Source organism: Heterodontus francisci, chromosome X, assembly GCF_036365525.1.
Source record: "Heterodontus francisci isolate sHetFra1 chromosome X, sHetFra1.hap1, whole genome shotgun sequence".
NCBI lineage: Eukaryota > Metazoa > Chordata > Chondrichthyes > Heterodontiformes > Heterodontidae > Heterodontus > Heterodontus francisci.
In genome coordinates this window covers 8,088,550-8,160,638 of record NC_090421.1, presented here as the reverse complement: position 1 = coordinate 8,160,638, position 72,089 = coordinate 8,088,550, and the positions used below count along the sequence as shown (strand labels likewise).

Here is a 72,089-nt window from a genome sequence, read left to right as displayed (position 1 = left end):
TTCAGTTAAAAGTCCCAACCTCCTCCCAGCCGCAATGGGTTGGATCTCCCAGTCCTTATCAAAGCCAACGTCCTCTTCGCTCACTTCTTCCCAGCACATTTGACTGGACTTCCATTAATAAAGCAATCTGTGGTGACCCCATTGGTCTTTTCTCCTCCACAAACCTCAAGCCTTTGAAATGGGTTTAAATCTCAGCAGCTTTTTGCTGTATTGGAGACCCCAGAAACAGCTCATTGGTTCCCCCTCCCTCTCTTTAGGCTGCCAGCTGACTATTTGTGCTGGTTTCTTCCTTTCAGTCTCCAGACTTAGGAAAGCCTATCAAATTTATTCAGATCAAAAGTCAATAGTCATTTGCCTTTGACGATTCTCAGAGACCACAAGTCTGGCCATAGCAAAACCAGCTGGGCCTTCCTTTGTTTCCAGATGTTACAAATTGCAACTCAAATCTGCATTTTAGAGCCTCTGGCTCCCTGTTTACAATCCGAGTGCCTGGGAGAGCAAATCCCATTGTGCTTCAGGTGTTACAACCTTGCATCTGCTTTCAAAAGGGTCTTGTTCTGGGTTCCTTGTTCTTATGGTAACCAAGACCCTTGGGTTGTCTCTGGGCAGATTTAGTATGTGGTCACATGTTTCCTCCGAATGTCCATTTTACACTATTAAAGATTACAGTTTTTAAAAACATAACCATACTACAAAGTCCAGCAGTCGTAACACTGAAATTGTGGAAAGAGAACATGCATTAATTTATCTGCCCATACAGCTTCAAAGGAATACCCAAGAGAATCAGCAATAGTCAATATGATCACAGCCACAGTAGTACATAGATTTTCCTTCCTCATAAGCCTAATGCGGAAGACAGTGAACAAGTATGTAAAGAGTCAATTTATACAGATTTATGCAATTATGCTTAGTCAATTTTTTTTATTGTAGAGTCCAGGGAAGGTCTATGTTTATTTAAAATGGGAATTGCGACTTAAGTTAATCCAGAGCTGCTAACCGCATTCTATCTTGTACCAAGTCCCCCGTTCACCCATCACCCCTGTGTTCGCTGATCTACATTGGCAACAGTCTGGCAACTCTTCAAATTTAAAATTTTCATCTGTGTGTTCAAATCCTTCCATGGGCTTGTCCCTCCCAATCTCTACACTCCTCCAATTCTGGCCTCTTGCGCATCCACGATTGGGGGCCGAGGCCCGAAGCTCTGGAATTCCCTTACTAAACTTCTCCAGCTCGCTTTCCTCCTTTAAAGGCCCTTCTTAAAACCTACCTCTTTGACCAAGCTTTTGGTCACCTGTCTTAATATCTCTTTATGTGGCTCAGTGTCAAATTTTGTTCCATAATGTTCCTGTGAGACACCTTGGGGTGTTTATCTACATTAAAATTACAGTATATAATTGTAAGCTGCTGTTGTTGGCCAGACCTGGAACACTGACTGGATAGTGCATCTCCCAATGTACAAAATGGAATGCTTCTAAAAATGAAGCCTTTCCCATTTCTCCTGGAGTGATTCTCTTTTATTGAATAGAAACCCCAATCTTTAATAAGTAAAATTAAGTTTCTGCTTAGAGTCTGCAGTATACACACCACCCCCTCTTCCCACAGAATACCTGGGGGTGGAAAAGGGCCCATGGATGGGGCAGTCCTGGGTTCCCTCTGGTGACTGGCTGGAAGACCCACTGCTGCCCACCCAGTAGGCAAAGGAAGGGGATTCAAATATTAATGAATGGGGAAAACATACTTTCAATAAACTGATTTCCCTTCCCCCAAGTAAACTCACCTTGCAGAGTCCAGTAAACAAAGAACTGTTTTGGGTTGTTGCGAACCTTATTGAAACGTCTATCGCGGCCTTCCTTTAGCACTCTCAAGAACAGAAACAGGCCCAGTCTGGAATTAAAAAAGAACCCTCAGTACTGCCACAGACATTTCACTTGTATTGTCTTTACAATCTAGTTCTTCTCTATTGAGCCGTTGCAGAACTGATGTGCACAATGCTCCATATATTTCATTCTTGGCACTAAGCAGGGGCACGCCTGACAACAATGCTAGTGTTGGTGCAAAAGGGAAATGTTTTGCACTGACACTGCATGTTAAAAGTTTCAATACAGTCTGAATACAGAAAGTCCAGGACCATCCACACCTAGAGCGCAGCACAGCAAGACTCCCTGGAGGGAAAGAGTTGCTGCTTGTTCAGCTCCTGCGCACCCCCCCAATTTACACGCCAAGTTTAGCATCTGTGAGAAGCTGAGGCCACAGCTAAACATGTGGTATTTCGCCATTTTCTCAGCAAAGGTCTCAAAGTGGATGCTTTTCTCCATTTACTGACAGCAGCCCTTTGTCATAAGATATTATACCAGCTGCTCTTAGTTAAAATTAGATCAGGACTGGGCAGATTTCCTGGTACTTGCTTAAAGGCAGTGTAGAGGAAAAATAAGAAATCACAATCCACTCACAAGCAACAGCTCAGTTTAATTTCATTTTTTTTCCACCAAAGTTACAGAAATATTATATATTATCTTGTAAATACCCCTTCCGGCTGGTAAATGCACTGGACAAAGTGAATTTGAGCCACCTAGATTCAGAGGTCCTAGGCTTAATCCCCAGTTTGTGCTGAATTAGCTGATCAACCAAGACAGCAACAGAGTCACCACTGCTAAGTATCAGACTGAGGAAAGAGGGTCAGCTAAAGCTCCTGGTCCGGGCTCCTTCTTTAAAGTGATTTGTGGGCAGGATTGGGCTTGGCTGTGATGCTCACCATGGTCGAATAGGCGTCACTTTAAGCTCCCATAGGAATAGTCACAAAAGGAGGAAAACGTTGCAGGAATGTGGGGGAGTAGTGGGACTAATTGGATTGCTCTTCAAAAGAGCCAGCACGGACTCAATGGGCCAAATGGCCTCCTTCTGTCCTGTACTATTTTATCATTCTAAGTGGTGTATGGAAGGGCCACTTAAAGTACAGTATCCCTAGTCTGGGATGATTGGTTTGAAACCCTTCTTGTTTTTCAAAAGAAAGAAAAAACACAGGAGGCCCCGCGCATTAAGGAATATATTTTACCACAAAGTGAAAGAGTGCAGACCCATGCCCGTAATCCTCCATTTGCTGAGTTACCAGTGCCTAGCTGGTAATCAGGCACTGGGCACTACCTGCACACCACTCATTCACCTCCTAGTGGCTGGCAGCAGGTTACTCCTCTGCCAACTTAGCCAGTGCCAGCATTTGAAAAAGTGAAGGTGAGAAAATGCCTTAAAAGGAAAATTCCATGCAAAGATAAAACATTGAAATATGTTTTGAAAGAGTGATTGTACAGAATAGATCCAGTTAAGATTGGCTGGAATAGTTTGCAGTCAAAATAAAGCATGCAGGACACTCAGCTCAGATTTATAGTTCTGAATCTGGTCTGCTGTATCCTCACCTCAAGGACCACACGGTTACCAATACACTCTGTATTTTCTGTCTGAGGTAGCTGGTGCCATTCCACCTATAACTCAGGTAAGTCAATATGCAGAAGGTCCCTGATCCTGTAAACAGATGATCTATATGTTACTGAATGGAGCTGCAGAATATGAACAGATATTTAAAGGGGGAACACAGGGAAAAGCCTGCAGATGCCTCAAGATTTGAGCCAGCGAACAGATACGCCCACTCTAACACTACAATTTGTTCCTTATTCGTTTGTGTGCTTATTGCATCAAAATTACAACAGAGAAACAGGCAGCATGACCCAACCAGTCTGCGATGTTGGTGTTTATCCTCCACACAAGCTGTGTCCTAATCCCTTTTGCCTGCTCTGTTGCCATATCCCTTTATCCTCTTTCAACTACCTATCTAACCTATTAAATGTTGACATAGAATCTTACAGCTCAGAAGGAGGCCATTCGGCTCACCATCCCTGTGCTGGCTCTTTGGTCGAGCTATCCAATTAGTCCCACCACCCCGCTCTTTCCCCATAGCCCTGCAAATTTTTCCCCTTCAAATATTTATCCAATTCCCTTTTGAAAGTTTCTGTTGAATCTGCTTCCACCGCCCTTTCAGGCAGTGCGTTGCAGATCACAACAACTCCCTGCATAAAAAAAAAATTCTCATCTTCCCCTCTGGTCCTTAAATATGTGCCTTCAATCCTTGCTCTATCTCTAAACCTCTTACCTTTAATCCCTATAGCTCCAGGAACATAGGAGCAGGCCATTCGGCCCTGCTCCACCATTCGATAAAATTATGGCTGATCTGATTGTGGTCTCAACTCCATTTTCCTGTCTGCCCCCCCCCATAACCCTCGACTCCCTTGTCGATCAAAAATCCATCTAACTCAGCCTTGAATAATTTCAATGACCCAGCCTCCACTGCTTTCTGGGGAAGAGAATTCCACAGACTAACGACCCTCAGAAAAAATGTCCCCTCATCTCTGTCTTAAAAGGGAGACCTTTTATTTTTAAACTATGACCCCTAGTTGTAGTCTCCCTCACAAAAGGAAACATCTTCGTGGTATCCACCCTATCAAATCCCCTTAGGATCTTATATGTTTTCAATAAGATCACCTCTAATTCTTTTAAACTCCAATGGGTAAAGGCCCAACCTGTTCGACCTTTCTTCATAAGTCCTTCATCCCCAGAATGAGTTGTGAACCTTCTCTGAACTGCCTCTAACGCAATTATATCCTTTTGCTAACAAGGAGACCAAAACTGTACACAGTACTCCTGATGTGATCTCACCAATGCCCTGTTCAACTCCAGCAAAACTTCCCTACTTTTATATTCCATTCCTTTTACAATAAACAACATACCCCATTTGCCTTCCTAATCACTTGCTGTACCTGCATACTAACGTTTTGTGATTCATGTACCAGGACACCGAGATCCCTCTGTACCACCAAGTTTTGAAATTTCTCTCCATTTAAATAGTATTCAGCTTTTCTATTCTTCCTACCAAAGTGGATGAGTTCAATTTCCCACATTATACTCCATCTGTCAAATTTGTGCCCACTCAATTAACATATCTATATCCCTTAGTAGCCTCGTTAACTCCTCTTGACAACTTACTTTCCTACCTATCTTGGCGTCACTGGTAAATTTAGCTACCATACATTCATTTCATTCAGTCACTTCATCCGAGTCATCGATATAAGTTGTAAATAGTTGAGGCCCCAAGCACTGATCCCTGTGACACACCACTAGTTATTGCTCAAAGACCCATTTATCCCTAGTCTCTGCTTCCTGTTAGCTAATCGGTCCTTTATGCATGCTAATATGTTACCCCCTACACCATGCACTCTTATTTTATGTAGTAACCTTTGATGTGGCACCTCTGCACCCTGATTCCAGGCCACTGTCACATCCCCTCATAATTTGAAACTCTATCAAATCTCCTCTGATCTAAAGAAAACTGTTCTAATTGTTCAAGTCTTATGTAAAACACAGAGCAAACCTTCAGCAGTTGAAGAGCAACCGTTTGTATAAATTAAAGGATACTTGTGATCATTAATTCTATATACGCATAACTAGTAACAGAAAACTAGTGTGTTTAGCTGCTGCACTGAATAGGCCATTACAGAAGTTATGTGATGACCAACTCCGAAGAATGTTTCATAACACCCGTGTTACATAAACACCCGACAACGTCCAATCTTCCAAAACACAAAGATAGGAGAAGAAAGGTGCTGCAAGAACTGGGCAAAAAGAAATTCACGTGAAATTGAAATCTCGTTCAATTCCCCTCGCCCCCCGCTTGTAAACTTCTTGCCGCTAGCCCCACTCCCTCAGCACCAACCTGCCAAGTCAAAAAACTTCTCTGTTTGCAGAATGCTCGCTACAGCCCAGAGAAGCCACTGAATGGTGAAATCTGTCACCGCACATTTCACCAGGATAGTGCCCATATCTGACCCACATGAGTGTCTGTACCCTCGCAGAGCGGAAGTACCACTCCAGCCCTTCGTGTGCCGGGAAAAGGGGGGAGGGGAGGTTGCATGCAGTACCCAGTAAATACAGTTCATTGACATACCCGGAAGGAATGAGCGCCTGTTGAGTTTAGGGATTATGCTCTTCCTGGCAGAATTATCCTACAATTTCTGCGTTGCAATTGCAGGAAGGTAACTGATGCATTCCTACTGCACTGCAAAATCTATTTTAACACTGCAACCCTGATCCATAAACTGAAAAAAGCGTTGTCTAATACAGCGCTTGAACATTGCACTTCAATCCTTATCTGGAGGGGCGGGGGCCTGAACATTGGATCAGCATGTGCAGTCACTTCCCCGGAGTTCTCTAGCTGCCTTGCAATACATTAAACTGAAAAGCAGTTAGATTAGATTAGATTAGAGATACAGCACTGAAACAGGCCCTTCGGCCCACCGAGTCTGTGCCGAACATCAACCACCCATTTATACTAATCCTACACTAATCCCATATTCCTACCAAACATCCCCACCTGTCCCTATATTTCCCTACCACCTACCTATACTAGTGACAATTTATAATGGCCAATTTACCTATCAACCTGCAAGTCTTTTGGCTTGTGGGAGGAAACCGGAGCACCCGGAGAAAACCCACGCAGACACAGGGAGAACTTGCAAACTCCACACAGGCAGTACCCGGAATCGAACCCGGGTCCCTGGAACTGTGAAGCTGCGGTGCTAACCACTGCGCCACTGTGCCGCCCTAGTTAATGGTATCTTCTTAAACCCCATTACTTCTCTTCACATGCATGCTGTAACTTGACTCTCAGATTGGCTTACCACTCTGGGCAAATTTTAAACTATTACTTATTGCACGATATGCCCATTCAAAAAGAATTTCTTAAACCTACAAATGCTATTTATGAAATTCAAAAAATAACGAGAATAGTCGAGTGGATTAAAAAAAAATCTGTGCCTCTCACCCATCCTACTGGTAACCCTGATTCAGAAACTAAATGCAGTTCTGTCAAATTTTACAGATAATAAATCCCAAACGAGCAGGGGAAGGGCAGTCGAGGAATTACATAAGTAAACAATTTAACGTGGCTTCAATCCTATAAATTCTCCTAAAGAAATACTTCAACACAGAAACCTGTATTTTCTAATCTGTGGAATTTGAATGGGTTGCTGCGGGGGTTACAAGTTTTTTTTTTCGATTGCAAATTCTAGGCTGGGGTCCCTTGAAATGAAGCTGGAGAATGCTCCCATACATAAGCTTCTGTGAAGGTAAAATATGCTGGGAACATGAAACACTTTCCCTACTCAGTATCAGCATTAAAGAAAGAACTTGCATTTATATAGCACTATTCACAACCTTAGGAAGTCCCAAAGTGATTTACAGGCCAATGAAGTGGAGTCACTGTTGTAATGTAGGAAACATGGCAGCCCATTTGCACACAGCAAGCTCCCACAAACAGCAATGTGATGATGACCAGATCATCTGTTATAGTGATGCTGGTTGAGGGATTAAATATTGACCAGGAGAACACTCCTGCTCTTCTTCAAATAATGCCCTGGGGTCTGCCCTGGGCGTCACAGTGGCGCAGTGGTTAGCACCGCAGCCTCACAGCTCCAGCGACCCAGGTTCAATTCTGGGTACTGCCTGTGTGGAGTTTGCAAGTTCTCCTTGTGTCTGCGTGGGTTTCCTCCGGGTGCTCCGGTTTCCTCCCACATGCCAAAGACTTGCTGGTTGATAGGTTAATTGGCCGTTATAAATTGCCCCTAGTATAGGTAGGTGTTAGGGAATATAGGGACAGGTGGGGATGTGGTAGGAATATGGAATTAGTGTAGGATTAGTATAAATGGGTGGTTGATGGTCGGCACAGACTCGGTGGGCCGAAGGGCCTGTTTCAGTGCTGTATCTCTAAACTTTACATCCACCTGAGAGAGTAGATAGAGCCTCAATTTATCATGTCATCTGAAATACAGCGTATCTGACAGTGCAGCACTCCCACAGTATTGTACTGAAGTATCAACCAAGAGTAGGTGTGCGAGTCGAACCTACAAACTGCTAATGCAGTAGTGAGATTGCTATCCATTGAGCCAAATATCAAATGTAAATATTTTAAAGCCAGGTGTAGATGATGCAGGTGTGTTACAGATTGCCATACTCTGTATGAATAACATGCCTTAGTTCCAACCTTAAAGTGTATCGTCACTACTCCAGCATGACATTTCCACTTTCTACATCCGCAATTTTTGTGGCCTCTTTGTTAATCTTGTAATGAATTTTGGGCAGCTTTGCGGTCATTAGTAGTCAGTCACTTATATTTGTTTTAAAGCAGCAGCCTGTTGTTGATAGATGCTACTGCAGTTTCGGCTAGTGAATCATAGAACCGCAGAAAGGTTACGGCACCAAAGGAGGCCATTCAGCCCATCATGTCTGCGCCGGCTTAAAAAAAAACTAGCCGCCCTCCCACCTTCCAGCACCTGGTCCATAGCCTTGCAGGTTACAACACTTCAGGTGCATATCCAGGTACCTTTGAAATGAGTTGAGGTTTTCTGGCTCAGTCGATAGCACCTGAAAGTCAGAAGGTTATGGATTCAAATCCCACTCCTAGGACTTAATCAAAAAATCAAAGCTGATATTGTCAGAGGGGCTATCTTACAGATGAAATGTTTAAAGTGAGGCGCTATCTCAGGTGAATACATAGGGCAGTGTGGATGTACTGTGTTGGCTATAAAGTGCTTTGGGATGGCCTGTGGTTGTGAAAGGTGCTATATAAATGCAGGTCTTTCTCTTCAGAGTTGTCACACTTCAAGGGATGCTTGCAATTGGAAGGATTTTCCCTCCCAATAAGTTGAAAGAACCTGGATTCATACACTGCCAGTCATCACAGTCTCAAAGCCCTTTACAGCAATTTGTTGTAACATAGGAAACACATGAGCCAATTTATGCATGGCAAGCTCCCACAAACAGCAATGATAAATGTCCAGGTAATCTGTTTTTAGTGGTGATGATTAGGGGATAATTATTGGTGAGGACACCAGGGAGAACTCCCCTGCTCTTCTTCAAACAGTGCCATGGAATCTTTTACATCCACCTGAGAGGACAGACAGGTCCTTGATTTAATATCTCATCTGTAATGCCACACCTCTGATTGTGCTGTACTGGAGTGTCAGTCTAGATGGGCTCAAGTCTCTGGAGTAGGGTTGTGAACTCACAACCTTCTGACACAGAGGAGAATGTGTTATTAACTGAGCCTAAACTGAGACCAACAGGTAGTCCATGTTAATTAATAGCTTTTTAAAAAGAGAGAGCTGGATAAATATTTTTAGAAAGGTTAAAAGGGTCATTGTGCTGAGTACAGGCAGAGATAATTGGATGCTGTGTGGAAAGACAGTTGCTGAGACCATGGAATGTCTTGCAATTAGCCCAGGAATGCTAACTTCCCATAGTTAGTATAGAGATGTCAAATGTTTAAATAGCATCTAGCTGTCTTGGGTATTTGCACTGTTTCTCCAATTTGTTTTCAATTTCAAGACCAACTCATCCCTGCCCAATCCCGGTCTGACATTGTAGTTTCCCACCAAACACAAACAGATGAAACAATTACTTGGACCAGTGATGGTGCACAATATCTCCCACTATCAACTGAAGGGTTTTTAATGTGAACTCAGTTTATGCAGCCCGAGTTCAGTTCCCAGTGGACACTAGCCCACAGTACAAAACAGCTACCTTTTTGGTGAGACGTCAACCAGGACAAGAGCAAATATCCCTGGTCTGTCAACAGTATTCTATCTGAGCTTTCAAATACTCTGAGCACTGTGGATTACTGAATAATCAGTGAGTACTTCCAGCATTGAATGCCTTAAATATGTTTCTGTGGTCAGAAACCACCTAAAATTTAATTGAACTGAATCACATTCTGCTGATGTAAACTTTGGGGTTGATGTGGGAAGCCACATGACAAAATTCTTTGTCCTGCGCAGCTGATGCCTCCTTTCCATCAGGTAAGTAATGGTGGTGTCCCTTTTAGTGTTGTGTCAATCACTTATTTGATATATTTGTGGATAGCTGACCTACTAACTTGGCAAATGTCCCCTATGGTGGCTTGGAATGATCCAGTGGCATAAGTGTTTAATGTAGTAGGTGAGCCTCACAGCTAGAGGAAGAGCCTCCCCTGTTGTCGGAGTTGTCTGCAGGCCAGCTTGGAGCAGGTGACTTAGCTCAGTGATGGCCTCTTGCAAAGATCTAATTGAGTGAAGGGATAGGCTTGAGGGGCTGAATGGCCTACTCCAGTTCCTATGTTTCTAAAGATGGCAAAGACAGATATGCCCAGGTAGGAGTGCCTGGGTCTCTGGGCTAATATTGGGTGCAGATGCAGCACTTCCTATGGTTGCACCTGCCTTTGAGACCAATGAACTCCTCTTTTTCAACTAGTCATCTCAGCTGTGGCTCAGTAGTACCACTCTTATGCCTTACTTAGAAGGTTGTGAGTTCATGCTTCACTCCAGTGACTTGAACACATAATCTAGGCTGATACTTCAGTGCACTGTCAGAGGTGCTGTCTTTCAGATGAGATGTTAAATTAAGGCCCTGTCTACCCTCTCAGGTGGATGTAAAAGATACCACGGCAATATTCAACGACGAGCAAGGGATTGCTCCCTGGAGTCCTGGTCAATATTTATCCCTCAACCAACATCACTAAAACAGATTATCTGGTCATTATAAAGTGTTGTTTGTGGGAGCTTGTTGCGTGCAAATTGGCTCCCATGTTTCCTACATTACAACAACACTTGGGCTGTTTTAATCTAAAGCACTGTAGGAATCCTCAAAAGGAGATCCCAACCTCAATATTCTTCTGTGAATTAAATTGAAGTTCCAAGCAAGGCCACCATAGGAAAATATCTGTAATCTTTCCTGAATACATTAGACTTGGCTTCAAAGCAGAAATACAGTACTCTAAAAGGCTGGAAAGTGCACCAAGAAAGTGTTTAAAAAAGAATTTCCTGGTATACCCCAGTTCCCTTGAGAAATAAACCTTACATCTCCAGTGCTTACGACGTCCTTCAGATATTTTTAGATCCGCCACTATAAAAAAGCACTTCTGTGTACTTTAGTTTTCCTTGCCATACAAATGATCAATATATATTTGGTACAACTACAACTTAAGTTACTATAAGTTCATGTCCCAGCGCACTCCCAGTGTAACTAACTTCACAGAAAAATGGGACCAAATTGCAAAACACTGATAAAATCAGTGATTGTAAAACAATGGTCTTAGCCATAGCCTGTAATGAGGGTTGTTTCTGAACAGTTGATTGTTTTTGAGTTATCTGTTTCATGCAGCTATTTGTCAGCTTTTGCATGATTCCTCGGTTCAAGATGTACTATACTGGTCAGTGTGCTGTTAATATTAAATAAGGATAGTCGACTTTAGGTGAAATTAACAGGAGTTTATCTACAGGGGTCTTATCTCTATGGCATCTATATTAACACTGAGCAACACGAGGTTCAGACCTGTGACTTCACATCCTGTGATGATGCTTAAGATCTATCTATATAATCAACCCAGCAACAGCTTATGCACATTATACTACATCTCCCCCCAAGTCTGTGACTTCATTCATCATGTCTGTAATGCTGTGGAGTTCTAACGACTCTGCCTCTTTTCTTTTTTCACTTGTTTGGGGTTCTTCTTCCTCACTTTCCTCTGGGTGAGTGGAACTACTGAATGACTCAGGTTCTCTGCTTTCACTGTCTTCTGGGTGATCTGTTGTTCGTTGTATCACCGGTTCATCAGCTCTCTCTAGTAGCTGATTCTCTTGATTTTTCCCCATTTGTTTTTTTCTGAGATGTCAGTACCAAAGATCTTCTACTTCTCTTTATCCATCCCTGGTCTGTCTGGACTAGGTAGGATCGAGGATATGGAGAATTCTCCATCACTTCCCCACTTCGACCCTGATCTTTAATCCAAACCAAATCTCCAGGTCGTAGGTCTTCGATTTTTCACTCTGTAGCGTCTATCATGATTCTCTGTTTGAATCGCTCTTTCTCTTCTCTCACCCTCACCCTTTCCCAGTCTTCTGCACTGATTCATGACTGAAGGGTTCTTCGGAATGTGGGTAGTTCTGTCTTCAATCTTCTACTCATTAGCAACTTACGTGGGGCCAACCCATTGTGGAATGGCATTGATCAATAGTTTAATCGTGCCAGCTGAAAATCCTCATTATTTTTCAGTAGCATTTTCATTGCCCTGGGTTACCTCAGTGAACTTGTAACATGGAAAACCCACACGTTTCTGCAAAATCATTCGCGAATTGTGGACCATTTTTGGAGATCACTAAATGCGGAGTACCATGTGTGGCAAAAGTTTATTTTAGTGATTTGCTTAGGGCTTCAGAACTCTGGCCATATATTGATTTGACTTCAACCCATCTGGACCAATAGTCAACGACAATAAGGAAAATCTTCCCTTTATGTTTAAACAGGTCCATTCCCCAGTGCTGCCATGGCCTGGACTGAAAAGAAGATGACATCAGTGGCTCTCTAGAATCTTGTCTGGTGGTAGCGCATGTGATACACCTGGAAATCATGTCTTCGATCTCCTTGGAAAGCCCCGGCCATCATACCGAGTTCCTCACTCTTGCTTTACACTTGCTGATTCCTAAGGTCCCTTGATGTAGTTTCTCTAGGATGTCTAATCTTAACGCCCATAGAATAACTTGTCTTTGTTCTAGACTAGTAAGTAATCCATAATAGTAATTGGGTTTGTTGCTCAAATACTTTCTTAAAACAGGGTTATTAGGCATATATTTTGGCCAACCTTCTTGGCAAAACTGTCTAACTTTTTCACAGATTTTGTCCTCTTTCTGATGACTTCTAATTTGGCATAATCTTTGAGCAGTTGCTGGCAAATCTTCGGGTTTAGCTGGAGCAAAGACTTCCACTTCATCTAGGAAAGAGACATCTCCCACTTCAGGTATAGCACTTCATGCTCGTGATAACATGTCAACAGTCACCTGATGTTTCCATAGGACATATTCAGTTGTTGTGTCATATCTCATTAGTCGTAGTCAAAATCTCTATACACTTGGGGTAAGTTTAGCTCTTTTGAATTGAATAACATCAATAGTGGCTTGTGGTCAGTTTTGATCTTGACCTTGCGGTCCAATAGGTAGTCTGAAAATTTTTCGCATGCCCATGTTGCTGCTAATGCTTCCTTTTCAATCACAGCGTACCTTCGTCTGTCTCTGACAAAGAACAAGAGGCAAAGTACACAGGCCTGCATCGTCCATCTTTGTGAATCTGGAACAGGACTGCACCTAATCCTGTTGATGATGCATCTGCTGCAATAATGGTCACCAGCTCCGAATCATAATGCGCCAATACTTCTGATGAAGTTAACATTTCCTTGATCTTCTCAAAATAATTCTTCTTGCAGTTTCCCCAGCAGCAGGCATTGCTGCTCTTTAGCAGTTGTCATAAAGTCTTGTTAACAGTGGCTAGATTGGGTAGGAATTTCACTACCTGGTTAACCATACCCATGAATCGCTGTAAATCTGTTATGATCTTGGCTCTGGGAACTCCTTCATTGCCTTCGTCTTCTGTGGATCTATCTTGATCCAGATCCATCAACTATGTGGCCAAGGAACCTCACTGTTGACTGTGAGAATACACACTTCCCATTTACTGTGAGCCCAACCTCTTGTAATCTATGTAATACCGCTCTTACCCTTGCGTTGTGCTCTTCTTGGTTTGCTTCATGAATCAGAACACCATCCAAATGGCAGATAATACCCTCTAAGCTTTCTGGGATTGTTGACATCGTCAACTGGAATATCTTGTGCTGAAGCAATATTGAATGGCAATCTGTTGAAAGATAATCTATTGAAGGGTGTGATAAAGGTCATTAACAATTTAGATTACCCGTCTAAAGGCAACTGCCAGAACCCACTATTTACATCTAATTTGTTGAATGTGGAGCTTTTTCCCAATTTGGTAAGGCTGTCGTCGACTGATGCCATAGGGTGAATCTCTCTCTTTGATGCTTTATTGAGTTGGGTAAGATCCACATAAATCCTAATAAACCCATTTTGTTTCCTTGCTGGAACCATCCAAGAGCACCACCTAGTGGGTTTAGTTACTATGGAAATAACTCCTTGCGTTAGCATGGCATCAATTTCCTTCTTTACCTTTTCCAGGAGATGGTGTGCGACCTTTCTCAGTGTGAACAAACATACCGGTCCTGCCTCTTTGTTGAGAGTAATGTGATTCTCTTTTTTTAATTTCCCCAAACCTTCAAATAATTTGAGGAATTCAGCTCTAAAATCGCTGAGCTGATTCCCTTGTCCCTTGATCTCTTGCACCCTACACAACAGCTCTAAGGACAAACAAGCTTTCTTACTGAGTAGTGATTCTTGATTCTTTATAACATATAGGATTTCCAGAACAGTGTTATTTCTGTTTGTAAAGGTTGTTTGTATTTCTCCTATAAACTTTAATTGATCCCTCCCGGCCCATATAATTTCTTAAATAAAAGCAAAATACTGTGGGTGCTGGAAATCTGAAATAAAAATAAGAAACACTGGAAATACTCAGCAGGTCAGGCCGCATCTGTGGAGAGAGAAGCAGAGTTAACGTTTCAGGTCAGTGACCCTTCTTCAGAACTGACAAATATAAGAAATGTAAAAGATTTTAAGCAAGTAAAGCGTGGGTGGGGCAAGAGATAACAAAAGAGAAGGTGTTGATAGGACAAGGTCACAGAATAGCTGACCAGAAGGTCATGGAGCAATGGCAAACAATATGTTGATGGTGTGCTGAAAGACAAAGCATTAGTACAGATAGGGTGTTAATGGACTGAAAACTGAACAGCCACAAGCACAAACATGGAAAAAAAGCAGTGGGTAGGCACAGTAGAAACAAACTGAACAAGCTAAAATAAAATAAACACAAAAAATAAAAAATAAATAATAATATGTTTATTTTCGGGTCATGTTGGGCATTGAAAAAAATTAAAGGACTCGGGCCCGAGTCGGGTTTGGGTTGGCTGTTGTTGGGTCGGGCCTAGGTCTGGTTTTAATTTTATACCCGAGTCAGGCCAGGAATGAAGCAGCAGGTCAAAGATCAAAATCAAAATCTTTGTTTTTCTCTTGCATTTCTCCAAGGAAGGGAGTATTGATTGTTTTTTTCTCTTTTATTTCCTCTATTTTTTTGCTGGTCTGCAGTGTCTATTTCCTGCTGTGACAGACCTGCTGAAAGCTCCCCCTTTTCTTGCACCAGAAACATTCAGCTTCCTGGGCTAGGCAAATTTCTCGCTGGTGCTGGTCCTGGTCACACCTACTGCAATTCAGTATTGCTGCCTGTAGATGTCTTTCCCGCCTCTTGGGCTTTCTGGCACCATTATTCTCTGTCTTCTCCACAGACTCAATTGAATTTAGAATTTTTGAGGTTGGACTCCCCCGATCCCCCCCTGAACGAGTAGTCGATTAAATTTTTAGACATCTGCCTGCATGCTCAACAGAATGGCTTTTTACAAAATCAAATCCTGAAGCTGGTCTGACAGTGCTTTGTCTAAGGCCCTGACTACTATTCTGTCCCAAATCAGTTCTTCTCACAAGCTCCCGTAGTCGCAATCCTCAGCTATTTTATCTAGATGGTTAATGAATGAATCGTTACTTTCACCAGATTTTTGGGTGCGTTTGTTGAATTTCGCCCTTTGCACAATAACATTCTTTCTGATCTTAAAGTATCCCTCCAAGGTTTTTTTTACTTTGCCTTACAGGGATCCCTTCTCATCGACCCACAGGGTAATTAAAATGTCATCTGCACTGTCTCCCATGGCGTAAAGTAAAACCCTGTCTGATTGTGCTGTTAGACCCGATGCAGAATGGTACCTGCCGCTCGCTCAAAGCTCTCCAGTAAGGGTATCGACTTCTCCATGCTTCTCTCCAATGTTTTTGATATCTTCTGTCTTTACCCTACAAAAGTCGTTTGTACCGCTGCTCCCATGTACTATACTGGTCAGTGTGCTGTTAATATTAAATGAGGGTCGTAGACTTTGGGTCAAAGTAATAGGAGTTTATTTAAAGCAGTCTTATATCTAAGGCATCTACATTCATACTGAGCAACACGAGATTCAGACTCATGACATCACATCCTGTGATGATGCTTAAGATCTATATACATAATCTACCCAGCAATAGCTTATGCACATTATACTATACAAGAAGCCATTAAACATGTTTCTGAGACAGGAGTAATTATGAGATTTAGTAAGAAAGAGGCTAAGATTTTCTTACTGAATGGAATATCAGCACTCTTCCTTGTACTGTTTCTAAGTAGATAAGAGGGCAAGAAAGGTTGTTCACCTCTTCTTGCCCAGGCTGACTAATTGGTTGGCATCCTTCCATCGATGAAAGATGATGGATATGCAGCAAACAATCCATTTAGGTGGGGTGCACCTTTGTTGATGGCTGTGAAGGCCAATCCTTGAGAGGCAGGTTCTGCCACAAGTGCCACACGTGAACCTGCCAAGTGACGCTGTGAGTTGTTGTTTTTAACGTTGGCGCCTGTTGCCAAGCTGCTGTAGCAACTGATCATCGCGGTAGTGCACACCAGTCCACAGGATGTGCTACCATTTCCCTCTTTCACCAGTTAGTAACTCCCAGGTGTGATCGTCGACATTTAGGGCCTTCGTGTCATGCTTGCAAGCATCCTTGAAGCGGAGCTTTGGGTGCCCCATGGTTGTCTGGCCCCAGCTACCTCACCACACAGAAGGTCCTTGAGTACGTGACCGGCTTTCATCCTGAGGACATTTCTGATCCACCGAAGCTGCCTCTGTTTGATTAGTGCCAACACACGTGAGAGCTCTAACTTTGATAGGACTTCCGCATTTGTGATTTTGTTCTGGTAGGATATACCCATAATACACTGCAGACAGCGAAGATGGAAATTATTGATCATTTCCTGGTAGCTGTAAGTCACCCATGTTTCACAGCCATACAGCAAGGTGCTGAGAACACAGGCCTTATAAACCATCAGCTTTGTCCTATGGGTCAGCTTGGTGTTATCCCATGCACGTTTCACGAGTCGGGCGAAGGTGGTAGCTGTTTTCCCCAAGCATGTATCGAGCTCTGCATCAAAGGACAGATTGTCTGTTACCAGGGACCCAGAACACACTAATCACTTGGGGTGTTATTTAGTGTGATCAGGGACAGAGATGGGACACCTTGTCACATGACCTTGGTTTTCTTGACGCTTACAACCAAGGAGAACAAGGTACAAGCATGGGAAAGACAGTCCATGAATCTTTGTAACTCTTTGAAGTTCTGCAGCATCATCGGGCTGACTGTATTCTGGATATACGAGTTTCATTTTCCTCTCTGTTGTGTCTCAATGTTAAGCTGTAAAAACAACAACAGCTTGATTTATATAGTATTTATATAGTCCCAAGGTGCTTCACAGGAGCTTACGAAATAAAATTTGATACTGAGCTAGCTAAGGAGATATTAGGGCAGATGACCAATAGCTTAGTCAAAGAAATAGATTTTAAGGAGCATCTTATAGGAGGAAAGACAGAAAGAGAAGCAGAGAGGGTTAGGGAGGGAATTCCAAAGCTTAGGCCCTTGGCAGATGAAGGCATGCTGCCTATCGTGGAGCAATTAAAATCAGGGGTGCTCAAGAGGCCAGATTGGAGGAGCTTAGATATCTCAGAGGGCTGTAGGACTGGAGGAGATTACAGAAAAAGGGAGGAGCGAGGCTACGGAAGGATTTGAAAATATGGCTGAGGTGTTGCTTAACTGGGTGTCAGTGTACTTCAGCGAGCACAAGGGCGTTGGATGGATTGGACTTGGTGTGCTTTATGATACAGGTAGCAGAGTTTTGGAAAAATACGAAGAGTAGAACGTGGAAGACTGGCCAGGATTGTGTTGGAATGACCAAGCCTAGAGGTAACAAAGGCATGGATGAGAGTTTCAGCAGCAGATGAGATGAGGCAGGGATGGAGTCAGGCAATGTTGTGGAGATGGAGATAGGAGGTCTTAGTGATGGTGCAGATGTGCAGTTGGAAGTCCATCTTGGGGTCAGATATGATACCAAGGTTGAAAATAGTCTGGTTCTACCTCAGACTGTTGAATTAGAACATTACAGCGCAGTACAGGCCCTTCGGCCCTCGATGTTGCGCCGACCTGTGAAACCATCTGACCTACACTATTCCATTTTCATCCATATGTCTATTCAATGACCACTTAAATGCCCTTAAAGTTGGCGAGTCTACTACTGTTGCAGGCAGGGCGTTCCATGCCCCTACTACTCTCTGAGTAAAGAAACTACCTCTGACATCTGTCCTATATCTATCACCCCTCAACTTAAAGCTATGTCCCCTCGTGTTTGCCATCACCATCCGAGGAAAAAGACTCTCACTATCCACCCTATCTAACCCTCTGATTATCTTATATGTCTCTATTAAGTCACCTCTCCTCCTCCTTCTCTCCAACGAAAACAACCTCAAGTCCCTCAGCCTTTCCTCATAAGACCTTCCCTCCATACCAGGCAACATCCTAGTAAATCTCCTCTGCACCCTTTCCAAAGCTTCCACATCCTTCCTATAATGCGGTGACCAGAACTGCACGCAATACTCCAGGTGCGGTCTCACCAGAGTTTTGTACAGCTGCAGCATGACCTCGTGGCTCCGAAACTCGATCCCCCTACTAATAAAAGCTAACACACCATATGCCTTCTTAACAGCCCTATTAACCTGGGTAGCAACTTTCAGGGATTTATGTACCTGGACACCAAGATCTCTCTGTTCATCTACACTACCAAGAATCTTCCCATTAGCCCAGTACTCTGCATTCCTGTTACTCCTTCCAAAGTGAATCACCTCACACTTTTCCGCATTAAACTCCATTTGCCATCTCTCAGCCCAGCTCTGTTGCTGGGAAGAGAGATTGAATCAGTGACTAGGGAACAGAGTTTGTGATGGGGATCAAAGGCAATGGCTTCGGTCTTCTCAATATTTAGTTCGAGGAAATTTCTGCTCGCCCGGTACTGGATGTCAGAGAAGCAGTCTGACAATTCAGAGACCGTGGAGGGGGTCACGAGTGGTGGTAGTGAAGTAGCGCTGGGTGTTGTCAGCATGTATGTGGAAAAAGATTTTTGGATGATGTTGCCAAGGGGCAGGAAGTAAATGAGAAATAGGAGGGGCCAAGGATAGTTCCTTGGGTGACACCATAGGTATCAGTGCAGGAGTGAGAAGAGAAGTAATTGCAGGTGAAACTCTGGCTATGAGTGGATAGATAAGAACGAAACCTGACGAGTGTAGCCCTACCCAGCTGAATGTCGTGGAGAGGCCATGGAAGAGAATGGTGTGATCAATCATATCAAGGCTGGAGACAGGTTGAGAAGTACAAGGAAGACTAGTTTACCTTTGTCACAGTCACACAGGATGTCATTTGATAAGAACTGCTTTTGTACTGCGGCGGGGTTGGAAACTCGACTTGAGGGATTCAAAGATGTAGTTGAGGGAAACATGGCGTGGATTTAGAAGGTGACAACACGTTTAAGGACTTTGAAGAGGAAAAGAAGCTTGGAGATGGGTTGGTAGCTTGAAAGGATGGAGGCGTCAAGGGTTTTTTTGAGTAGAGGGATCATGATGGCAGATTAGAAAGAGAGTGGAACAGTACCTGAGGGGAGAGAACTGTTAATATCAACTAGCAGGGGATCCAGGAAGGGAAGTTGGGTGGTCAAAAGTTTAGTGGAAATAGGGTCAAAGGTTCAGGAATCGGGTTTCATGGACAAGATGAGCTCAGAGAAGACATGAGGGGAAATAGAAGAGAAACTAGAGAAAATGCAAGTTCAGGGTTAGGGCCAGAGGGGAACCTTAGAGGAGGTTTGGCCTGGTAGGCCTGAGAAGTGAGGAATGCAGCAGAGGCAGCTGATAGAATGGTCTTAATTTTGGTGACGAAGATGTGCATGAGTGCCTCATATTGAGATGAGGGTGGAGGTGGCAGGGCAGATAAAGAAGACAGTTTGTAGTAGAGAAAAGAAACTGAGGGTCATCTTTGCATCCAGGCTGATCCTGGAATAGAGAGCACTTTTGACAAACGAGAGCACAACCCAGTAGTGCTTTTTGTGGTCCAATCAGATTTGACGATGAATGGCTAAACCAGTTGTCCACCATATCTGTTTAAAATGTCAACTTTACAAATAGAACCAGCTTTATAAACTGCAAACAAGTCTACTGCAGCGAACCAGGCCAGTCGAACTGTCCTGTGCTCACCTTACGGAGCCAGTGAGAAAAATAGGATGCCTGGCATGGCACCAGTGATGATTCATTTTGCTATTTAAATTAGGCGAGTCTCTTTGTGCCTGGCTAGTATCTTTGCTGCAATATGTCGCACGTAGCAAATCAGGCGTGCAGGCCAGCATGTCCAATCTGGAAACTCCTGCTTGCTGGTAACAAGGCTCCACACCACCAGTGAGCCCTCAACAATCCCACAATGTTGATATCACTCAACCCTTTTATGATACGGCATACGGCATGCTTGCCTTCATCGGTCGGGGCATGGAGTATAAAAATTGGCAAGTCATGCTGCAGCTGTACAGAACTTTAGTTAGGCCACACTTAGAATATTGCGTGCAATTCTGGTCGCCACATTACCAGAAGGACGTGGAGGCTTAGGAGAGGGTACAGAAGAGGTTTACCAGGATGTCGCCTGGTCTGGAGGGCATTAGCTATGAGGAGAGGTTGGATAAACTCGGATTGTTTTCATTGGAACGACGGAGGTGGAGGGGCGACATGATAGAGGTTTAAAAAGTTATGAGCGGCATGGACAGAGTGGATAGTCTGAAGCTTTTTCCCAGGGTGGAAGAGTCAGTTACTAGGGGACATAGGTTTAAGGTGAGAGGGGCAAAGTTTAGAGGGGATGTGCGAGGCAAGTTCTTTACACAGAGGGTGGTGAGTGCCTGCAACTTGCTGCCAGGGGAGGTGGTGGAAGCAGGTACGATAGCGACATTTAAGAGGCATCTTGACAAATACATGAATAGGATGGGAATAGAGGGATACGGTCCCCGGAAGTGCAGAAGGTTTTAGTTTAGGCAGGCATCAAGATTGGCGCAGGCTTGGAGGGCCAAATGGCCTGTTCCTGTGCTGTACTGTTCTTTGTTCTTTGTTCTTTGATACACAGCAGCATCCAACTCACCAGGAGCAATGTCACGGGAGATTGGCTCACATTCTATTAATTCCAAGTAATAGTTATTTTAAAAAGTGATACTTCCTTAAAAGTTTATACTTTTTGTTATTGCAATGAGAGATGATACTGTCGGGACTGTTTTGGTCACCCGGTACCACATAGAATTTAGAGCACAGAAACAGGTATGGAGTTCCAGGATTTTGACCCAGCGATGATGAGGGAATGGCAATATATTTCCAAGACTGGATGATCTGTGATTTGGAGAGGAACTAGGGCTGAACTCAGCACCTAGTATAATATGAAGAAAGGACTTTTGCTGGCCCTTCATATTTTTTAAGATAAGGAAGAGGAACACAAATATGTCAAATTGCACTGTGCAATATTAGTAATGTGTGATTAATATGTTCACTTAGGGTTGTCAATGCTGGTTGGACATATTCCGAGAGGTTTGAACACTGTACATTTGACCATGAAATACTCGCCTACAGTTCGCAAATGTTTTATGCATTTACCTTTGATATGTTGGGTCCTCTGTTGCTGATTGTCTTTGGCAGCAGCAGCATCCCAGGAGACCCCAGCTGATTCCAGGACATTTCCGGATAATCCGGGTCGGTTCGTGACCCTGTGTTTGTCTGAAATTCCTACACTACTTTAGTGAAGGCACTAACCAGTTCAAAATCAATGGGCCAACACTGCTGCTAAAATAGTGTTCGAAGGAGTTTCATACAAACTTGCTGAAGTGGCTGTATGCTACCATTGGACAGGATGATCTCAACACCTCTCACCCTAGAAGCTTTTAAATTTCCCCACAGCCACTGAGAATTTACTAGGGATTTTGGAATCGTGTTTTGGTCAGATCATAGGGTGCACGCAACTACATGCGATTTGATAGGATTTCACTTGCCTACGTGAAGGCAAAAGATCCCATGGCCCTATTCAAAGCAGAGCGGGGTGAACCCTGGTGTCTTGTTCTCAACCAATATCACTCAGAACGGATTATCTGGTCATTTATGGCGTTGCTGATCGTGGGATCTTGCTGTGTGCAAATTGGCTGCTGCATTTCCTACATGGCAACAGTGACGACACTTCAAAAGTACTTTGGGACGTCCTGAGGACGTGAAAGGCGCTATATAAATGCAAGTCCGTTCATTCCTTTCAAAACGACCTAGGTGCTGCCTTGGTCAGACACTTCAAAATGCAGCAAGCCCCTCTTTGTGAAATTCACCCCTTGATTGAATCGACAGGACTTCACCAAACGAGCAGTCGACAGCATCACCCGCTGGTTTGCATCGGCGATGCCCTGGGTGCAAAATCACCTTGGCCGCTTTCTCAGCACTGCAGAGGTGAACACGGCAGCTGCTGCTCGCCAGTTGTTTCGGGATATCTTATTATTATGAAGATATCGCCGAGTACCTGGTCTGCAATAATATCAGAGCTTCCCCTGGTTGGTGCACTCACATGGTACCTTCCTGCTGCCTGCGTGCCATGCCCATGGATATTGCTGGAACAGTATTAACACAGATTTACTGCGGTAATAACCCCCAGCAGGTCAGTTTCACTGGAAATTAACCAGCAGCAGCTGAGAGCATTCTCTGTCATCCGCACTGCAAGTGAGCCCCTCAAAATGACACAAGGCAAAGTAAGCACATCCATTTCACCGAGCATCTTGCTCTGTTTTATTGATTGACTAGCCAAGCTAGTTTATTCCAGATGTGTAGACGATTGAATGCTGTGATGCGAATGATCCATTAATGTGTTCCTTCAAACATTTTTTTTGATTTTTTTTTTTAGAAACCCTTGGAGGTCAAATATTAAACGGTGCTGCAAGCTCGGTCCGTAATGGAATGTTACGACATGTCCAGTGATAAAGATGGTTTGAAATATTAGGGGTTGAATGTTGCATATAATGGTCAGCTTTTGCCTCTTGCATAACGGTGTTCTGAGCATTTGAGTGAGTGAGGCACTAGATGTTGGCGATCTCCTTTTATTGGTTGCTGTGGTGCAGTGTATCTGCTGTTTATTCAGGGCTGGGTATAAAACCAAAAGGTGCCGCATTGGACTCGTTTGCATCTATTGTGTCAAACCTGCCCATTATCTGACCCACCGATTTGATTTACTCCCATTTTCCTTCCCCTCCTCGCCTGAAGGCTCTGACTCACGCTGAGCTGCGGTGCCATGGTTACCAGCATCCTTCCTTCGTGGCGGCAGGCTTATCTGTTAGGAAGAGCAATTCTATCCAGTTTTGAACACACATGCACTTCCAACTATTGGCTAAGTCCTAAGTGGTTGTTTTCCCCCCTACCAAAACAGATGGGCAACTCCAGTTGAGGTTGGGTAGCTCCACATCAAACTGGGACTCTAATCAGGGTGTCTCAGCCTTGATCTTCGTGTTACATCAAGCAAGGCCTCTACCCAGTAAGGTAGCTCTGAGACTCAACACTGATTCTGACTCTGCAGTCCATATACAGTGACCATGCATTCTATGGGCAGGTATATTTATGCTACATATCTCACAGACTTGGCCCATTCATCCCAGTGGGACAGTCCTCCTTTTGCCTTATTACTGGTGCTTTTGACATCCCTATTCCATGCCTGCACATTGTGACACCTTCACATCCAGTTACATGATGACATTAGTCACACACCACACGTGCAGCAATGGGTCAGAGCCTGGGTTATACTTGGTGGTGGGGTGGGGGGAACATTTGGGAAAAGGCCAGTTTGTCAGGCACAGGTATCAGTATAAACAGGGCATACGTGGAGGGAAACCCAAGGTGGTGTGCAGTGCATGGCTGGCTACGATACCTAATGTCGAACTGCAGAAGGGTGTGGATTGCTGTCAAGGCATTTTGCATTCTGCTTCGGCAAGCAATTAAGAAGGCTAATGGTATGTTAGCCTTTATCGCAAGAGGATTTGAGTACAGGAGTAGAAGTCTTGCTTCAATTGTATAGAACCTTGGTTAGACCGCACCTAGAGTACTGTGTGCAGTTTTGGTCCCCTTACCTTAGGAAGGATATTATTGCCATAGAGGGAGTGCAATGAAGGTTCACCAGACTTGTTCCTGGGATGTCGGGACTGTCCTATGAAGAGAGATTGGGGAAACCGGGCCTGTTTCTCTGCAGTTTTGAAGAATGAGGTGATCTCATTGAAACCTGCAAAATACTTAAAGGGATAGACAGGGGAGATGCAGGTGAGATGTTTCCCCTGGTTGGGGAGTCTAGAACCAGAGGTTACATTTTAAAATAAGGGGAAAGCCACTTAGGGCAGAGATGAGGAGTAATTTCTTTGCTCAGAGGGTTGTGAATCTTTGGAATTCTCTACTCCAGAGGAATGTGGAAGCTCAGTCACTGAGTATGTTTAAAGCAGAAATCTGTCATAAAGGCATATAAGGATAGTGTGGGGAAAAAAGCATTGAAGTGGAAGATCAGCCATGATTATATTGAATGGCGGGGCAGGCTGGATGGGCCGAATGGCCTACTCCTGCTCCTGTGTTCATGCCAAGACTCCCCACACCACACACACTGGAGTTAACCCACTTTCAGGCCTGCTGTGCAATACTGGCGTGAAGTTGCCTGCAATTGATCTCTGATTTTCCCTTCCTGACAGTTGGGGCTAAGGGCTCCTTTGGTCACTACATGGAGCAATGTCATAAATGCCTGGCTCAATATCAGAACTCACCATGCCAGGGATTTCTTCTTCAAAGCCATCACCCTTATTCCTCTATCCCATGGCATGGTAGAAAACAACATGCTCTGCCTGTCAACATCACCTGAGAGGCCTATCTTGGTGAGATTTAAGGGTAGTAGAATCTGGAACACTGTTTTCCACTATCCCGCACCACCCCCCCCCCCCCCCTTGGATTCTGGGGGTCACTTGGAGCTTTCATGTCTGAGGTAGGCAGGATTTTGTTGGGCAAGAGATATGGAGGCAAAGGCAGGTGAATGGGGTTGCGGTACAGATCAGCGATAATCTAACTGAATGGTGGAACAGGCTTGAGGAGCTGAAGATTAACAGAAGCTCGATCCTGAATTCTGGAACCGTTTCAGCTCCAACAACAGAAATGGTGCAATGATTGGCACCTTGCCTGATGCCCGCGACACAGAGTGGTCACTAGCTGGTGATCAGGGAGGGCGGGGGGCTTTGTTGAATTATTTTCCCCCTCTCCCCAGCCCAGGGACAAAGACAATTTAGCTGATCTGTCCGAACTCAGCGTGGACCTGAGTTCGAATCTTGGACCTTCCTGATCTGCATGGGTCAATGGCACACCACATGATGTGTTTGCACACTGAACTTCGGAGGAGGTTTAGGTTTGTTGTTGCTTGACACTCAGAAGAGCAAATCCTATAACATCCAAGAAAAAACTATAAACCAGTGGAATGATATTGATGGTATAGAATCCTATGGGAAAATTTGTAAGATATTTCATTTATTCTGTAAGGTGTATTTTTCTTCCTGTCAAGATCTCCCCGCCCCAACACAATTCTTTATTCTCCACCTTACTGAGGTGGAGATAGGTGTTATGACCAGGTGAGAAAGGTGTCTCGGGGTCTTTTACTGCCTTCGTCTGGTCTTATTGTAACAGGGTTTAATTTTAAACACACTGTGTTTTGAGCTCCCCATTCGGTGAATCCTTGTTCACAGCTTTCCAGTTATAAGGCAAAGAAATGAGCACAACAGGCTTTCTTAGGTTTAAAGAAGAAAAGTGAAATTTATTAAACTTAATTAAACTCTAATTCAGTTAACACCTACGGATATACGACGCGCCCATGCTGACATGCACACGTGATACGCACACGCAAATAGAGACAGAAAAGAGAAGAAAAATAAAATGGAGAGGTTTGAGGCAATCTCCGAAGAGGTTTTTATTTTACTATGCTTCGAGTTCACTCTCGGGTCCTTGATTGTAGGTAGATCTTGCTTTTTGTTGGGGCCCAGTATTCTTCTTAAACCTTGTTCACTGTAGGAGACTTTTCTCTCTTTGGTTTCATGTGTCTTCAATGGTTTCTGAAGCTGGTGAGGGCGAGATGAGAGCAGACAGGAGAGAGGTCTTTTCCAGTCCAGGAGAAAACAGCTTTCTGATTTCAAATTACTTTGTTGGAAGTTCAAATTCAAAAAACTCCAACAGTCAGTTAGTCATGCGACCAAACCAGTCCGACCATGTCTGTTTGTGTATTCAGCCATCTTAGCAGTTAACCTGGAATGCTAGCCTTTCCACCGTGGATGGTGATAAGTGAGGTGGTGGGTGAGCTTGTATATATGGGGAAATAGTACAGCTTGTGAGGGGGAATGTAAGAAAGAGAGGCTTTGGCTGGAGGTGTTTGTGATGGAAACCATTCTGGAGGTGGAGAGACATAACAGTGGGAGGTGAAAAGGAGAGCAACTTAAGCTAGCATGGAATCATCAAGCCTGAGTGAAGCTGAGAGTTGCACGCTGCCAAAGGCACAGAAACAGAGGCTGGATGCTTTTGCTAAGAGGGTATTTGGAAGGGACTGACCAATATTGAAGTATTGAGGAATGGCCTACAGTAACAATGTACTGCAGAAGAGGATTGCAATGGCCAGGGATTATGTGCTGTATGACAGACAACTGGCCACCTTGAGGCCAAAGCTGAGATGGGACCAATGGGCAAGAGTCAGGTGCCAGCTGCAGCTCAGCTGGTAGCACTCTTGCCTCTGAGTCAGGTTGTCGTGGGTTCACGTCCCACTCCAGAGACTTGAGTGCAAAATCTAGGCTGTCTCTCCCGGGAGTGTGGCACTGTCAGAGGGGCCCTTTTCAGAAGGAAATGTTCAGTGGAGGCCCCGGCTGTCCCCTCGGGTGGATGTAAAAGATCCCAGGGCACTATTCTGAAGAAGAGCAGGGGAATTCTCCGTGCTGTCCTGGCCAATATTTATCCCTCAACCAACATCACTGAAACAGATGATCTGGGTCATGACCACATGGCTGTTTGTGGGAGCTTGCTGTGCACAAATTGGCTGCTGCATTTCCTACATTCCAACAGTGAGTACACTTCAAAAATACTTCATTGGCTGTGAAGTGCTTTGGGAGGTCCCAAGGCTGCGAAAAGTGCTATATAAATGCAAGTTGGTCATTCTTACTTCAGATCGCCAGAAGAATCGTGGGAACTTTATCACTAGTCTGGCTCTGACTGCTCATGGCCAACTGCTTTGCTGAAAGATCGGAGTGTCAGTCATGGGGCAAGTGCCCATCAGCGATGGCTGAGTCCTGGTAACAGCTCAGTCTGGTGATGTGCATGTGGTGGTGGTGGGGGGAGGGGTGCTGCGGGTGTTGTGGGTACGTGCAGGAGAAAACAAGATGTGTTATTGATTTGAAAAAGATGCTTGAAGTTCTGATGCAGCTATTGGTTTCCAGTTGGTGCTAATTGCATTCACTCGGAGGTTTTTGTTTGCTGTGATGTGGGATTTGGGACAAAAAGCCACTTGTGTGGAGGATTTGACTGGAAGCATTTCATCTGGGCCATGTGACTGAGCCTGCTGGTTGTTACTACACTGGTAAGTTCTGTGCGCTGACAAAATATCAGCTGGCAACAGGTTGGTAGGAGAATTCCGTGCCAGGCAATTCACTGCCTTTGTACATGTTTCATCGAGGAATTGGCAGTAAAGGATTTGAAATTGTGCTAGAGAGTGTTTCCCCTCCAGCCTGGGATGTGCACGTGTCCTGCGATACTGCGCCAATGGAGGAGGGTGGGGGGATGGGCTGTGTGCTGTGGACACCACCAGGCTTGAATCATTGCTGCGGAAAACGTTTCCCTTTCACTGCACAAAATATGAGCACAAGGATTGGGTGCCGTGGCAGCTTGGGACACTCATTTCATCTCTGCCTGTGTGCAAATCTCACAAAGGCTCCCGGAGCTCGGGTAGAACTCCCAATGGTCCCAGTCCATGTTGGAGTATAATTTCCCCCCCCACCCCCAGTATTCAGAATGCCCTATCCCTCTGCTGCCCGTGCCCCGGCTGCTACTCTCTACACACCTTTCATGACCTCAGGACATCCCAAAACGCCTTTTGAAGTGTCCTCACTGTTGTAATGTAGGAAATACAGCAGCCAATTTGTGCACAGCAAGCTCCCACAAACAGCCATGTGATAATGCCCAGGTAATCTGTTTGTGTTGTTGGTTGAGGGATAAATATTGGCCAGGACACTGGGGAGAACCCCCCTGCTCCTCTTCACAATAGCTCCACGGTGATCTCTTATACGCACCTGAGTGGGCAGATGTGGCCTCCATTTAACATCTCATCTGAAAGATGGCACCTACAACAATGCAGCACTCCCTCAGTACTGCATTGGAGTGTCAGCCTGGATTATGTACTCAAAACTCTGGACTCTTGAACCCACAAACTTCTGCTGCCCACTGCACCATGGCTGATACACTCATGCCAGCGAGTAAATGTTCACTTTCCTTCCTGCCAGGAAGAGCGTGATCTCCACTTGGCATCTCACAGTGATGGCCCAGCCAGGAACATGCCACGTTGACAGTGGCAGGATGAAACTGTGTTTTTCGATTTTAAGAATGACTTCAACTAATTCCAGACCCCATGCATCATATCTTTTCCAATACAAACTACTGCATATCCGCCACTCTCTCCTTGCCAAACTCCACTGGCTCTCTGTGCCCCAATAAATCAATTTGAAGATCCTCATCCTTGTCTTTAAATCCTGACAGGCTGTCACTGCATGTTTCTGGATGATCTTCCTCTGTGTGCACCCTCTGCATGCAGCCTCAGATTATTGTGTATTCCCCATTGAACTTGTATAAGACACTAGTTCGTCCTCAGCTGGAGTATTGCATCCAGTTCTGGGCGCCGTACCTTAGGAAAGATGTGCAGGCATTGGAGAGAGTACAGAAAAGATTCACGAGAATGGTTCCAGGGATGAGGAATTTCAGTTATGAGGATAGATTGGAGAAGTTAGGACTGTTTTCCTTGGAGAAGAGAAGGCTGAGAGGTGATTTGATAGAGGTATTCAAAATCATGAGGGGTCTGGACAGAGTAGATAGAGAGAAACTGTTCCCACTCGTGAAAGGATCAAGAATGAGAGGGCACAGATTTAAAGTATTTGGTAAGAGAAGCAAAAGTGACATGAGGAAAAACTTTTACACGCAGCGAGTGGTTAAGGTCTGGAATGCACTGCCTGAGAGAACGTGGTGGAGGCAGGTTCAATTGAAGCATTCAAAAGGGAATTAGACAGTTATATGAAGAGGAAGAATGTTCAGGGTTATGGGGAGAAGGCAGGGGAATGGAACTGAGAGAGTTGCTCTTTCAGAGAGCCAGTGTGGACACGATGGGTCGAATGGCCTCCTTCTGCACTGTAACGATTCTGTGATTCCACTAACACAGCCCTTTCATTCATTGGCTATACTCTGACCTTTGGACTTCTGTCCCAAAACCAGTCTCTTGCCAAACCACCCTCTCTGCTATCAGAAGCCTTGCAAAAACTGCCCTGTTTTGGTGCCTTTTTATGTGTTATATTTATGATGGTACTATTGAAATGCTGTGATTTCTGGGTTATATTATGGTGAGCTTCATTGTATTCAGCATACTGTATCAGAGCAGTCAGTTCATTGTCCTGAAAATTGAAAATTAAGATAAATACTTCGACTTGTCGCCACTTTAGTTTAAAGGCAAACTGGACCAGTCATCAGATCACAATTGTTTCCTCATTAACAGGGGCCTTAATGGAGAAAGTTGCTCCTTCATATAACTGGCAGCTTTAAGTGAAGCTGTGGATAAAACTTTCAATAGATCAGTGACATTCAATAGCAGAAGGACTGATTATTCCCTAATAATTCCCATGGATTCCTGATTTATTTCCTAATGATTCCCTGGTAGATTCCCAAGAATTCCCCCAAAACAGATTCCCGTGGATTCTTTAATAATGGGCGTATAGGTTAGCTTAGCTTCACGAATCTGCAAACATCACAATTTAAAAAAAAAATAAAATTTGAGGCCAAATTGCCAATATTTCCGTTTCACTCAAAATCAATGCATATCTCTGCATCGTTGTCCAGAAGACAGAATATATTTATCACATGTGTGCTACATGTATTTATTTTTCCATTGTGTTGAACCTGGGGAAGAAGCTAAATCTATGCAGCCTGGAGGTCCAATAGCTGGAATCCGAGACCATTCTGAATCTGTTTCAATGGCTTTCAATTGATGGCAATACCATCCTTAGTTTTGTACTACCATGATCGGCACAGAAGACGGCTGAGAGATCTGATGCTTGAGTATTAGTATTAGCGTGTTCATAATCTCTGGTAATGGGAATTGTCAGCATCACATGATTTGACAGACTACCTAATCCTCTTCGCTAATACCCGTTCAGTATGTAACTCAAGGAAAGGTGGGACCACGATTTCAAGCCCTCTTTATGGCTGCTGGTTTTCTAAAGCTCAAATTCAAAGTAATTTGAGCTTGATATCTGATAAATTTAGCGGACACGCTTTTATTATATAAGCAAAAAGGTCAGCTGGCTGTAAGTTTTTTTTTAGCAGCTTATAAGTATTGAGCACAGGGTGAATGGTGCTGGTTTTACAAATCTGCTCTGCTCTGCTGGGGCCTGATGCCTTTGTTACAGAGAAGGAAAATCAGTAGGCCCTATCGTAGGCTCTACCTAGCTCATTAATGTCTCATTAAACGTGGGAAACGCTGATCTAACCAAAAACTCCCAAATAGGATGAAGAGGAGGGGGAAGAAATTCATTTTTGCAACTTGATCTGTACCACTAAGAGTCCCCCAGCCAATATAGCCATCCTAACCCAGTCTGACGTATATTGTCTTTGCAGCTTTTCGCCACAAACAAAACCCCAAACCCGGAAGGCGAACAGGGAGGCTCTGAGAAAAGAGAGCCCATGGCGGCATCAACTGCTCCCCCCACTTATGAGGAGGCAACTGTGGGCGCCAAGAATAGCAGCCCATCACCATCAGCACCTATGCACCCCAGCTGGGCCTACGTGGATCCAAGTAAGTTAAACTTTTTTTTTTGCAAATCATTTGAAAGACAGCAGTCGTACCTTTGTTGGTAGCTTATATTGTCATGCTCATGTCTTGCTTATTTTTTTTCCCTCTCATACGTTGGGTCTCCAAGTGGTGAGCACCAGCAGGTGAGAGGCCTACTCATAGGCCTCTGCTCTTAAGTCTGTTGCTAGGAGGCCTGAGTTCGCTGGCATGACTTGCCCACTTCGATTTTTTTTTAACTTCTTGTGTGGGTGAAACAGCCCAGAGTCTGTTCAGACCTTCCTCCTTTTCCCCGTGATATAACTGAGATGGATAAGGTGTTAATGGTACAGGGGGAAGTCATTGTGCGTATAAAATGCTAGTTGTACTACTCGTTGACCTTTGCCACCTGGCTACCATGTGCAATGATACTTTTAATGGACAAGCACTGGGATTCTCTAAGATCTTAGGAAGGGGTTTTCCTTGTACATTGTACCATATATGCATTTGAGATTTACTTTATAACAAAAATGTTATCGCAATTTGACCAATATTCTTCATTCATGGTCTCGTTTCCACTGAAACAAAGATTACTCTTGGGTGTGAAATCTCTACTGCTACAGCTCATCTTGAAGGAGTGCTCCAGATTAATCTTGCCTATAACATTCATGTATATGCCAAGGTCCCATCCCAATCATCATTTTCCAAAGCTAAAGGGGATGGTAGCATAGTGGTAATGTTTCTGGACTACTATTCCAGAGGCTTGGACTAATGCTCTGGTGACATGAGTTCAAATCCTAGCACAGCAACTGGGGAATTTAAAACTAATTATTAAATCTGGAATAAAATGCTATTCTCATTAATAATTACGAAACTACTGGATTGTCGCAAAAACCCAGCAATGAGGTTGCCTCTGAAATGGCCTAGCAAGCCAGCCACTCAGTTCTATCAAACTGCTACAGGGGGAGGGAAACGAAAAACACTGGCTGTACCGACACCATATGGACAGCAGCCGTTCAAGAAGGCAGCTCACCACAGCCTTTGCAAGTGCAATTAGGGATGGGCAATAAATGCTGGCCTTGCCAGTGATACCCACATCACATGAATGAATAAAAAATAACTTGATTCTCTGAGGCCCTTGTGCTCTTATTTGGGTGCATAGAGGTCTCTTGGGAAAATTTGACTTAATCTGGTAGGTTCCAGAGTGAGGGACCTAACAGTAAAATGCAAGGGACCATGTTTATTTGGGTGTGGAGGAGCTGTGCACATAGGGGAAATCATGGGCTTGGGGCCCATGATTTTCCATCCAGTTGTAGGCAATGTACTGATATCTTGATGTGCCTCCTGTGGGTGAGAGCCTCCCTGGTGGTCGCCTATACACAGGGGTGAAAAAAAAATCCGGTCATTGAACAGGAAAGTTTGATCACTGAGCTGGTTCATTGAACAGTCTGCTGTGAGGACTGGTTCCTGAACTACTCCACGTTGGACTGCAACCCCATGACTGTTTGGGGGCTCTTTATCTCCGTGTGTTACAGCCAAAAGGTTGACTTTGGTGGTTAGAGGTTGCCAGCTCTGGGATGTATTCCTGGAGGATTCTACACATGACTTCCTGCCTCTGTACCTCTGCCATTGCTCACCCAATCTGACTGTCCGCCGAGCGCCTTCCCCACACCAATTGGAAAGCATGTAGACTCTATGTAACCCGATTGGCTAATTTGTGACTGTCTAACAGCCCTTTTTATCCCCCCCTTTCCAATATTTTTATAACTAATAAACAAAAGTGCGCAAAGTAATTTTAAAAAAGAAACACTTTTTCATTGCCCCTTTGGCTTTTCTCCCGGGGTTACTTGCAACAGGGTTCTGAAGATTTGTCTTTCATTTCTGGAGACTCCAGGGCAATATTGGAGGTGTGATGAGGTGAGAACTTGAGGGTGGCCTCGTACTAGCAGTTCCCTACGTGATGGGTTCTGAATATGAGATGGATTTAGAAACCAGGAGCAAGATGGAGATTGCATTTGGGAATGTCAGACAAGGCAAAAGACTACACAATAAATGGGAGAATACTGAGAAGTGTAGAGGAAGTGAGGGACTTTGGAGTGAATGTCCACAGATCCCTGAAGGTAGCAGGACAGGTGGATAAGGTGGTTAAGAAGGCATATGGAATCCTTTCCTTTATTAGCCGAGGTATAGAATACAAGAGCAGGGAGGTAATGCTGGAACTGTATAACTCATTGGTTAGGCCACAACTTGAGTACTGTGTGCAGTTCTGGTCACCTCATTACAGAAAGGATGTAATTGCATTAGAGAGGGTACAGAGGAGATTTATGAGGATGTTGTCAGGACTGGAAAAATGCAGCAATGAGGAAAGATTGGATAGGCTGGGGTTGTTCTCCTTGGAACAGAGAAGGCTGAGGGGAGATCTGATTGAGATGTACAAAATTGTGAGGGGCCTGGATAGAGCAGAGAGGTCAGTGACTAGGGGGTATAGATTTAAAGTGATGGGTAGAAAAATTAGAGGGGAGATGAGGAAAGATGTTTTCACCCAGAGGGTGATGGGGTCCTGAACTCACTGCCTGAAAGGGTAGTTGAGGCAGAGACCCTCATCTCATTTAAAAGGAGTCTGGAGATGCACGTAAGCTGCAGGGCTACGGACCAAATGCTGGAAAGTGGGATTAGGCTAGTTGGCTGTTTTTTTTTCAGCCAGTTCAGACACGATGGGCCAAGTGGCCTCTTTCTGTACCGTAAACTTTCTATGATTCTATGACACAGATTTAAGATGATTGGCAAAAGAACCAATGGTGACATGAGGAAAAACTTTTCTATGCAGCGAGTGGTTAGGATCTGGAACGCACTGCCTGAGAGTATGGTGGAGGCAGATTCAATTGAGGCCTTCAAAAGGGAATGAGATAATTATCTGAAGAGAAAGAAACTTGCTGGGCTATGGGGAAAAGGTGGGGGAGTGGGACTAGCTGAGTTACTCACTCGGAGAGCCAGCATGGACACAATGGGCTGAATGGCCTCCTTCTGTGCTGTAACCATTCTATGATTCTATATCTCCTTATGTGGCTCAGTGTCAAACTTTGTTTGATAATGCTCCTGCCTAGTGCTTTGGGACGTTTTATAACGTTAAAGGAACTATATAAATTCAGGTGGTTGTTGTGGAATTGGCTCTATTGCCAATAATACCAGATGAAGGGTAATTTTTATGAGTGGGCACCAAGTTGTAAAACACCCCCAGACCACCTCAAAAATAAATTCCATACATGATGCACTGTGATCCCACAGTTTGCCACAGGGTGGGGCTGCAACCAGTTTTGGTAACAAATGCTGTATTGTTACAGGAATGATTGGTAGCCACCAAGGGGAGCTGTGTGGAAATGGTTCACTGCTTTGTGATTGCTGTAGTAACTGTATTTCACCACAGTGTGGCTCCACAACCTGCTTTAATACTGCAGTACATTATCGTTAACCCCTTAACCTGCATCATTATATTAACTGGTTATAGGGGGACAGTAGCCTAGTGGTTATGTTACTGGACTAGTAATGCAGAGGCCTGGACTAATGGTCTAGAGATATGAGTTCAAATCCCGCCAAGGCAGCTGGGAATTTAAATGCAATTAAATAAATTTAGAATAAAAAGCTACCATCAGTAATGGTAACCATGAAAGGCCGTTTTAATGTTAAAAAAACTCATCTGGTTCACTAAATTCCTTTCTAAGGAAGGAAATCAGCTTTCCCTACCTGGTCTGGCCTCCATGCCCACAGCAATGTGGGTGATTCTTAACTGCCCTCTGAAATGGCCTAGCCACTCAATTTATTCAAGAGGGCAGCTCACCACCACCTCTTCAAGGGCAATTAGAGGTGGGCAATAAATGCTGGCCTTGCTGCCAGTGTCCACATCCTTTGAATACATTGAAAAGAATGATCTCATTACTGTTCGTGGAATCCTGCTCTACAGAAATTGGCTTCTGCGTTTCTTACTTTACAATGGGGACTATGCTTCATTGGCTATAAAGCGCTTTGGGGCATTCTGAGGTAGTGAAAGGCACGAGAGAACTACAAGTTAGTTTTTAGTTTCTTTTATATGTGGCACTGATTGCGAATTTGTTTCCAAGTCTTTGCAGCCTAGGTCGGAGAAAGATGGGAAATTGAATTTACAACTGGCTCCAGACGGATATCCAGTTCTGTTGTGATGTCTTGGAGGGATTATTAAAACAACCACAATGAGTCTGTTCCAGCTCTTGTGGTGGGAAAGCATGTTCTCAGCCAATCCCTGGACAAGCAGGTCTTATGGTTAATGAAATGTTGAGTAAGTAATAGCAGATCCTTGTAGTTAACACAAAGTGACTGTCTAACATCAGTGGGCTGGAAACGTGCCAGAACTAAGGTGTTAGAACTTAGTCCATCAAACAGGCACGATGGGCTGAATGGCCCCTGTGCTGTATCATTCTGATTCTATAACATAGTGTTCTGCGGTATTAATCAATCAGCAGAAAAATGTAGGGAATCATTATTTAAAGGAAAAAGTGATAACACTGGTTTACATATTTTCCTCACGTGTTTCACAGGAGTGTGCATTGATAATGAATCTTTTAGAATGAATCATGCATGTTAGTATATTAGGATCAGCTTGGCCATGGAGGTTAGGGGGAATTTAGTGAGCAGTGGACAGGTCTATCCTACCTTTTCTGGAGATACGATTGGGTTGAGTTCCTATGGTGCCAAGAATGAGGGTGGTGTACTTTCCTTCGCTCTGTAGGGAAGTGGGATGAGTTGTGGATTTGCTGTCAGGCTTTCCAGGACTGGCTCCTGCCCAGTTCCCAGTTCTAGGTGGAGACTGTTCAGGTTATCCAGTGCTTTGAGTGGCACGCATTCCACTAGTTTAAGTTCGCAGATGACACAAAAATTGGTGATGTCGTAAATAGTGAGGAGGAAAGCCTTAGATTACAGGATGATATAGATGGGCTGGTAAGATGGGCAGAGCAGTGGCAAATGGAATTTAATCCTGAGAAGTGTGAGGTGATGCATTTTGGGAGGACTAACAAGGCAAGGGAATATACAATGGATGGTAGGACCCTAGGAAGTACAGAGGGTCAGAGGGACCTTGGTGTATTTGTCCATAGATCACTGAAGGCAGCAGCACAGGTAGACAAGGTGGTTAGGAAGGCATATGGGATACTTGCCTTTATCAGCCGAGGCATAGAATATAAGAGCAGGGAGGTTATGATGGAGCTGTATAAAACGCTAGTTTGGCCACAGCTGGAGTACTGTGTACAGTTCTGGGCACCACACTATAGGAAGGATGTGATTTGCACTGGAGAGGGTGCAGAGGAGATTCACCAGGATGTTGCCTGGGCTGGGGCATTTCGGCTATGAAGAGAGACTGGAAAGGCTAGGCTTGTTTTCCTTAGAGCAGAGAAGGCTGAGGGGGGACCTGATTGAGGTATACAAAATTATGAGGGGCATAGATAGGGTAGGTCGGAAGAAACTTTTTCCCTTAGCAGAGGGGTCAATAACCAAGGGGCATAGATTTAAGGTAAGGGACAGGAGGTTTAGAGGGGATTTGAGGAAACATTTTTTCACCCAGAGGGTGGTTGGAATCTGGAATGCACTGCCTGACGAGGTGGTAGAGGCAGGAACCCTCACAACATTTAAGAAGTATTTAGATGAGCACTTGAAACGCCATAGCATACAAGACTACGGGCCAAGTGCTGGAAAATGGGATTAGAATAGATAGGTGCTTGATGGCCGGCACAGACACGATGGGCCGAAGGGCATGTTTCTGTGCTGTATAACTCTGTGACTCTAGTCCTGAATTGAAGTCCGTGCGGTGTTGAGGGCAGGGCTTTGCCATGCAGCAGGGGGTGTCTTCTCATTAACAGCAATGAGAATTGTGTTCATCTGTAAATCCCTGGGAGGTCTCCAGCCACGAGATTGAATCTGAGGGAATCACAATGCTAGATATAGTCTCTGTCTGGGATCACTGCCCATATGTTGGGATTTAGGGACAGGGCCAGAGGGGAATTTAGAGCATGCCACCCTGGCTGTATCTTCTCAGTGACACTGATCTCGACATTTTGAATTTTACTGCATGTGGCAATTTGAGGGTTTTGTTCCCAAATGTGTCTTCCATGATTTGGTGGTGTATGTCTCGTTCCCAGGATCCCTCGCAGCTTTTATATGGATTAAAATAACAGAAATTTGTGCAAACATGTTACGGATGTGTTTTAAAAATAGTTTGCCAAGTGCATCAAACCCAAAGGTGGTATGAAGCAGAACAGCATTCTGGACCCCAGCTTGAAGACGTCACCCAAAATGTTTTAGCAGCTGATTGGACTGTAGAAAAAAAAAGAACTTGCATTTCTATCGCGCCGTTCATGACCTCAGGACGTCCTAAAGTGTTTCACAACCGATTAAATACTTTTGAAGTGTAGTTACTGTTGTCATGTAGGAAACACCATGTAGTGTTTTGAAAATTGCATTGTGCATTTTGTCCACTTGAGGCTATCATACACACAGATGTCAGCAGAGGGAGCTGAAAAATGCAAGTCGAAGAATAAAGAAGAATCCATTGTTGCCAACAGCATGCAGTCTCCTATTTTTACTAATTTTGGCTGAACCTTACTTTAGTCCCAAGAACACTGCAAACACGGCAACCAATTTGCACCCAGCAAGCTCCCAAAAGCAGCAAAGATGTTGATTGAGTGATCAATATTGGCCAAAAATTGGGGCGAACTCTCCTGCTCTTCTTTAAAATAGTGCCACAGGATCTCTTACCTGAGAAAACAGATGGAGCCTTGATTTAACATCTCTTCCAAAAGACGGCACCTCCGACAGTGCAGTACTCCCTCAGTACTGCACCGGCATTTGAGCCTTGATTTTTGCGCACAAGGTCTCAGGAGTGGGAATCGAACCCACAATCTCTTGACACGGAGGAGAGAGTGCTACCCACTGAACCAGGGCTGGCTCTGTTATTGTTAGTCTTGCTTTGTAAAGGTGTTTGTCCTCATCCTGGACTGACGGGTGTTTTCAATATCTCTCCCTTTGTTTAGGCCGCAGCCCTAGTTATGGAAGTGGAGGCTTTTCCGGCGAGAGTGAGATTTTTTCCTCCTTCAGCTGGGATGATAAGAATGTACGAAGGGTGTTTATCAGAAAGGTAAATATTTGTACAGCAGTGTCTGAGTCTTCGCTGCAGGGAGCATTGCCAAATGCAACAAGTCCAACTTGCCTTTGTTTGCTGCTTTTTCTTGCTTCCTCTTCCTTTTATTGTCATTCTTTTAACATCCCTGATTTCTTACTTTCCATTTCTCCCATTGCACACTTCCCTTCTCTCTATTTGTGTTTAATTTCCCAGATGTAGCAGAAGGCTTGTGGGGCTGAATGGCCTCTTTCCGTGCTCTAATTTTGTAATGTAGTGCCATGGAATTTCCTTAGTTGGCTTTTTGCAGATTTTCCATTCCAAGTAAACTGTAAAGCTGGGTTCGTTGTTGAATAGACATGGCAGCCGAGCGTGGGCAAATCTCCAATGGCTCTTATTTTAGCAGAGACGTTGACTGATTTTGAAATAAACTGACTGCAATGTTAAAACAGCAGTCAGAGGAATGTATAACGGCCTTGAATTTCCTCCATACTTACGCCCAGAGACCTGGGTAACCAATTATGCAGCCTTAAAGATTGTGGAATTTTGGGCGTGTATGTTACGCATGCGAGAATGACATGCCCGAATCTCCTCGACCGTTTTGCACCCGTCCATTGATCCCGCTGCCCGAATGCAACTCCACCCATAAAGACTGGTCCTCTCCCCAAGTGACAGAACCACGTACACCTTTCCTGCAAATTGCGTCCAGCTTTTTGAGCGCAGTATGAAACTTTGGCTGATCGCTTTTTGCAATTTCTTCTTAAAGTCATACTTTTAAAGAAGAAAAATATCTGGAGTGTGTTGGGCGCTCGACTTGATTTGGGCATAATCTGATGGGACTCGCGGGAATCTTTGGAGCAAAACCGGGCATCGGCAGAATGTGCCCGCAGAATAAGTTCCAGTTCACTGAGGGCATCTCGCGATGGGCCGAAGGGTCTGTTTCTGTGCTGTATAACTCGAAGGTCTGCTCGATCTGGTGTTCATTAACAGGCTGGTGCTGAAATGTTTGAAATGATGTTTTGCATTTAATGTACAAACACTTCAATGTGCAAATAGTCCTGGATGGCTGTTTTTGTGCAAGTGCTAACCGGTTTATTTGAACTCCGTTAACCCCTCCACTAAAATAGCAAGCAAAAGAAGTGGAGAGGAAAGGGGGACTGATCGTGTTGTCTCTTTAAAAGAGCTATTCAATTAATCCCACAGCCCTGTAAATCTTTTCCCATCAAATATTTATCCAATTCCCCTTTTGAAAGTTACTATTGATCTCCTGGAGTCATAACGGCACAGAAGGAGGCCATTCGGCCCATCGAGTCCAAGATCTGTTTCCACCGCATATTCCGGATCATCGTAAACTGCTGCGTGAATTTTTTTTACCCTTTGCGTCACCTTGGTTCTTTTGCCAATTAAGTTAAAATTCGCACAAAGGTGTTTTAACTGTTTGTTGGCTGATATCACACAGGGTAATTTCAAGGCCCTTGTTTCTTTGCTGTTTTGTTATCCTGTGCCAGTGACTGATGGCTTGTTCTTCCCTCTACCAGGTCTATATTATACTGATGATTCAACTCTCCTTCACGGCCGGAGTTATTGCTCTGTTCACATTCTGGTAGGAGATTATTGCTTCTGTGTTCAACAGTGATGGTTTTCAGTTAAGCCAGTCTGTTGACTGGCTCCACTGTATCAGTGCAATGTGACTGTGGAATGTTAAAGTATCTACTGGGAGGCAATAGTGAATGAGAAGGTGTATTTATCATAGTTTGAATTGGATTCTAGAGTTATTCATGGATATTAGAATTTGAGTATTGCTGAAAATAGAGACATGTTGTCAAAGCTTTTCATCTTGCACTCATCAGGACAATCATAAGAATAACCAATGTAAGGTAAAGCAACAACTTACATTGCATGAGAAGAGAGTGCTGATTGGTTGGCAAGTGAACTCTGGTGGAGGCGTTGCCATGGAGAATGCACCAGTTTACAGTGACTGACAGTTAACTGCCAAGCTTTGTTTGAAATTTAAACCAGGCAGCTTGACTCTGGTCAAGGCATTGCCTTGAGAAATGAACCAGTGAATGGCTGACACTTATTTTGTTCGGCTGAAACAGGCGCGATGTGTGTACATGTTCTTTCTGTCTGCAAAGAACAGGGCCCTGTGTATTAATATTTGTAGCTTCCATTATGCGCAAATGCGCCACACTGCGAGCCCTACTGACAATCTTAAATTGGTTATCAGCGTAATTCTTAGCATACTGAGTATTATTTAGTAAATGTTGTCCAATCGCGGAATCACATCTAATGTTGGACATTGTTTTGAGTTTTGCAAAGATGGGCTGGTTGGGTACAGCCCCTACCTTGCCCGTTGTGAACAGTGGAAGGGATATGTTGTTTGATACGAACCGCCAGTCTTTGGGATGTACGGCCTATATACCTAGCATCACACTGGCATTGAAATTCATATATCACATTACTCATTTGCCCGATAGGCAGAATGTCTTTTTGGCTTGATGGCAGCATCCTGTTAGCGGTGAACACCACACGTGTTGCTACTGCATAGTAGCAGCATGAAACAGCTAGCTTCACCTGTTGCTCAAATGTTTGAGATATATTACCCTTCCAGGGTAATTTGAGGTAGACTGGTCACTTTTCAGGGCCAAAAAAGACGGCCTTAGGCCTGTTCATAAGTTTGCGCGATATACAGTGAGAAATGATCTCATCAGGGTAGCCATTGTCGTGCGGTATGTGTTTGATTCGCCCTATTTCAGCATCAAGCTTGCATGGTGAGCAAATGGCTCGGGCCCTATTTATGAGGATGCCGTTAAGGCCAGTCTTATAGCATGTGGAACTGTAAGAATCCCAACACTTGTATTGGCCAGTGAAGGTAGGATTGCAGTAGACCGTGGTAGAGAACCCCTTAACAGATTTACCCCTTAACTAGGTATATAGGCCGTACGTCCCAAAGACTGGCGGATTGTATCAAACAGCATATCCCTTCCACTGTTCACAACGGGCAAGGTGCAGGCCTTACCCAACCAGCTCGTGCTTGCAAAACTCAAAACACAGTGTCCAACATTAGATGTGATTCCGTGATTGGACAACATTTGCTAAATATTCCTCAGCGTGCTAAGAAGTACGCTGACAACTAATTTAAGATTGTCAGTAGGGTTCGCAGTGTGGCTCATTTGCGCGTAATGGAAGCTACATATATCAATACACAGGGCCCTGTTCTTTACAGACAGAAAGAATATGTACAAACATTGCGCCTGTTTCAGCTGAACAAAATAAGTGACAGCCATTCGCTGATTGATTGGTCAAGGCATTGCCCTGAGGAATGAGAGTCAAGCTGCCCGGTTTAAATTTTAAACCGAAAGCTTGGCAGTTAACTGTCAGTCACAGCAAACTGGTGCATTCACCATGGCAACACCTCTACCAATCAGAGTTCACTTATCTTCTCATGCAGTATAAGTTGTTGTTTTCCCTTACATTGGTTATTCTTGTGGATTGTCCTGATGAGTGCAAGACGAAAAGCTTCGACAACATGTCTCTATTTTCAGCAAGACTCAAGTTCTGTACCACTAAATGACTAATTGATATTAGAATTGTTTTCTCTCCATGTTGAATGTTTTTTTTTTAATTTTTGTGCTCTTCAAACTGTTAGTGCTGGAGAATGTTAGCTATTTCAGTAACCAATGGCATGAGGACTTGCTGCATAAGCCTCCCTCTGCCCATCTTCAATGTGGCTCAACTATACTGTCAGAAAAGTACCCTCTATTGAAAGAGGAACAAAGTGCAGGCAGCTGAGCTGGCAGACGGAGGGCCTCCTTCTGTGCTATGTCCTTGCGGCAGCTTTGATGATTGAGCAAGTGCCAAAATGCAGCAACGTGGGCTGTGGGCCTGAACCCACTTGGAACTGGGGTAAGAATAGGCAAGCTGATTTGACATTGGACCAGCTGGGAGAGGAGACCTGCATTCTTTCTGTCCAATCTGGATTCAAACTCGAGCTCCAGAGGAGAAAGGAGATTATGTCTCCAATTATTTATTCGCCATATTTTTACATCGTTTGCAGCCCTCCACTCATGCTGCTTTTTTCTTTTCGATTCCTGACCCCTCATGAAGAAGGCACGTACCTGACCTCCCAAACCTCTGCCAATGCCAGTCTAGAGTTGGTTAGTAGAAATTGCTTGACTTAAGTTGTCACAACTGGCCCTCCAATTTTTCCCTCCTCGCCATGGCTTACTGTCTGACATATGCTCTTTCCACCCTACTGAGAGTGTGAGCTGACTGCATGAAGCGTCACGGCTATCTTTCTGCTTTTTGACAATTATCCAGGAAGTTGAAATTCTCCCTTTTTGTCTCCAGCCCTGTTAAATGATCCGGTCAGTGTTCTTTCCTTGTTTAGCCTGACAATATTCAGCGGTCATGCACGAGCACTCCCCATGCACTGAAGGAGCAGCTGAACAACTGGCGCCAAGAGAGCAGAACCTGCACCAATCTCTCTCAGACCTGCAGTTCCGCGCTTTTCTGCATTTCGCTGTCTTCACGGGCCTGCGCCCATTTTGTGCACTTGCCTCATTCAGGCCTCAGCCCTGGCGCAAAAAAATGATGAAACACTTTCTACAATTCCACATTATTTGTGTTTTTTTTTTCCCTTGTGTGTCCATTTGGAATGGAAACATGGAAGTCTCTGTGGGTGAAGCAGCTCTTAATTTAAGTCTTTGCTTCTGGATGTTATGCTCAGTTTTGTGTTCAGTTATTTTTAAAAACATTTTTCCGTATTTGTGAAATTTTTATCATGTATTTTTCTGAACTTCCCGGAATTCTTTTTTTTAAACCCCAAGCTAAGTTGATTACTGAAGGACCTCAAGTACAGTATTTTACAATTGAGGTGGGACGAGATGAAAGATGGCATGTCAGGGGGATCAGTAGGCACCAGACTCTCTATCTGCAAGCAGTACATGTGGCAAGCAGCAATCGGGGTAACTGTCTCGGCTTGCTCCGAGTCAGCAGGGCAGAGCTTTGCCATTTGCTGAAAGGGCACCAGGCAATTGGCAATATGGGGGTTGGCACTGCCAGTGGTTGTCAAGGTCACCACTTTCCCGAACTGTTCTGCCTGTGGCTCGATCCTGGCTAGCACTGCAATATCTGATAACATTCCGCTGACACTTGGGCAAAATGGGTGATTGATGCGCCAAGCCATATGGGCATCACTTTCCTCTTGTTTCTCACTGAATCGCATGATCCTTCTGCCCATTGTCGCTGTACTGCTGCGTTCCTCAAGGTACAGGAATCACTGGCAACTGGGATATGTTCAACCTGGAGCCTACCCTGGGTGTTGGTAAGCAATTTTGTTTGTGATACAACGTCAAATCCTTGGGAGATGTGAGCAGGGCATGGCATTCAATTGCAAGTTGCATCTTGAATGCTTGCCCTACTTAAGTAAGGGTATGCATGTGATGCAATGACCAAGCTGTCAGTTTGGGTATGGGCTTGGTTTGGACTAGCACTAAATGTTGAACCATTTGATGGGCAACACTTTGCGCCATATAGTCTTGGGCCATGTGCCTGGCACATGGTATCGTTGCATAATCTCGCCTTGCCAGATTTCGTAATGTGTGCCATCTGTGGAGACTGAGTCTTGCCACCATCTCCTGGGACATTGCCATCCTCTGGGAAGGCATCCCTTAGCAGCCCTCCTTGCTCCCACCTCGTGTGGTGGCATGCTAACTTTGCCAGCCATCAAACTGGTTGGGCATCACCCAAATGACATTCCTAGCGTCCATATCTGATGTGTCACTTCTTCCCATCCAGCAATTTTTGCCCTTTGCCATCTGCGAGCATGTGACCACTTACTCATTGAGCAGCAGTAGCCCTTTAATTTTGACCAGCAGCTCTTCAAGGGCTGCATGCTCCGGATTCATCCGACCCTTCCTGACTATTCTCCCTGTGCAAGAGTCGTGCAGGAAAAGTGTTCAAATGTGATTCATGAGCTGGCCTCCCACTCTCTGGTGAGACCAGCTCTTTACTCCCATGGCATGGAATTCAAGCCACGCAAAGTGCACTCACCAACTGTAGCTGCGATCACTGACAACATATTCATGTCTCGAAATATACGTTTCACTTCACCATCAAAGGTTTCAAGTTCTGAGCACAAAGAGCCAGTTTTCACAAATAATAACCATACTTGCATTTACGTTGTGGCTTTAGGGCGCAAAAGTTACTCCAAGCACTTCACATGGTGAAATAACCTGTGCACACCAAGATCCCACAAATATCAATGTGATGAACAATCGGTTCCTCTGGTTTTTTTTTTTTATTTGTGGTGTTGATTGGAGAGGAACGTTGACCCAGCTCTCTGGGAGAACTCCCCTGCTCTTCTTTGAATTGTGCCGTGGGATCTTTCACATCCACCTGGAAAATTGAGGTGGGGCCTTTCATGTCACAAAGGGTTACTCCTCAGTCAATACAGCACTCCCTTAGTACTGTACTGGAGTGTGAACCTGGATTGAAAACCTAAAACCTGGGGTGGGGCATGAACCAACTTCCTGTTGACCCAGAGGTGAGAGTTCAGCTGTTCCATGACCTTTGTCAATGTGTTGGCTTTTTCCCCTCGTGCAGCTCCTATAGCGGTCTTCTGGGAGTAGAACAAGAGCAACCTGGCTCATTTACTATTTCCCTCTTGAGAGGTTCCTAACCTGCACTTGCACTGCATCCCTCTTCCTATCCCAACTGGCACGGCCAAGATTGCAAAATCGTCATGTGGGCATTTTGAGGGCACCTGGGCCAAACATCAGTTGTTTAATAATGGCAAGTCTGTGCATGCTCATCTCCCTCTCCCCTGGCACAAGAGACTGGTGAGCTTGCCATGGGAAAATGGGGAGATGGGGGTGGGGGAATGAATTGGGCAAAGAAGTGATGTTTATGGAAAGGTTTAAAAAGTGCTGACCAATTTGACGATATTGTTTTTTAAGTGAAGAGTCAATGGGTTTTGAGAGCAGGAGGTGGGGTGGATGTTGCCAGGAGAGATATTCATGAAAAGGGCGACCCAGTAACACCATGTGTGGAGCGGCCCTCCGTTCAGTGGGCACAAGTTTGAACTTCACTGCCCTCGGTGGGGCAAGTTCTGCGTGCCACCTGCGCTGCTGGAAGAAAGGGCTGGGTTACGTGGCGGGTAGTCTGCTGCACCCAGATTGCTCCTGGGTTAGAGATGCCATGAATTCGCAGCTGATTTTTGCCCTGGCTTTGTGACTGAACGGGCAGTGCCCGCAAGAGAGACCTGCTCATTGCAACTCCTCCGGCAGTGAGAGAGGACTCTACCTTTGGAACATGAGTCAGGTTATCCTCCAATTAAAGTGTGAGTGTCTCCTGCATTGGTATTTCATTGTTTCTTTTTTCCTTCCAGTGACCCTGTCAAGATTTACATTCAGGCACGTCCTGGCTGGTATTGGGCTTCATAGTAAGTGTGAATTATTAGTGTCCCGATTGCTATGTTGTGAATGTGTGTGGAAATATGTCCCCATATCTGTGTAGTATGTGTGTGTGTATCTGTGTGTTTGTGTACTTTGTGTGTGTAGCTGTAAATAGCGATGTTCTATGTACGTGCATCTCCCGTCAGGAAGTACATATGATTGCCACACCACATTTAAGGGGAACTAGATTAGTACATGAGGGAAAGAGAAGGATATGCTGATAGCGTGAGATGAGGTAAGACGGGAGGAGGCTCCTGTGGAGTATAAACATCGACATAGACCTGTAGGGCCGAATGGCCTGTTTTCTGTGCTGTAAATTCTGTGTAAACATTTTAACAGCCCTCATTGCAGTCACTTTAACATCTCTTTTCCTATTCACAGTGCTGTCTTCTTTGTTACCTATATGACCCTGGCCTGCTGCCCTGGACCAAGGTAATTATATTTAGGCAGATTAACTACTAAAATGGGTAATAGTGTACAGTATATCTGGAAGGTGCATGAATTCTATTTTGAATCTTCCCTACTTAATAAGCCAGTGGTTAGTATCGTGTATGGTTTATCCGTTTGGAGGACATTTTGTGTCATTGTGTGGCTCTGGAGTTGTTTTTTTGAAGTCTTGGGCTATCCAAAACCCTAAATGATTTGAATGAACCCTGATTTTGAGGCACTTGTCAGGTATTTTGTAGGCCTCACGAAGCTAGGGGGAAAGCCTGCCTTTACAGCAGACGTCAGAGTCCGGAACCAATTCCCAAAACAAGACTTCTTTGCCCGTTTTCCCCCTGCCCCGCCCCAAGGCCAATTCCTTGTTTCATTTGGGTCAAGGGATTGTTGTCCATTGAGAGTACAGGATTGGTAAGCTTGCTCTGTTTTGTGGGGGACGTTTTCCTGCGTCTGTGGCCAGATGCACTGCGTGAATGCTGTGAATATCAGAAAATCGGGAAGGCTGAAGCAAAGGAACCTGCCCAATTTTCCGATGTTGCCTCGGCCCAGGAGTTCCAGTGTGCCCAGGTCCAGGAAAATCGCCCGTTATACCTCCTGCCTTGAGAGTTATTTTCTCTGAAAGAAAGACTTGTGTTTCCATGGCACCTTGCATCACCTCAGGCCATCCCAAAGCACTTTACAGCCAACGAAGTGATTTTTGAAGTGTGGTCACTGTGTTCTTCTTCTTTGGCCTCCTTGTCTCGGGAGACAATGGGTAAGCGCCTGGAGGTGGTCAGTGGTTTGTGGAGCAGCGCCTGGAGTGTCTATAAAGGCCAATATTAGAGTGACAGGCTCTTCCACAGGTGCTGCAGAAAAAATTGGTTGTCGGGGTTGTTGTACAGTTGGCTCTCCCCTTGCGCTTCTGTCTTTTTTCCTGCCAACTGCTACGTCTCTTCGACTTGCCACACTTTAGCCCCACCTTTATGGCTGCCCGCCAGCTCTGGCGATCACTGGTCACTGTGTTACAATGTAGGAAACACAGCAGCCAATTTGCACACAGCAAGCTCCCACAAACAGCAATGTGATAATGACCAGATAATCTCTTTTAATGACGTTGGTTGAGGGATAAATATTGGGTCAGGTCACTGGGTCAGTGATTGATCTGTATCTTAATTCCATCTGCCCATCTTGGTTCCATATCCCAATGCCCTTGCCGAGCAAAAATCTATTGATTTCCGTTTTGAACTTTCCAATTGAGCCCCCCACCAGTCTCAACAGCTTTTTTGGGGGAGAGAGTTCCAGATTTCTATTGTCACCTGTTCTTTCTCATACGTGTTGCACTGCCTATCAGCGCACAGTTTCCCCAGAGCCTATCAAGCTCGGTCTTACTCTCTGAGTGTGTGGAGGGTGCATATCATTCAAGAAGCGGAGAGACCTTACTAATATCCTTGATATTCTTCAGTACACAAGTGAAATTTCCTGGTCCTTGTGCAGTAGCTGTTGCAAGCAACAAACCAAACTTCCATTCTTAAAGGGGATTGTCCCTGTATCGTGAACCTAGCAGGACCCTGCAACACCCACTCCCCCGCCCCCCAATCCAGTTGCATTATGCACATTGTTCACAGTGACAGGTTCTGAAAGTTTGTTGCTTTACAGAACAGTAGATAAAGTTTGCCGAACAATTTGTAGCACCCCTTTTAAGAATTCCCAGGAACCGATTGGCAAACTGTAATAGTTAACCCCGAACTGTGCTTTTGTGTGTTCCAGGAGGTATTTTCCATGGAACCTGATCCTCCTGAGCATTTTTGTAAGTATTGTGACTTGAAGAATAAAAGAATCTTTGTTTCTGTGCCTCCCTTCCTCAACAGTTAATTGTACTCTTAATACTACTAAGCAGGTTGTAGGTAACAATTCCCCCATAGAGCCAACACCCACATGAAAGCCAACCTGCATATCATGCGTGAACTTTATTGGAGCTATTTGCACTGGAGAGGTACATGTGTCCGAAATGATGAGCAAATGACTGACTGCTTCTCCTTCAGCAGACGTGCCTGAGCCTCAACCCTCGGCTCTTTAATTCCAACAGGCTTACTGTGTACCTGTAGAGGAGTCTGCATCATGCCTTGCCATCTGCAGTGTGCTGAGACCACAGGCATTTGCATTGGCACTTGGGGCAGGAACCCTGTCTTGTGTAATCGTGAAATGAGCTGATTTTACTGGCTTAGACTGCCTGGCTTTTCTCAGCAGTTCTGTTTAATGTCAGGATATCTAACTCTAACTATGAAGAGGTAAGATTGGCACCAAGATGTGCATGAGCAGGACAATACCAGCTGGGAGGGAACTAATTGGCTTTTACCAGGATGAGGGCATCACTGGCAAATTTGACATTTATGACCCATCCCTAGTTGCCCTTGAGAAAGCTTGAATCGATTCTTGTCATTCTGTGTAGTAGTCTGATACTACTGAGTGGCTTGCTTGGCAAGAAGTGGCTGCGAGTTGGTGTGGGATTGGAGTCGCATATAGACCAGACCGGGTAAGGATGGTGGGTTTCCTTCCCGAAAGAACATGAAGAAGCCAGTTGGGTTTTTACGACAATCTGACGGTTTTGTGATCACTTTTACTGCCACCAACTTTCTATTTCCAGATTTTCTTTAAGTTGAATTCAAATTCTCAGACTGCTGTGGTGGGATTTGAACTCTGGATTCCTAGTTCAGTAATATAACCACACCACTGCCATACCCATGAGGAAGCACCAGAGAAACTCTTCAATCTTGAGTGCAGACAATTGAGAGAGACATTATTGAGGTATATCGAATATTAACCAGTACTGGAACAATAGAACAGGAGGAGGCCTTTCAGCCCCTCGATCCTAATCTGCCATTAAATTGGATCATGGCTGATCTGTACCTTTTTAACTCCATCTATCTGCCTTGCATCCATATCCCGTAATACCCTTCCCCGACAAAAATCCAACCGTCTCCGTTCTTAAAATTTTCATATAAGCTTTTTGAGGAAGAAAATTCCAGATTTCCACTCCCCTTTGTGTGAAGAAGTGCTTCCTGACATCACCCCTGAGCAGCCTGGCTCTAATTTTAAAGTTAAGCCTGTTTGTTCGGGACTCCCCCCACCCCCATCAGAGGAAATAGGGTTGACAGAGAAACTATCAACTCCTTTAATCATGAACAACCATCCATGCTCGCACGGAGGGGATGCGGACATGAGTTATCTACAGATATGGTTTGGGAACATACTTGCCTAACAGCAGTTAGCCGATTCTGTCAGTCCCATGCTGAGCTTACAGTTCAAGGCTGCTTTGGGAATGAGCCTTTGTTGTGAATATTCCCCCCCTTGGTCTAATCAGTAGGTGTTTAGTACCTCCATGTCGATCAGTTTATCTGATCTGTGCTAGTCTTCGAAGGAAGAGAATTTTTAAAAATCAAGTCAGGCAACAGGGTGACTGTGTATATTGATCTCTGCACCGTCACTGGAATTCAATAAAATCACTTCTTAATCTTCAATACTAAGAACATAAGAAATAGGAGCAGGAGTAGGCCATTCAGCCCTTCGAGTCCACTCCACCATTCAATGAGATCATGACTGATCTACTTCAACACCATTTTCCTGCACTATTCCTGTATCCCTAGATGTTTTTAATATGTAGTCTTGAATATACTCAACGACTGAATCTCCACAGCCCTCTGGGGCAGAGAATTCCAAAGATTCATCACCCTCTGAGTGAAGAAATTCCTCTTCATCTCAATTCTAAATGGTCTGCCCCTTATTCTGAGAATGTGTCGCCTGGTTCCAGACTCTCCAGCCAGGGGAACCATCCTTCCTGTATCAACCCTGTCGAGACCTGTAAGAATTTTGTATGTTTGAATGAGATCACCTCTCGTTCTTCTAAACCCCAGAGAATAAAGGTCCAGTCTATTTTAATCTTTCCTCAGGACAATCCTTCCATCCCAGGAACTAGCTTGGTGAACCTCCCTCCCTGCCTGGATGCAGGTTCAGCCAAAGACCACCCTGCAGAGGGATTTCCTCCCATGCACTGCCCCCCCATAGTGAAGCCCCCTCTCAGTTACTTATCCTTTACTGCAGCTGGCTGCTGCTCTTAAGCTGGAAGATCTCTGATTGACCCTTCAGCTTTGAGAGCCCGCCCTCTGCCCTTCATTAGACAGAGAACCTGTCTCCATGCCAATTCAGGGGGTGCCCCAGGCAAAATCCCAAAGAGCGACTGTTTCCTGCCCCCCAATATGAAAATGCAGTCTTACAACGTCCCCACAAGAGACTTGACTAATGGGCCTGTCACTTCCTAGTTTATCTCTCTTACCCTTCTTAAATAACTGCTTCATGGAAATGCCATGAATGGAGAATGAGGAGGCACAGGTTCAGACTAATGATTGTCAAATGTCGGGCTGTTGTCAGAAAATTCTTCATGAAAAGAGTGATCCGACGTCTGAGTGTGGTGGTGGAGGTGGAATCCTTTGAGACAGATAAGTGATAGGAAAATCTTGCAGTATCCTCGTCCATGTGAGCCGAGATGGGCCAAATAGCCTATGTTCATCTGTATTTGTCTTGCGAAGCTGATTGTCTGTCTGAGCTGAAAACCAGTCCGGAATTAAGGCGGGGGGACTCCAGGACAGCAGCTCAAAACCATGATGGAAGGATCTCAACGTAGCACCAGTGACCAGGAGAAAGCCATTGATTCAACGCAATCCTCCAAATAATACATGTTCAATAAATACGCACATAGTATACACACACATCCCTTGGTGTATGGTCTTTGCTATTTTTTCATCGATATATTAGGACAGATAATAGCGTTGTTTGATTCCCAATGAGGTCAGCTTTGATTAGTCGTGTGCATGTTGTGTCTTGTGTAGCATTAACCAATGGTGTTTCTAATCACTCTCTGCAGACCCTGGCCATGTCTTACATGACTGGAATGATGTCAAGGTATTGCAATAATTAACCCATTTCATTCTCTGTTTTGGTATTAACTGCTTTCCTTTGTGTTTAACCTTTCCAAAGACCGCCAGCTTTGCATGCATGCTTGGATTTATTTCAAGGTATTTCTTTTTTAAGTGATTTGTGCTTTGAAGTGACTGCGTGTTGATAAGACAGTCTTTTGCTTTTATTTTGTAACCGTCCTGCCTCGCTATGAAAGACAAAATTCACAACGGTCAGCTGTGCGATTGTATGTCGGTGTCTTTTCATTCAGAAGTGGTCAATGATTAGAAATATTAACAAACGAGCTGAATTGTGAGCCATTTCTTAAAGGGGCCATACACACGCCACAGGTTTGAAAACCAGTATGAAGATAACGCTGTGGATAAAAGGTTATGTAGAATGCTGCACATGATTTTGTACAAGAGGAGGAGGCCCCCGAACCTTTTGATTAAAGCATACAGCCCCAATCTGGCATGCCAGAATATTCCTTAGAATTACAATACAGATGAGCAGCTATTTCCACTGGTCATTGAGTTGGAAACTGGAGGGCATTGATTTAAAATTGTCACCAAAATGATGAAGCGAGAGGTTAGGAGATTTTTTACTTAGGGGGTTGTTAGGACATAGAATGTCGAATCTGCATCGGTTCCCCTTTAACTCACTCCATTGAATTTAAAATCCTCATCTCTGTCTTCAAATTCCTTCCATTGCTTTGCTCTCTCCTATCTCTACAATCCCTTCTGGCCTGCCCCCCCTGCCCCATCCCCAATGTCCTGTTCCTCTGGCCCTTTGTGTGCTCCCCCCCACCCCCTCCCCTCCCCCGCTGTTTTGCCTCACCATTGTTGGCAGAGCCTCTAGCTGTGTGGGCCCCACACTCTGGAACCCCTCCCTAAATCCCATCCACCCCTCCTCCTTTCTCTCTACCCTTTTAAAAACTAAAAGCCCATCTATATGACCAAACCTTCAGTCTCCCTCCGTGATTCAGTGTCCATTCCCATCTATCTCCAAGGTGAATGACCTCGGGCCACCTTGTGTTAGAAGTGCTTTTGCAAATGCAAGTTGCCATTGACGTAAGAAAGCACCTCAAGACTTGAGCTGTTAATATCAACAATAATTTCTAGCTGTAATTTTTTTTTGGGGGGGTGCAGGGAAGAATGGTTTCTCCTATGTTGATTGCCTGGAAAGTGGCATTGAAATCAAATATGTCCCTCAGATGAGTGTTGTTTCCCTGGTTTGTTTTAATTAGCTGATTGTATCTGGGATGTAGAAGGGGCGAAAACCTGAGTCCATGGGTTGGGGGAGGTGGGCACAAATTGGCCAGGGCTCTTAGAGTCACAGAGAGATACAACACCGAAACAGGCCCTTCGGCCCAACAAGTCCACGCCGACCATCAACCACCCATTTATACTAATCCTACACTAATCCCATTTCCCTCTCTCGTCCCCACCTTCCCTCAATTCCCCTACCACCTACCTACACTAGGGGCAATTTACAATGGCCAATTTACCTGTCAACCCGCAAATCTTTGGCATGTGGGAGGAAACTGGAGCACCCGGCGAAAACCCACGCGGTCACAGGGAGAACTTGCAAACTCCGCACAGGCAGGACCCAGAATTGAACCCGGGTCGCTGGAGCTGTGAGGCTGCGGTGCTAACCACTGCGCCACCCACTTTTTTTTTTTAAAACACCATTAATCAGTGTAACACTCTTGCTCCTGATCTTTGCTGGAAGTGTGCATGTGCAGACACTGGGTGCGAGAGCAACAGACTGAGTGGTGGAATAGCATATTAACAGTCACCTGTTGGGAGCTGGCATGTTAATAATGACCACTTGCATGAGGTACTCTGGCGACCAGTGCCTGTAGATCCGTACTCCCAGCAAAGTTTTTTTTTTCAGGAGGGGAAAAAATTGTTGATAGAGGAATCATATTCCCAATTTCAGTAATGGTTGAAGTACTTCAGCTGTATTGTACCCTTATTTTACTACCTGTAAGAATATCAGAAATAGGAGCAGGAGCAGGCCTTACAACCCCTCTAGCCTACTTTGCCATTCAATAAGATCATGGCTGCTTGTCTACCTGAGCTCCACTTTCCCACCTTATCTCCATATCCCTTAATTCCCTTGGAGTAAATCTTGGGCAGGACAAAAGGGAGAACTCCCCCCGCTCTTCTGTGGAATTTTTTCCATCCACCTGAAAGGCAGATGGGGCCTCAGTTTAACGTCTCGTTCTAGATGTTCATAGAGTCATAGAGCACTGAAACAGGCCCTTCGGCCCACTGAGTCTGTGCTGACCAACAACCACCCATTTATACTAACCCTACAGTAATCCCATATTCCCTACCACCTACCTACACTAAGGGCAATTTACAACAGCCAATTTACCTATCCACCTGTAAGTCTTTGGCTGCGGGAGGAAACCGGAGCACCCGACGGAAACCCACGCGGTCACAGGGAGAACTTGCAAACTCCGCACAGGCAGGACCCAGAATTGAACCCGGGTCGCTGGAGCTGTGAGGCTGTGGTGCTAACCACTGCACCACTGTGGTGCCCAATATGGGCATAAGTCATAGATTTAGACTGTTGCTTCTATGTGTTGTAATGACTGTACATCTCCAATATTGGAGTGTTCCTGGCACTCGCCTGCAGGTTCAATGCTGGTAATCTTCCATTGATTCACCCTAAATGTAGTCTGTGCCCATTGACTGAAAGGATTGTTCAAGTCAATGCTAAGTCTGAGTCTGTCATTTGGTGTATTATTGTTTTAGATTGTGTCAGATGACAAGTACATCAGATGCTTTATTGTCTGGGCACCATGATGTCACCCATTGCCTTTAGACCTCTCTTAGTTAGGTAATGGGAGGAGTTCCTCTCTGCAGGCTGTTGTGTACTGTATTCTGTTAGCCTGAGTCCTCAAGTGGCTGCATCAAACCTGCAGACTGACTCTAACCCCATGGATATTGGGCGTGGTATGGGTAGATCTTTATGGTAGTGTCACCACTTCTCAGGCCTGCTAATTCTGACAAAGGTGCTTGTGCCCTGAAGGGTTCCCAAATCTGTCCTGTTCTCCCCATCTACTCCTGTCTGGTATTTGACAGTCACTGTCTTGAATGTTGCCGTTTCCCCCCCTTTTCTTCAAGCCCTTCAGATTGTCGCTTCGTCCTCCTATTTTAAACTTGGTGGCGTCCTTTTACTGTGCACCTTTGTCCTTTTGAATGGGGTTTCTGAAAGAAAGAAAGGGAAGGGTGATTAGTTCTGAGGCTATTGACTCATGCAGTGGGCAAATCACAGACCATATGGATAATATTAAAGAAAACACAAAACAAGAGTCACTGATTGTTGATACCGACAAAAAGATCTGTATTGATGATTTTGATATTTAATTTTCCAGCTTCTACAATACAAAATCTGTCCTGCTTTGTTTCACCATCACAGCGCTGGTGTGTTTTGCTGTTACGATATTCAGCTTTCAGACCAAGGTAAGCTGGGCGAGTCGGGCCTGCTGGAGGCTTCTGAACAATCTGTTCCCCTAGTGTCCTTTACTATCCAGGTATTCAGAACCTGCAGAGCTGAAGATGAATGAACTAGAGCAATGTCAGCCCTGATATTTATTGGGGCAGGGTTACCAAACTGGGAAAGGAGTGAAGTTTGGTTGAGTGTTAACATTAACTCCATGGCATGCATAATTTTTTTTTTAATGAATTCTCCGCTTGACTTCCTGTCAGGCAGGGAATGCTGTAGAAGAGACCACAGCCCAGGAGTGGGTAAGATGGTCCTGCTCGGGGTCAAGATCGTGAGTGGGGGATGCGGGGAGAGTGGTTACATTGTGGCTTGAAGGGTCGGTGGTCATCACAGGGTGTTGGGGAGAGACGAGGGTGTCAGTAATCATGTGGGAGTGGGAGGTCCGAAACCAGGTTTGCTTGGGGACCTGGGGGAAACCCCTCTGCTCCTCCTGGCCCACGAGCAGTGCTGGAAAAGTACTTGCCTTTTCCATCCAGCAGTCCGGACCTCCCTTTCGCTACCAGGTTTCCTTGAGACCCGGCTGGCAGTGATAAAATCTGAGGAACGCAGCCATATTAAAATAGTTAAATGAGGGACCCGCCTGCTGGGAGAGGGTTGGTTGCCAACCCACCCTGTCCTGGCTCCTGTTAAAACCCAAAGTGGGTAAGTTCGAGGCAGATTGGGTTTGGGTTTGAAATTTTAAAATCCCACCCGTTTTTGGGGATTAAAATTTCCACCCCATTGAATCTGGATGTTGGTGATACACACACTGAGACAGGATTTTGCTTCCTTTGTGATGACGTTCATGTTGCTGTGACAATATGATGTGACTTGGTCATCTCTATACACACACACAAGTGAGTGTTATTTCTTTGCACTTGGTTAGTGGTAGTGCATGTTAATTGTGCCATTCCACCATGGAGGTAAATTCCCTTGAATGCAACATGGCAGATTATCATTAATTTTCCTTCTGCTGGGGGCTTGGAACTCCTGGCCTTCTGCATCTCTGCAAGCTTTTTGGAGCCCAAGCTTTGCATCAGCTCACCATTAGTAAACCACTGGTAAATGTGGTACAAGATCGCTCTTTGATTCCGAGGCAGATATAAGATCAGCTTCTGTTTGTTGTTTCACCTTTTGCAGTGTGGGGAAGGGTCAATACAATACGCCAGGTTAGGATGACGCATGTAACGCAATGCATTGGAGTTTGAGATGCTGGGTCACATAATGGTTGTGCGAGTTATGCTTCTCGGACTTTTACCTCCTAGAATGGCACAGCACAGAAGGAGGCCTTTCGACCTGTCGTGATCTTTGATATGCTCCTAGTGCTCTGTGCCAAAAGCCACGCCCATAAGCAAGCCCTTGGTCCCTATGAACCAGAGTGTGCCTTTATGTACCCAATATCTGAATCATTGTAGCAAGCCCAAGGGTCGAACAGAAACCCCTGAGGTTGGATATTCTGCACATGATTTCCATGACTTTGAGAAACAGCGACACAAACACTTCACCTATAAATTACCAAACAGCCTTCTTCTTCTTACTCTTTGGCCTCCTTGTCTCTGGAGACAATGGGTAAGCGCCTGGAGATGGCCAGTGGTGTGTGAAGCAGCGCCTGGAGTGGTTATAAAGGCCAATACTAGAGTGACAGACTCTTCCACAGGTGCTGCAGATAAAATTGGTTGCCGGGGCTGTTACACAGTTGGCTCTCTCCTTACACTTCTGTCTTTTTTCCTGCCAACTGCTAAGTCTCTTTGACTCGCCACACTTTAGCCCCGTCTTTATGGCTGTCCGCCAGCTCTGACGATCGCTGGCAATGACTCCCACGACTTGTGATCAATGTTACAGGACTTCATGTTGCGTTTGCAGACGTCTTTAAAGCGGAGACATGGATGGCCGGTGGGTCTGATACCAGTGGCGAGCTCGCTGTACAATGTGTCTTTGGGGATCCTGCCATCTTCCATGTGGCTCACATGGCCAAGCCATCTCAAGCGCCGCTGGCTCAGTAGGGTGCATATGCTGAGGATGTTGGCCGCCTCGAGGACTTCAGTGTTGGAGATACGGTCCTGCCACCTGATGCCAAGGATTCTCCGGAGGCAGCGAAGATGGAATGAATTGAGACGTCGCTCTTGGCTGACATACGTTGTCCAGGCCTCGCTGCCATAGAGCAAGGTACTGAGGACACAGGCTTGATACACTCGGACTTTTGTGTTCCGTGTCAGTGCGCCATTTTCCCACACTCTCTTGGCCAGTCTGGACATAGCAGTGGAATCCTTTCCCATGCGCTTGCTGATTTCTGCATGGAGAGACAGGTTACTGGTGATAGTTGAGCCTAGGTAGGTGAACTCTTGAACCACTTCCAGAGCGTGGTCGCCGATATTGATGGATGGAGCATTTCTGATGTCCTGTCCCATGATGTTCGTTTTCTTGAGGCTGATGGTTAGGCCAAATTCATTGCAGGCAGCCACAATCCTGTCGATGAGACTCTGCAGACACTCTTCAGTGTGAGATGTTAATGCAGCATCGTCAGCCTTACTAACAGTGAATAGATAAACTGCAGCAAAGACGAACAGCAGAATTACAATAATATACAAATGTCACTGTTCCTCATCTGAATAGAGAAAGTGGCAAACAGTTGTGACTCCTGCAATAAAACTCAGTGTAGGACATAAGATCCCTCACTGTAGCCTTACATGGAACATCAGTGTGAACCCTTCAAGGGAGCCCCTTTGCTCCTTCTGGCCTCAGAAGGACTGGAAAAACAGGCCTCAGGCCCCCTGAGATATACTTTTACAATTCTTTTGAAGACTGACTGGAGCAAACACAATAAAATTGCATCTCTCAGCTTGGCTGTCAATCAGCGGATACATTGAAAGATCCAAAAGATATTCGCATTTAAATTGAACGGTTCCGCCCCATCCTGGGAACAAACATTTTGGATGAATTGTGATGTGGCGCGTCATTGTAAAAACAATAGTACAGGGGTGGCAATAAACCTTCATGTGTCAAGGCCAACAGCCACTTTCATCCCTGTCCTGCCCTAATGTATATCAGGCAGGCTAGGTCATTCCTTTAATTGAGCCTAGCGTTAAAATTCTCAGCCTTGATTTCAAATCCCTCCATGGTCTCGCCCTACCCAATTAGAGGTGTGCAAAGGAAACCCGACCCAATTCCAAATGCTGGACCGGGAAGCCCGATCCAACCGGACTCGAACCCGACACATGCCATCAGATCCCGTCTGGGTCAGGTCGGGTAGCAGGACTTTACCCATGTACTGATGTAAAGGCTTGCCACCCGACCCCGACAGGTCCCGACTGCATGTGTCGGGTCCGGGTCGGGTCGGACTTCCGGGTGCGGAATTCGGGCTCGCGTCGGGTTTCCTCTATACCCAATCCCTGCAACCACTTCCAGCCCTCCGACCCTGTGAGATCTCTGCGCTCCTCCAATTCTGGCTTCATCGCCACACCATTGGAGGCTGTGCCTTCAGTCGTCTAGGCCCTAAGCTCTGAAATTCCCTCCCTAAACCGCTCCACCCCTGTACCCTGCTCCTCCTTTAAGACGTTCCTTAAATCCTACCTCTTTGATCAAGGGTTTGGTCACTTGTCCGAATGTGGCTCAGCATCAAGTTTTGATTGATGACCTGAGGCGTTTCACAAGAGGATTGTTTTGTTACGTTAAAGGCGCTATATAAATGCAAGTTATCGTTTACTCCCATACAGGCCATAACAAGAAAGGGTGAAATCTATAGTAAAATAATATGAACAAAAAAGCTTCGCTTTTGCTACAGTGGTATTGCACCTCTCATTCTTCACATGCTGAGCTGCCAATCTGAGCCATGCCATTGTGAAAGCCAGTCACCTCCATGCGTGGGGGAAGTGGAAATTGGAGAGAGTGCACACTGTCCTGCTCTGGGGGGCCTCCTAGTGTCTGGTCACTGAACAGCAGAGCCTTGAGACAGGTTTGGGCATTGTCCACTATTTCTGCCAGGGATACTGCATGGTGCACAAATATTCCACAGTGAGGGGAAGGGAAACACAGCAGATTTTAAAAAAAAATATATTTCTGCTTCAAGTTAGTTTTAATTTGTTCTGAACCCAACCACCGATCCAATAACCAAGATTGTCTGTCTGTCTTTTTTTTCAGTTTGACTTTACTTCCTGCCATGGGGTCCTGTTTGTGCTGCTGATAGTCCTTTGCATCAGTGGCTTGGTTCTAGCGATTGTGCTGCCGTTTCAGTATGTACGTAAACACCTCCATCATTCCACCCGTTTACTTGCGCAAAAATAATTGCTGCGCCTTTTAAGTGAATGCCTGTGAAACGTTCCGCATTCAATTCCGTCTAAGCCTCGCAGGGGGGGAAAAAAAGCCTAAAATATATTTTAAAACCGAGCCGCTATTGATGCCGCAGTTGTCCTCCATTGTGCACCCATTTAGGGTTGGGGTAGTGTGGTAGGGTTCAGGGTCACCGTCGGGAGGGTTAGGGTCTTGGTGATATGGGGATTGCTGCCCCTCTCTGTTGCATGAGATCCGAGCTCGCACTTTCACAATTACCTCAGTGTTGTCCTTTGATGATATGGGCCAATGGAGGAAAAAAATTGACACGGGGACAATGACTGGGACCACTTGACTATGTGAGCCAATGGGTGCCACCATTATTGACAGCGTGGTCAATGGCAGAGACCGCTGTTGCAGACAACCGTTGTCACTAAATGCGCCTATTTTGCAAAGCAAGAGGTCATGACTGATGTTGTCCTTGTTCCTTTTGTATTGCAGGTTCCCTGGCTTCATGCTGTTTATGCAGTGCTTGGCGCTATCATTTTTACAATGGTGAGTTATTCACAGGGCATTTTTATTTTGCAGTTCAGATTTTGGACACAAGCCCTCCTGTCCCTCTGCCCTGCCCTCCCAGTTTACATTCCCACTCGGTGCTGTTTTCCCTCGGGAAATTTGACAGTTACTCACAAGATTTAGGAAAAAGTGGGTCTCCCACTACTGTTGGAACAAGGTAAGTTTAGTGTTTCCACCTCCCAGTGCAGCTGAGGCCAGACTGGCCTGCGTGTGTTGCTGGCTGCACTTTTTATTTGAAGTCCGTATTAGGGTCTTCTCCATCAGTGCACCACCAGTTAGGAGGGCAGGCAGGCTACTGACTGGAGGTGCTAGACAGGAATATTGTCTAGTGTCAGCTGTGGCTCAGTTGGTAGCATGCTTGTCTCTCAGTTAGAAGGTTGTGGGTTCAATTTCTGCTCCAGAGACTTGAGCATAAAATCTAGGCTGCTACAGCCAGCGGAGTACTGAGGGCGGTGTTGCACTGTTGGAGGTGCCGTCTTTTGGATGAGACGTGCGAAGGCCCTCTCGGGTAGACGTAAAAGATCTCGTGGTGCTTGTCAAAGAAGCCGTGGGGTGTCCTGGCCAATATTTATCCCTCGGACGACAACTGAAAACAGACGATCTGGTCATTAACGCATTGCTGTTTGTGGGAGCTTGCTGTGCGCAAATTGGTTGCTGTGTTTCCTACCTTCCAACAGTGACTACACTTCAAAAGTATTTCATTGGCTGTAAAGCGTTTTGGGACGTACTGAGGTTGTGAACTTTTCTTCGATCTAGTCTGCATGCGGACATTGTAATTACTTTAGCTCCTGCAAAAGCTTAAACAGGTACCACAGTAAAAGAGCATTCAAATACCACGTACATTGTGCTTATTCTCCTCCAGTTCCTGGCCTTTGACACGCAGCTGCTGATAGGGAATCGCCGGTACGCGATCAGCCCTGAGGAGTACATCTTCGGGGCGCTGAACATCTACCTGGACATCATTTACATCTTCACCTTCATGCTGCAGATTTTTGGCACCAATAGAGAATGAGTGGGTCGCAACAAACAGTCTCTGCTCGAGATGGACCACCAGATGTAAAAATACCAGCAACAGCAGCACCTAGAGTTACAGCAAGTGGAGTCGCTGAGAGAATCCAGTCACTCCAGCTTGTCCAGTAATTTATTTATATTAGAATTCTTTTGTGTTAACATTCAGTGAATCGAGTATAAGGTGGAACTGCACAAGCTTATAGGTAGAAGCATGACCGCAATACATATACCAGTGCATTTTGGGCTTTCGCTGTGCGTACTTTCCAGTCACAATTCATGAGCGGAACACTGCCTATATACCTGCTTCCTTGTATTCGAGTCAGCCGCCAGTGATCTAAGCTGAGCTTCCTCTTGTTTTGTCAGTTTTTAAATTAAAGGGTACATAGTGATATCTATCCATGCCTTGGAAGGATTTTTCAAACAGTATTTGCTGGTTGAGCAGGCTGCCCATTTGAGCCTGCTCCCCAGACCTAGGCTGCTCTGTAACTGGTCACTCGGAGTTGCGTGGAGTCCAGGGGTTGAAAGGACCTCTTGTGGCAATGTTACCTCTCCCCAGCTTGGGGGAAAGGGTAAGTCACTCTCGCTTGTGTGCTTGTTTAAACATCAGCTGTGGCGCAGTGGGTGGTACTCATGCCTCTGAGTCTGGAGGTTGTGGGTTCAAACCCCACTCCAGGGACTTGAGGCCGAGATCCAAGCTGATACTCCCAGTGCGGCGTTGAGAGAGTGCTGCGCTGTTGGAGGTCTCAACCATTTATTTGGTTGAGGTTCAAAGTTGAGGCCTGTCTGCTATCTTGGGTGGACGTTAAACATCCCATGGCATTTGTTTCAAAGAAGAGCATGTGAGTTCTGCAATATTTACCCTTCCACAAACCTCCCTTTTAAACACCGGCTTATCTGATCATTTGCTGCATTTGCTGTGCGTGGGAGCTTGCTGTGCGCAAATTGGCTGCTGCGTTTGCTGACGTGACTGCGCTTGAAAAGTAATGAATTGAGGCATTTGGGGAGGATGGGAAAGGTGCTATGTAAATGCACATTCTTTCTTTCCTGCTGCACTGTAACAGCTGTGATTCTATGTGCACAGTGCTGAGTTGCACACTCCATACCTGGACCAGCATTCCGAGTCAAAGGTCAACAAAAATTAGGGTGGTATAATCGTTATGTGACTGGGCGAGTAAGCCAGAGACACAAGTTCAAATCCCACCACAGCAGCTGGTGGAATTTAAATTCGAATAATTTAATTAAAATCTGGAATTGAAAGCGAGTCTCAGTAATGGTACCATGAAGCTATCATCGATTGTCGTAAAAAAAAAAAACCCATCTGGTTCACCAATGTCCTTTCGGGAAGGAAATCTGCCATCCTTACCTGGTCTGGCCTACATGTGATTCCAGATCCACAGCAATGTTGACGATTCTTAACTACCCTCTGAAATGGCCACACAGTTGTCAGGGAGGGGGGGAGGGGGGTTCACCACCACCTTCTCTAGGGCTAGGCAACAAAGGCTGGCCTTGTCAATGATGCACCCATTTGTGAAAAAAAACCAGACCAACTGCTGATGATACTCATTGCAGGCCATGAATAATGGTTCGAGTGCACCCTGTATTATTTGCCCAATAGACAGAGGGGGTGGTGGGGGAAATCGCCTCTGTTTTTGGCAGATAAGTCAAAATCCCCAGATTGTGCAAAGACCCTTGGCCCAGGAATGAAGATGAGTACAAAAAGACATATGAACCCATGAGATTGCAGGGCAGGAAAAGACTAGTGGTTCCATCAGGCCTGCCCACACTGATGGACAGCGCATCATAACTAGACACATCTCTAATCCCGCAGCCATGTAATCTCCTGGAGGTGGCAACGAAAAACTCTGCGCTTTTTAAAAAAAAAAACAGGGCCAATAAGGGAAAAGAAATACTCTGGAAAATTTGGCGATTTAAAACCAGTTGAGGTGATCAGGTGGACCAAGTGTTATCTAAAATGTACAAAACAAAGAACAAAAGAAACACTTTTTTTTATTCACCAAGGAAAGGAGATGAAATCGAGATAATAAAGGAAGCTTTGCAATGAGATCTCGCACAAAGCTGCTTCCTGTGAAAATTTTGGCAACAATCAGGGCTGTGGACAATGGGGCCACCGCTATGTATATATTAAATAAATGCTGGGCTGTGGACAGATAAAAGTGATTCTTTTTGGGTAAACGTTTTAATTGAGAAACTCTGAACGCAATCTTCAGCCTTTATCCTCCTCTGTCGTGCTTCTGATTTTTCTTATTTTTAAGTGACGTTTCCACGTCATCGAAAGTACTTTGTAATTTGGAGATTTATACTCTGAAAAGAGAACAGTTTCCACCTATAAATCTGCATTTCTGGTCTAATTTTGCTTTTATATTCCTCTACTTTGGATTCCTGTATTCTCTGACTGACAATGGTCAGTAATTTCAATGGGCATTTTTCTGATCCCCTACCCTCGACTGTACCTTTGTTGGAAGACTGGCACAAACCCCAAAGAAGTGGCATGAATGGCAGCTTTTGGCATGGCTCCTGGGTTTCTGACAATGTTTGTGGCAGATAGGACAGCTCCTACAGGAATTCTACCCCAAGCATACATTATTTACCTCATGATTTACTTCTGTTGTACCCAACCTGCCAGTGTGACTGAGAGGGGCACTGAATAAAGTCTCCTTGCCCATGCCAGCCAGGTGGCACACAGTCGGGCACTCTGGCTTCTTCTGCAACTTGAAGTAGTGCTGTGCGCATTCAGGAGGGAGCTCAAGTGGGGCAGGGTGTGAGTTTGGGACAACCTAAAGCCCCCAGCGTGTTGTCTGCCAACCCATGGCATCAAATCAAACTGGTAGCTTTCCCAGTTTGTCCATCCCTGCCTGCGCCCCCCGCCCGCCCACACCATACAGAATATTTTTGCTCTGTTCACCTCTGACCTAAATCGCCCCTTGCTCTTCACTTGATGTCTTTTATGTTGGGATTCCAGATCCACATTCTTTTCTCTAAGTCTTTTTCTGGCTTTGCTGCACTTTTAGGTGACAGCGAAGGTGATAACATTGCGCCTAAGAACCGCCTTAATCTTTTGGCTTGCTGGAGACGAGTACAGTAGTTGTTTTGTATTCACCTCCTGAGAGCATAGCTTGCAGTGAAGGAAAGAGAGGACATCTTTGACCATGTCCTTTGTGGTCTTCAGATCCAGAGGTTGGAAGCAATTCTTCAACGAGGAATGTGGGAGTGACAACAATGTCTTTTGGATCACTTGGGCACATCATCATCTAAGCTGACACTACAGAGCAGTGCTGAGGGAGTGCTGCCTTGTCAGAGGTGCCATCTTTCAGACCAAACATTATTCTCTGATAGACTGAAGCCCCAGCTGCCTGTTGAGGTGGATGTAAAGAACAGAGGAGTTTGCACGATGTTCTAGCCAACATTTACCTATCAACCAACACCAACCGGAAACAGGTTTATTGATCATTTATCTCATTGCTGTTTTTGGGACCTTGCTGTGCACGAGTTGGCTGCTTTGTTTGCCTGCATAACATCAGTAACTGCACTTCAAAAGTAATTCATTGACTGGGAGATGCTTTGGGACATCTTGAGGATGTGCAAGACACTATAATAAGTGCAAGTCCGTTCCTTGCAGTTTAGGAAGCTGATTTCCTCCCTCTCTCTTTCTTTTCTGGGAGGCATGTCGTTGGGCAGCTGCATATTCTGTTCTCTTCTGGTTTCCTGGGCTGTGTCGGGGCAATTTTGGAGGGGGAGACGAGGAGAATTTTTTAAAAATGCAGTGAGTTGTTATGATCTGAAATACCCTGCCTGAAAGGGCAGTGGAAGCAGATTCAATAGTAACTTTCCAAAGGGAATTGTACAATTTATATAAATGACTTGGATGAAGGGACTGAAGGTATGGTTGCTAAATTTGCTGATAACACAAAGATAGGCAGGAAAGTAACTTGTGAAGAAGACCTAAGGAAGCTACAAAGGAATATAGATAGGTTAAATGAGTGGGCAAAGATCTGGAAAATGGAGTATAATGTGGGAAAATGTGAAATTGTCCACTTTGGCAGGAAGAATAAAAAAGAAGCATATTATCTAAATGGTGAGAGATTGCAGAGCTCTGAGATGCAGAGAGATCTGGGTATCCTAGTGCATGAATTGCAAAAGGTTAGTATACAGTTACAGCACGTAATTAGGAAAGCTAATAGAATGTTATCATTTATCACGAGGGGAATTGAATACCAAAAGTAGGGAGGTTATGCTTCAACTATACAGGGCATTGGTGAGACCACATCTGGAGTACTGTGTACAGTACTGGTCTCCTTATTTAAGGAAGGATGTAAATGCGTTGAAGGCAGTACAGAGAAGGTTTACTAGACTGATACTGGAATGGGTGGGCTGTCTTATGAGGAAAGATTGGACAGGCTAGGCTTGTATCCACTGGAATTTAGAAGAGTAAGAGGCAACTTGATTGAAACATATAAGATCCTGCGGGGTCTTGACAGGGTGGATGTGGAAAGGGTGTTTCCCCTTGTGGGAGAATCTCGAACTAGGGGTCACTGTTTAAAAATAAGGGATCGTCCATTTAAGACAGAGATGAGGACAAATTTTTTTCTCTGAGGGTTGAGTCTTTGGAATTCTCTTCCTCAAAAGGTGGTGGAAGCAGAGTCTTTGAATATTTTTAAGGCAGAGGTAGATAGATTCCTGATAAGCAAAGGGGGTGGAAGGTTATTAGGGGGTAGGTGGAAATGTGGAGTAATCAGTTCAGCCATGAACATATTGAATGGGGGAGCAGGCTCGAAGGGCCGAGTGGCCTACTCCTGCTCCTAATTAGTTGTTCATATATCTAATCGAAAAGGAAAAAATGTGAAGGCTTGTGGTGGAGTGGGATGCACTGGATTGCGTGCTCAAAGAGCTGGCACAGGCACAGTGGACTGAATGGTCTCCTGTGCTCTGGCATTCTGCGATTCAAAGACTATTTGGAGACACTCAAAAAAAAAAAAAATTAATAAATCGCTCGGCAAAAGGTTTTAATTAGTTTCAGGGGATCAGGTGGAGATTCGCTTTAAAATTAGCTTTTGCTGAAAAGTACTTCCTGTGACCGGATGCAGTGCATTTATATTGCACCTGTGAGTGCAAACAACTGCAGCGCTGACTGAGGTTGTGCCAGTCCTGTGATACAAAACAAGATTTGTACATTGTGTGAGACTGCAACTTAGTAAAAGGGTTATGTCCCTGATCATGCTAATTTGTGGCTGGCTGCTGTATCTCCTATCAATGGTCTTATTTATACAAGGCACCAGGGGGGGTGACCAGTCTGGCCCTTCCCCTAATTTCCTTGAACTAGTGATTCACTTCTGAAAATGTTGGGTGCAATAGCACAGCTAATATTGGTCTTTTAATGTATCCATGTTTGCTCATGCTCGGTGATAGCTTGTAAAAACTTGGGTAGAATTAGTTGCCAGAAGACGACTGAATCTGCTTTTGGGAGGCCACGCATTTAACTTAACTCAGTGGTTCTTCTCTTCTGTTATCTGTTGCGTTCCTCAACGCTTTCATCAGCTGTGAAGACCAATCCGTGACTAATATGTCTACTCTTTGCACCACTTAGACAATATCAAAAGGTTGACAGAAGAGAGAGCTTCAGAGCTTTTCTTGCAACGAGTTACGATCTGGAATGCGCTGTCTGAAAGGGTGATGGAAGCAGATTCAGTAGTGACTTTCAAAAGGGAATTGGATAGATACTTGAAGGGGAAACATTTACAGGGCAATGGGGAAAGAGCAGGGGAGTGGGATTCATTGGATAGCTCTTTCAATGAGCCAGCACAGGCACGATGGGTTGAATGGCCTCCCTGTGAGCCGTATGATTCTAAAGTCATTGTGCATCTTCACCTATGACACCTACTGTTCCAAAGTAGCTTAGCATACTGTTCATCAGCCTTTCCCACACGGTATGGTGTCCTTTTCGACCAGGAGTGGGATTCTTCCACGCGTGTTATAGTAAAACCTCACCCGCACTCATTAAAATGTCAATGGGCTGAATTGACTTCTGGCTTGTGTGTCGTTGCCCTATATCCTGAAATCTGAAGAAACGCTTATTTTCCAATGAAACCAAATCCCTTTTGTGCGCTTTACTTGCCAAAACTGTGCTTGAAAGCAGCGGAAGAAATCTTTTACATGATGGGAAAGCTGAGGAAAGATTAAGGGCAGGTAATCTGTGGGTGTTATTGTCTGACCTTCTGCCTTTTGTTGCATCAAAAGTGAAAATAATGATTCACACACATTATGACTCCATGACAAGTATTGTGTGGTCTGAAACATTAGCATGAAACAAACGATGAATATCATGAAAGAGGGAGAGAGAAAAGGGCCTTCATGACTCATGAAAGTGATTCAGTAATGATCTGGGCCATTATTGTATTATTTCCTTTGCTGGATTGTGTAATATAATTTATTAAGGTCGACAAATGGATTGAATTTCTTTGGTATTATTTTCTTGGACTGAGCATATTCAAACACCTAATGCTGATGAGCACTGTGCTGAGACAGGAAAATGCTGGGATTTGTTAGTGCAGGTGTAATTTCAGTTGTTTTACATTGCAGCCCATACACTTCAACAAACGGGACACAGTCCCTTTAAGAGTCAGATACGCTTCTTGGTAGCATTGAATCAGTAGCTTGAATTTAGTCTTAAACGGGCACTGCTTTTACGAAAGAATGGTTTGCTAACCTTCTGTCAATTGCTTGCAAACACACAACATAATGACGTGAATAATATTGAACGGCCAGTGTCGTCTTGAGTTTGTGTTGGGTGTAATGAAAATGGGGCATGGTACTCCTGTCCCTTCAGAATCCTTTTTGGTTGAACAACCAAAATGAAAGACTGAGGCAAGGTTGAAAAAAAATGTGCAGAAGCTGAGGTGATGGGTGACACCAAATTTGAGTTTTGAAAGCCTGTTGATTGTAGGAGCAAGGAGTAGGCTGAGGGAGATGAGGAGTTCTACATTTTTGAATTCCTGGCAATGAATGAGTTGAAGCTGGAGAATGTGCTCTTGTGATTTAAACTAAAGTGGTTTGCCAAGCAATTCTTCAAGATGTACTATCGGGATTATGTCTGAATTGAGGGAATGATTCACTAATTCAAATGTGCTGAATGTTTGTGTCTGTTGTCAATCACACAATCCCAGAAGTAGAAATAGTTGGAGATCTTTCCCTAATATCCGATCAACATGAGGAAAATCAGTTTTGTTTGGTTTTATGAGGCTGGGATTTGTTAGAGTAAATGGTTGATGCTAGTTGTCTCCAGCTATAACTCCTTTGAGATATATCTGTCACACTTCAGCTGTGACATTGTGCCACACAAGTATTGTATTGGAAGTGAGAACAGAAAGTGCCAGAAATATTCATGTCTGGCAGCATCTGTGTAGAGAGAAACAGAGTTAACGTTTCAGGTCTGTGACCCTTTTGTCATTACTTTTATTATTGTATTGGAAGTATTGTGAATTGTGAGGAGGATAGTGATAGACTTCAAATGGACATAGACAGGCTGGTGGAATGGGCAGACACGTGGCAGATGAAAATTTAGTGTAGAGAAGTGTGAAGTGATACATTTTGGTAGGAAGAATGAGGAGAGGCAATATAAAATAAAGGGTACAATTCTAAAGGGGGTGCAGGAGTAGAGGGACCTGGGGGTATATTTATACAAGTTATTGAAGGTAGCAGGGAAGGATGTGAAAGTGGTTAATAAGGCATACGGGATCCTGGGCTTTATAAATAGAAGCATAGAGTACATAAGCAAGGTTATGGTAACCCTTTATAAAATACTGGTTCGGCCTCAACTGGAGTATTGCGTCTAATTCTGGGCACCACACTTTGGGAAGGATGTGAAGGTTTTAGAGAGGGTGCAGAAAATATGAGAATGGTTCCAGGGATGAGAGACTTCAGTTACGTGGATAGATTGGAGAAGCAGGGGCTGTTCTCCTTCGAGAAGAGAAGGTTGAGAGGAGATTTGATAGAGGTGTTCAAAATCATGAGGGGTCTGGACAGAGTAGATAGATAGAAATTGTTCCCAGTGGCAGAAGGGTCGAGAACCAGAGGTCACCGATTTAAGGTGAATGACAAAAGTAACCAAAAGTGACATGAGGAATTTTTTTTTTTATATGCAGCATGTGATTAGGATCTGGAATGCACTGCCTGAGAGTGTGGGTTCAATTGTGACTTTCAAAAAGGAATTGGATAAGTACCTGAAGGAAAAAAAAGTTGCAGGGCTACAGGGCAAGGACAGGGGAGTGGGACTGGCTGAGTTGCTCTTGCAGAGAGCCAGCATAGACATGATGGGCTGAATGGCCTCCTTCTGTGTAGTAAGCATTCTATGAAGTAAATTTTTCTATCACTTTTTTTCGAAGTTAAGAGGAAGCCAATTAGTCATTTCCAGCTGGTCTCTTCTGACCTCAAATTGACCAAAGTATCTGCTGAAGAGCAAGTAGCTTCTACTTGACTTATTAGCCTTTAGGCGATACACAAGGCTATTCACAGCTTTACCTTAGCAGGCGAGAGCTGCAATATATGGTATAATGCCCCTGTTCTTTATAAAACAGAATATCCTCTGATTTACCACGAGCAATGAGATGGGACATCTTCCAGGTCTAAACAAAAAATTTGTGCAAGGGCCAGGAAAATCAATTTAATTTAGTGTTAGGCCAGTTGAGATAAAAACAAATTCAGAGCAGCCCATAAACATAACCCTACAGGGATCCATTTTACAGTCTGAAAATTGAAAGCATTCTTAAGTGTTACTGGATGGATGTTAGAAGACGCAGCATCTTTGTTGAAAACTGTTTGCTGAACACCGTGACGCGAAGATGCAACTGTGTCAAAAGGAATTGCTGGACAAATGCTATTGAGTTTCTTGCACGCACATCAAGTAATGGAGTCATAGTCATATACAGTACTGAAACAGGCCCTTCGGCCCACCGAGTCTGTACCAGCTAACAAGCACCCACTTATACTAATTCTACATTAATCCCATATTCCCTACCACATCCCCACCATTCTCCTACCTACACTAGGGACAATTTACAATGGCCAATTTACCCATCAACCTGCAAGTCTTTGGCTGTGGGAGGAAACCAGAGCACCCGGCGAAAACCCATACGGTCACAGGGAGAACTTACAAACTCCACACAGGCAGTACCCAGAACCGAACACAGGTCACTGGAGCTGTGAGGCTGCGGTGCTAACCACTGCGCCGCCCTAAGAAAATAGGTGGAAACCTTGAAATCCATTTGAGAACCAGTTGAATGTTGCAATGGTGGGGGTGGGGAACAGTTGGGTCACTTTAGAAAGATAAATTAAGATGGACCAATGGCCTTCTCCATCCATAATTATCTTGTGATCTCATCAGGATGTGTGGCCATTTTGTTTTCTCCTCATGGGTTGTCAAGGTGTCAACTCTTTGAGCAAGTACATTGTAAGTGACGTGAATGTTTGTTTGTAATTTGGGGATAAGCCCAACCGGATGAGGATGGAAAGCAAATATTACCCCTCTGCGGAATGCACAATGAAATGGATATCTTGCCAGTGACAAGATTGCCTCAATAAATCAATAGACACCTGCATTGTTTGGAATGGCTAGCTCTCATTAACATCTGAATGCGCCAACTTTTTCTTAAAGCATCTGAATGCTCACAGTACTTGGCCTGCCATTGCAGTCGCTCCCATTTCAGTATCAATTGTGTTCCATCTTCCTCGAATACCCTGCACCAGCTTTCTCCCAGTCACTACCCTGCCCTCTACAGTTCTGGCCGAGCCTGTTAAATAGGAATCTGCAATGAGAGATGATCTAGAACTCATTCAGAAGTTGCTGTTAAATTAAGATCAGAACTATTCAGCCCTGTTTGGCAGCTCTCTCTCGGTTATTTTGGAAGGCTCAATTGTCATGTACAGTAGTTACAGCCTTCGTGGTGGGGGGGGGGGGGGGGGGGGAGATTCCTGTGGGGTAACTGTGTCAAGCACAGTGTACAAGGTAATAATGGCACAAATGTGTACAAGGGGTCACTGTTTCCTAGTGCTGATTTTTCAAAAGTAATTTCAACTTATCGTCATCATACAGATTTTGGTCTGAAGTGAAGCCACTTGATATAGGTACTTTCAGGCGCCTCTGGTTTTGTACTGGACTGTATAACTCTGATCCAGTGCAAAGCTGCTTTTAAGAAATGCCAGTTGAACAGCCGAGGCACTTACTGCAGAAAATTTTTTACATAATGAGGAAATGTATAGGCTCTCCAAATATTTGAAGTTTACCAACTGGCGAGCAGGGTTTAAGGCCTGCACATCACCTGCAGTATAACTCAGACTGGTAGACGTGATATAAGAGCAGATGTCGAAAAGAGAGACACATTCTCCATCCCTGTAGTACCTGCTTCGTTTTAAAATGAGACTGGTTTATTTGTCATGCAATTACCCCGGTTTGTTGGACGCACTGACCAAACCTTACCAGACTTGCTTGAATTGTGTCATCCATGTTAAATATATGTAAGGATAAGAAGAAACAGTCAGGCTGTTTTTTTTTTAATGCTTTGGATGGAACCAATAAGCCAATCCATTTGAACCCAGTTTCTTATCACCTCCGTACCGTCACCGCTAGATGCACTGAATTGCAACTTGAGCCCATTTATGCTGCTCACCTTGGTATCGCTCCATAACTTTAATTACCCTTTGGATGTAAGAGTTTTCCTCTAAATTTTCTCACATGTCAGCTGTGGTTCGGTGAGTAGCACTCTTGTGTATGAGCCAGAAGGTTGTGTGTTCAAGTCTCAGCCCAGGACTTGAGCATAAAAATCAAGGCTATCATTTTAATGGAGTGCCGTGCTGTTGGAGGTGCAGTCTTTTGGATGCGATGTTAAACTGAAGATTCAATGTGCCTCTCAGGTGGACGTAAAAGATCCCATTGTGTTATTTCAAAGAAGAGTACGGGAGTTCTCCCCAGTGCCCAATGTTTATCCCTCAAGCAACATCACAAAAACAGAGTATCTGGTCATTGCCAGATTGATGTTTGTGGGAGCTTGCTGTGTGCAAATTTCCACATCTCCTACATTGCAACAGCAACTACACTCCACAAATAATTAATTGGCTGTAAAGTGCTTTGGGGCATCCCCTGGTGGGTGCTATATAAATGCAAGTCTTACTAAATTCTTAATTTTTAACCTGAGTTCTTTGGTATTTCTTATTATGAAAAGTCCCATCAAAGTATTAACCTTTCACTCCCTTTCAGATACTGATAGGCCTCCTCTGTGTTACAAGCATTTATGTTTTATTTCAGATTCTCCGCATTTGCAGTTCCTTTTGACAGTAATGCTTGATTTGTTACTTTTTCACCCAGTGTGTGCTATCAATTCTTTCCTCCCTGAGGGTCACTTTTGTGGCCCAACAGACCATTTTAAATTATGAAGAGGTGTATAGATTATATTTTTCTGTAGTAAAATGTTGTGATATCATCCGCTAAAAATGCTTTTCTGACTGTTTTTTTGCTTGAATGTTGTGGCTTGTTTCCTGTAAATGTTGTATTTCCATATTACTAATAAAGACCAAACCCATCAGATCTGCCTCATTCATTTAATTTCACGATGCTTTCAGAATTTTTTGGATTGTGGGATGTGAAATCGAGAACAGAAATGTCTAGAATCTGGTGCTAATCAAGGCCTGTGCTGGGGAAAGGAACACTTCCCTTCAGATGCAGAGTGAAGCTCC

The 72,089-nt window shown here is 44.6% G+C and overlaps 2 protein-coding genes across 2 annotated transcripts in view; one reads left to right on the top strand and one right to left on the bottom strand.

Moving 5' to 3' along the window:
* Positions 1 to 5,934, bottom strand: part of si:ch211-210c8.6 (uncharacterized) — an 8,525-nt gene extending 2,591 nt beyond the window's left edge. The window contains exons 1-3 of the mRNA XM_068024913.1: positions 5,759 to 5,934; positions 3,411 to 3,516; positions 1,778 to 1,884 (exon numbers count right to left, since the gene is read on the bottom strand). Coding sequence (XP_067881014.1) covers positions 1,778 to 1,884; positions 3,411 to 3,516; positions 5,759 to 5,864 — 319 coding nt within the window. The 5' untranslated portion in view covers positions 5,865 to 5,934. The remainder of the gene's footprint in view (positions 1 to 1,777; positions 1,885 to 3,410; positions 3,517 to 5,758) is intronic.
* Positions 5,935 to 22,704: 16,770 nt separating this feature from the next.
* LOC137358554 (protein lifeguard 2-like) lies at positions 22,705 to 60,351 on the top strand. Its single transcript, XM_068024521.1, has 12 exons — positions 22,705 to 22,719; positions 30,884 to 31,061; positions 38,087 to 38,190; positions 39,711 to 39,775; positions 45,563 to 45,616; positions 46,011 to 46,061; positions 47,817 to 47,856; positions 50,968 to 51,005; positions 54,388 to 54,475; positions 58,635 to 58,730; positions 59,265 to 59,318; positions 60,202 to 60,351. The coding sequence occupies exons 1-12, from the start codon at positions 22,705 to 22,707 to the stop codon at positions 60,349 to 60,351; spliced, it is 933 nt and encodes a 310-aa protein (XP_067880622.1).
* Positions 60,352 to 72,089: the final 11,738 nt, after the last annotated feature.

Coding starts and splice junctions, on each gene's coding strand:
- LOC137358554 (XM_068024521.1), top strand. Junction 46,062..47,816: donor GCCTGCTGCCCTGGACCAAG/GTAATTATATTT, acceptor TGTGTGTTCCAG/GAGGTATTTTCCATGGAACC. Junction 54,476..58,634: donor TATTCAGCTTTCAGACCAAG/GTAAGCTGGGCG, acceptor CTTTTTTTTCAG/TTTGACTTTACTTCCTGCCA.